The sequence below is a fragment of the Nymphaea colorata genome, chromosome 1 (assembly GCF_008831285.2).
Source record: "Nymphaea colorata isolate Beijing-Zhang1983 chromosome 1, ASM883128v2, whole genome shotgun sequence".
Taxonomy (NCBI): domain Eukaryota; kingdom Viridiplantae; phylum Streptophyta; class Magnoliopsida; order Nymphaeales; family Nymphaeaceae; genus Nymphaea; species Nymphaea colorata.
Window position 1 is genome coordinate 38051290 of NC_045138.2, and position 71903 is coordinate 38123192.

The 71903-nt window shown below is 38.0% G+C and overlaps 4 protein-coding genes across 5 annotated transcripts; 1 reads left to right on the forward strand and 3 right to left on the reverse strand.

Moving 5' to 3' along the window:
* The first annotated feature begins 8821 nt into the window (after window positions 1-8821).
* On the forward strand, window positions 8822-28127 carry LOC116246678 (probable ubiquitin-conjugating enzyme E2 24). The gene is made up of 17 exons (XM_031618498.2): window positions 8822-9385; window positions 11487-11995; window positions 12268-13760; window positions 14010-14153; window positions 14259-14744; window positions 14829-14889; window positions 15258-15397; window positions 15798-16109; window positions 16505-16742; window positions 22429-22534; window positions 22675-22774; window positions 25146-25301; window positions 25415-25846; window positions 25923-25998; window positions 26600-26739; window positions 26829-27146; window positions 27581-28127. The coding sequence occupies exons 3-17, from the start codon at window positions 12321-12323 to the stop codon at window positions 27866-27868; spliced, it is 4437 nt and encodes a 1478-aa protein (XP_031474358.1). The 5' UTR covers window positions 8822-9385; window positions 11487-11995; window positions 12268-12320; the 3' UTR covers window positions 27869-28127.
* Window positions 28128-31611: 3484 nt separating this feature from the next.
* On the reverse strand, window positions 31612-32926 carry LOC116245875 (major strawberry allergen Fra a 1-E-like). The gene is made up of 2 exons (XM_031617470.2): window positions 32724-32926; window positions 31612-32048 (listed from the first exon to the last, which is right to left on the reverse strand). The coding sequence occupies exons 1-2, from the start codon at window positions 32893-32895 to the stop codon at window positions 31765-31767; spliced, it is 456 nt and encodes a 151-aa protein (XP_031473330.1). The 5' UTR covers window positions 32896-32926; the 3' UTR covers window positions 31612-31764.
* A 3295-nt stretch (window positions 32927-36221) lies between these two features.
* Window positions 36222-58942, reverse strand: LOC116246475 (two pore calcium channel protein 1A). Its single transcript, XM_031618370.2, has 23 exons — window positions 58710-58942; window positions 57808-57951; window positions 57579-57686; window positions 57241-57336; window positions 55757-55887; window positions 55032-55092; window positions 54409-54572; window positions 53851-53956; window positions 53571-53648; window positions 53229-53290; window positions 50371-50443; window positions 49001-49066; window positions 48782-48925; window positions 47649-47706; window positions 46400-46507; window positions 45921-45984; window positions 43708-43876; window positions 39717-39781; window positions 39432-39522; window positions 38167-38253; window positions 37526-37597; window positions 36606-36643; window positions 36222-36492 (listed from the first exon to the last, which is right to left on the reverse strand). The coding sequence occupies exons 1-23, from the start codon at window positions 58842-58844 to the stop codon at window positions 36414-36416; spliced, it is 2199 nt and encodes a 732-aa protein (XP_031474230.1). The 5' UTR covers window positions 58845-58942; the 3' UTR covers window positions 36222-36413.
* Window positions 58943-62975: 4033 nt separating this feature from the next.
* Window positions 62976-69338, reverse strand: LOC116248901 (probable dolichyl pyrophosphate Man9GlcNAc2 alpha-1,3-glucosyltransferase). 2 transcript variants are annotated; one of them, XM_031621933.2, is made up of 8 exons: window positions 69165-69338; window positions 67229-67658; window positions 66867-67107; window positions 64961-65135; window positions 64743-64850; window positions 64353-64514; window positions 64015-64267; window positions 62976-63552 (listed from the first exon to the last, which is right to left on the reverse strand). In XM_031621933.2, exons 2-8 carry the CDS (start codon window positions 67422-67424, stop codon window positions 63110-63112), a joined length of 1578 nt encoding a protein of 525 aa, XP_031477793.1. In that variant the 5' UTR covers window positions 67425-67658; window positions 69165-69338; the 3' UTR covers window positions 62976-63109. The 2 variants fall into 2 exon arrangements, with proteins under 2 accessions (XP_031477793.1, XP_031477802.1); XM_031621942.2 differs by having other exon boundaries at window positions 69122-69338.
* Between the last annotated feature and the right edge of the window lie 2565 nt (window positions 69339-71903).

Sequence of the window (71903 nt, forward strand, 5' to 3'; positions counted from 1 at the left end):
CGGCACGTGCTTTCTGCACCTCCTGCCCCACCAGCTAGGCTATGCCTCTCGGGGCTTGATGATCTAATGAATTGAAGTTGGTATTATAATCAACTCAAACTGTCAAACTGGGGATATTCCAATCAGAAATCTGCCGGGAGATAGGATCTCAGTATTTTATTACCAAAAAAATCTTATGTACATCAAAAAATAAAGGGATGCAGAGCATCAGATCTTCACGAAAAGGAAAACAAGCAGTAACACTCCAACTGCTCAAGGACTTTGGCAAAAGAACCGATTGGAATTGCAGTTACAATACCCGAATTCATCGACATCTTCAGTGAAATTAAGTAAATCAATCTCATACAAGGTGTCCTCTTCTCCATTGGAGATGAGCTTTCTACATATTTCTAGCATTGGTCTATCGTCTGAAATCTGTAGAAAAGGTGTCCACTCTGCAACTAAAGACAGCGCAGAGGCGGGCATTGTCGTCTGGCCTGGGGAAAAGAGATTGGATTTGAAAAAGGTGCCCATTCAACCTTTTACCCCCCTTGTTATAAGTAAGTTCCATCGTCTTGATCGATGAAATGCACTGAATAATTTGAGATTTTAACCTAATGAAGGTTCGTGGTGATCAGTGTGATTGGCAAAAGGGAAAAGAGTATCATTCCCTTGTGCCTTTGGTGCATTTCGCATTGTTAAATAGAAGCACACCAATGAACCTGATCTCCACTTCGTAAATTATTCTCTTAAAAGGAGCAAACATATCAGGTGCGGTTGTTAGGCCATGCCTTCCCAAATATGCCTTCTATGTTTGCCTCCCAGCCTTCTAAGTTGTTCTTTTTTAAAATATAACCATGGAGATGGATGCAAAATACATGAATAAAAATGCATGAAAATCAGATGTCTTGACAAACTCTATGAGGCAGTTAATTTTTAAAATGCTGTAAAATCTAATTTACGTATCTGATTTTTATGTTCTTTCTAATCTTACAAATTCTAACATTAATTTTCATCCATCCGCATAATTAGGTTGGTGAAAGCACTACTTAAACGGTTGCGCCATAAGGCACTCGAACAGGCCAAGATAAAAGTGAGAGAAGTTAAAAGTGAGAGAAGTGACTACATATATTACATCTCTTAACATTGCTTTTGTTAGGCTTCTTTAAATGTGCTTATATTTACTCATAAAAATCAACCTATTTATTTAGTAGGGGAGATACTAGTAAGAGACCCAAGCCTCTTCACCTTTCCTTCGTGCCTCCAAGATGCAAGGCTACTTTGGAACATTGGTGGTGAGTGGTACGCATTTCAATTAAAGTGTCACATATCCTTTATTTGTAGCCAGAGGAGTGGTACAACTGAACTTCTATCGGCTCCCACCTATACTATGCCGTTCCGGACAATTAACCTATTTAATAGGGAACACGCAACCTTTTGGCTGTTTTTAAAGCATACTTCATAGCAATTATCAGGCTAAAAACAAAGTGGGGACATCCAAGACCTGGGACAACACCATGCCAAGCCCAAGATAAAGACTGGTGAATTCCCTTTGCTTATGAATTGCTACCAGTACGAGCTCCTAATCAGCATTGTGTCATCAAATGCTGCTGAAGAAGCTTATACCAACATCAGTTCAACTTTTTAAGTGAGAGAATATACTAAAAATATCAGCAGATATTCTTCTCAGAGTGGGGAGCACAGATCTCTCCACTATGATTCTAGAAAAGAAATTCGCTACTAAAATAATCTCACGGATGCTGGGAGGCGGTCTAACTCCCCAAGTATGCTCTTATTCTTCTAGACACTCATAAATCGTTTTCACCAATTCAACTCCCCAGATGCATGATCTCTGCACTACCAGTTAGGAGAGAGCATATTCCCTGCGATTCTGCGATGTCGTGGGAGACCGACCAAGTGAAGTCGGGAAAAGTGTGATGCTGAACCAGAAAGGTTGTGCTGCTTTTACTGCGTTTTCTGTAAAAAGTTGAGAGGATTTCCGTATGCTTCTCAAAATCTACCTTTGATTTTGTGCACGATTCGGTGCATTTCCTTCTTTCTTTCTGTTGTTAATTCCCTTGTGGGGAGACCAGCTGCGAACATTGTCTGAAGTTATGAAAGGTGCCATTCGGTTCTACGTAGTTGGGGACACTTAATGCTGCTCTGATTGGTTGCTTGAGGATCTTTGAGTCTCAGCAGCAAACAGAAGCAGGAAAGTCAGAGAAAGAATGAGAATGTTCCAGAATAGCGAGATGTGATTGGATGTCCACCGAACGGTGGAGGTGTTCCTTTCTTCGGCTGCGGCTGTACAGGACTTTAGTAGGTGTTTGATACGCTTGGTTGGAGTGCAAGCGAGAATCTCCCTAAGATGGTATGTCTAGGACAAAGTGTCAACATGTCTCACTTTTCTGTTTCTGTTTGAACTATGAACAGATTTTACGCAGAGAAAAGGAAATTTTTGGCCATGAAGTCTTTTGTTGCGGAAAACAACTACATGGCTTGTGCATGAGAATGGTTTAAACGAACATATTTTATCTACTAGATCAATCGTATGATTATATTACAATATTCAGTTAAGCAATGCAAAACATATTTGTGTGACTGTTTAAAATAAGAAATAAATGTTGTCACGTTAAAAATAACTTAAAGTGTAAGTTGAGACAAAAACTCTGGTGGCCCTTCTAGGGTAGTTATTTTTTTTCCTGGGGAGTCAATGGATTTGAGTCGGATAGAATATCCAGTCAAACTACTTAAAAAAAGTCGGATATGGAGAAACAATTTTACATTTAAAAGGAAATCTTTTGGTTCTGAATTTGGTTTTGAATAAATTTCCAAGCGGATTAAGATCCAGATTTAGTTTCAGATAAATATTCTATACATATCTAATATCCATAAATATTGGAAGATGGTTCTCAACATATCGTTGGATGCGGTTGTATACTTAAAAGTCCGATTCGGATGTGAACATAAAAGTCTGATTCATATTCAAATTGTAAATTTAAAAACATGTCTCAAATATAGAATGGACTTCTTTCATATTCAAATCTGAATATATGAACTTCCGTTAAATCAGATATTTAAAGGTACATCCGGTTCCATGAGAATCCATTCTTTTGAATCCCTACTTTCAAGGTGACAATAACAAACATATCACACACATATACGTACAGAGTGAGGTTGGCATTTTCTTGTTGCAATAAAAGTAATAAGGAAACCTTTTCTTCTTGCTTGCAACAAGAGAAGGTTGGCATTTGAGTCTCTTTTCAGAGCGGTGGGTTGGAACATCATATATTAATAGTTGGTCTTCGAATTCGGGATTGAACGGTTTCTAGTGTATATAGTTTGCAAGTCTTAATAAGGAAACCTTTTCTTGGTGCAAGCAACAAGAAAAGGTTTCCTTATTAATTCGAAGACCAACTATTCATATATGATGTTCCAACCCACCGCTCCGAAAAGAGACTCAAATGCCACCCCTCCCCCTAACAGATGCACACACACACATTAGTCCCGAGCCTCCAAGGTCCTGATCGGGAACCTGGGTTGGGTATGGTACACCTTTCAAGGGATGTAACGGTTCTAGGGAAGTAGCACCCATGGGAATAGAACTGATGACATGCCTTCGGTGCCTGCTCAATCAGTTATGCTACGCCCCTTGAGACATGAATATATGATGATCATGTTCTGCTGTAACACATGCGACTAACCAAACTTTAGAATGCAAAATCAAGGGAATAAAGGCCACGTGATGATTTTTCCGCCATTGGAGAGACTCCACACAAACTTTTTCTTGTTTCTCTCCCTCTCTTCAATGAGGATCATACTGTGCTAGGTGTGCGCTTTATACATGCACCAAGCCAATGGCAGCTAACTTAGTGAAGTCAAACTGGAAACCAGACATAAGTCATGCACATATCCAAGTGGGTACCCACAAACCAACACACATTCAGTGATGTGGATGCCACATGTTGCCCTGTCAGACCCAATTCTTGAGTATCAATAAACTGCTGGGCGAGCCCCACTGAAGTGCACATTCAAAAGGAACACTACAAAATAAACAAACACCATGGAAGGTCCAATCTGCAGGAAAGCAGAAGAAAGTGGAAGCCATCATGTAAAGAGCACTATGAAGGGCATAGAATTTTTTGCCTTCACATGCAATTTTAGTCTTTTCCTTCTTCTTTTGATGTTTATTTTCTTCTTTTTGACAAACTCTGGGGAGAGTTATCCTAAGGGATGGTTGGACTGCCTTGTGCTTTTGGTTGTTGTGTGTGGTGGAGATGGACCATTGATTGCTTTTTGGGTGCTTGTAGGGTTTACTTTCCCTCTCAGTTTTTTTGCCTGGGGGTTTCATAGGGTGAAGAGTGCTGTTACTGTTGCTTAGAATAATAAACCAACTAGTGGAATTGGAAGTGAGTGGGACTTCCATTACCATAATGAAGAGTAATTAGCATCAATACCATGGGGCCAAAAATTTTAAAATAATAATAAAGGGAAAGTGAGGAAAGTGCTTGCTACAGCATGTTCGTTGTCCGGACACTTGTCGGTTTGTTATTGGCATGTCGGGGTCTCCAAGATTAATAATAGTACAAATAGCATTTTAGCAAGATTTGACATGGGGAACCTGGTGCTCAGTTAAATTGTTTAATGACTTTGAATGGATTCTTCTTCTTTTTCTTTCTTTTTTTTTTTTTCTAAAAAGATATTATCAATGGTGCACTTGGGAGGTCTGGAAGTGCATGATAATCACTTATCCTCATTGCTATTGTTGCGTTTTGGTTATGAATCTAGTGACTCTTGACTTTTGTTAGCGGGATCCCGACTCTGGTCTTCTTAATTATCATTTTTGAGAGAGAGAGATTTGGCTCGATGGGGCACAAGCTAGTTGTTTTTCAATGTGCTTGGTATGTTCGTGGAAGATAGGATTAGCTGCAAGGTGAATCGCTGTTTGATTATCACAAAATACATATGCAGGACCTGCATGGTTTATCTTCAATTCTGTCAATAGGTCTGCATGGGCCCTGGCTCCACCTCAAGTTTTTTTTTTCAAATAAAAAAATTCATGTAAATTTTAGAAAATTTTACTTGTCTGATTTTTACCTTGTAAAATGCATGGTTATTCATTTTGATTCAGGACAATCTGGGTCGCCTTAGATATGAAGTCTAAGACAATCTATATACATTCATAGAAAAATGTGACATTGATTTGGTTTGGCGAAGGCTTATCCCCTTTGGTTGAACTTAAGTCAGTGGTGGCTCTGTGTACTTTACAAGCCAACCTGAAGAACCAACATCTGGTCCTTGCTCAATCTTCATCGATTGAAACCTTTCTAAAAGAAACATTTTAAAAATTGGGAGTGGGCATATCATGCCTGCTAGGAGTTGGGGCTCTACATATGTATAGGATATGATCGCTGAGTTTTTGATCTTATCCAAATGAACATTGAGAATTTACTATCGATCAGTTCAAGTGGAAAACTTTTTTGATCCTACAATATAGAAACAGCTAAAATGTTATGAAACCGTGTTGATAAATCTAAACTGGCTATTTCTCAATCGTCCAACAGTTCTCCTTGAAAACTATGTAAGTGGAAAGTGATTTAAAGAAATTGTAGAAAAAAATACAATGCAACTAAGATACACAAGATACACCATTAAATTTTCTAGATGCATTATTTTGTAGTATCATATGATTGCTGGTCTTAGGTCGTGACTCGCCATCTATGGACGAACCTTGCAGAGGAACCCTTAGGTTTTCGGGGTATTGAATTCTCATCGAGATCTTGGACTAAACTGTTTGTCGGAAACCCGACATTAGATTGTCTATGACCCATGAACTAATAGAGAATGATTGTGGCCATAAGAACTTTTGATCAAGGTCTATAAGAAACCCTTAATCAATGTTGTCAGTGTACTCCCATCAGTGTGCGTAAGGTTGAAGCTAGCCAATATATACTAATTATAAAAGATGCAAGTGCTCTTACTTCTTACCAAGAGCACCAAATTCCATAAGAATTCCCGTTTTGAGGGAATCTAATACTTCCAATTAGAGATTAAAGGAGAATAAAAAGGAATTAAATTAACTCTGCTTCAGCTTGTACAAGAGGTTGACACTTTTTCCCACATGAACCAATCACGACTGCCAAGTTGAAGCAGTACATGCCAAGCTGAAGCAGAGTTAATTTAATTTCTTCTTATTATCTTTTAATCTCTAATTGGAGGTATTAGGTTCCCTCAAATCACTTGTGGAAGTTGGTGCTCTTGGAAAGAAGTAAGAACAGTTGCATTCTCATGGGAGTACACTGATAACATTGATTAAGGGTCTCTTATAGACCTTGATCAAAAGTTCTTAAGGCCACAGACATTCTCTATTAGTTCAATAGACAATCTAATGCCGGATTCCAAACAAACAGTTTAGACCAAGATCTCGACGAGAATTCCATACCCCGAAAACCTAAGGGTTCCTCTGCAAGGTTCATCCATAGATGGTGAGTCGCGGCCTAAGATCAGCAATCATAGATACTATAAGTATCGGGTCCCATGCGAATGATTTTGAGTCTCTTTCTCAGCTCGGATCCACATCGGGCGAAGGCCCAGGTTGGATAAGCCTTGGCTCTTCACTGATAGAGGATGGGTCTAGTTTGGATCTCCCTCCTATACGTCATTCGATGTTCCCATTTTGGATCTGTTGTAATCAGTTTGGTGGTGTAAGCACCCCCACAAAAGTATCTGAGGAAGGAACTATGTCAATAGAGTGTGGGGGTGCCGGTGGTGGAGCGGTACATCCTAAAAAATTTAGGTACGGTGAAGGTATTTTACTATTATTATTATTATTTTAATTTACATATATATATTATTATTATAATTTAGATATTAATGTATATAACATACTTAAATAATTATATTGCATAAAAAAATATCAGAACAACATATATTATATAAATAATTTAGTAATATGACATTATAACTGGGCTCGGGTGACAGTCGGAGTTACACCCGACTTGATGCAACCCGGATGCACCAGTAAAATAGAAGAGTCCAGTGACTTAGTGACTTAGGAAGGAAGCTCTGGCTTGGATTCTTCCGTTCTCTCTGTCTAGCTTTCTTGTTTTTCCTTCCCCACGTTCCCCGCTCGACGATGTGCAGCTACTAGCTGGGATCTCTAGAGAAAGGCAGAAGGGGAAGGAGAAGGCAGAAGGGGAAGGAGAAGGCAGAAGGGGAAGGGAAGGAGCAGAGAAAAGAAAAGAAGGAACGAAACTTTAGGGAAGGTAGAGGACGATATTCAGAAAAGTCCGGCCTTCCCCAAACCCCACAGATCAAGCCATTCCCTTACCCGCCACAACATCGCACGACTCCGCCACCAACCCAAGATGAATTCTAGCCACCACCTTCCTTCGTTCTTCGTCTTCTCGACTTTTTCCCTTAGACTTTCGGTTGACTGATTTACGTCCTGTTTGATTGGAAGGAAATGAAGAAAAATGGAAGGAAACAATAATCAATCGTTTGGTTCTTTTTTTATTGAAACAAAAAATCAAATTAAAAAAAAAATTATTTGATTGATAAATTTTTGAATGATAAACTATTAAAAATTCTCTCATTTCCTCTTTTTTTATTCCTTCTTTTTCATTTCATTCATTTGTCATTCCTTTCCTTTTCCATATCTTTCATTTCCATCATTGTCTTTTCCTCCATCCAAACAATGGATTTAGATCTGAATCCAAATTTAAACTGACCCGATAACGGCAAAAGGTCAAGGAAGACTCACTTTTGCCAGCCTTTCTCATGGTTGACGTCAACTGCTGTTAACTCCCCTCAGCTTTTGCTCTTGGAGCTAATTCATTAAATTCTTTTCCTAGTTCTTCTCATCATTCCCATAGGACTTGAGAAATTGTAAATAACTACAAAAAGAAAAAAATATGTTCCACTACCAATAGCTAGCTGAAAAAGCATATTCCCTTTCTATGCTACAAAATCTTTAAGAAAAAATAGAAAAAAAGATCGTTTTCTTATAAATTCCCCATGAATCATCTAAACTCCACTGGATTGCCATCCGTCTTGATGCTTGCCCGCTCATCGCTCGACCCAATTGTGAGATTGGGTTCAGGCAAGGTGGGTCTGTTAGGTTTGTGTCGAAAAGACATACTTTTCAGCTGGGCTTGGACCCACTTAAAGTAGGTCCAGTGCCTTATCCACTTGAGCAGGCAACCCAAGATCCAGATCCATGAAAATCTGAAATCCAGACTAAGATTGGATTAGACAACAAAGATTCGCAACTTTATGACAGTCCAGGAAGATCAATCAGCACCAATTGTAGAGGCTGGGCTCTTCTCGTATTCGATCTTCATTAGGATCATCTAATGGGAATATGGAGCTACCGAGTCCTCATGGTCCAAAGCTGGTTTAAAATTTGATTCCCTTCTGCTAAGGGGATTCGTAATTGTGTATCCAGATTGTTTATTTAGATTTTTTCTTTCATGCTTCATTAAATCCAATCACATTTAGAAAAACCCATGTTCATTAAAAAAAAAATGAAAATTTTAGTTTAGTTTATATAAAAATTTTGAAAAATAATATTTGGGTTCTAGTTAAAATTTGAAACTATAATTCTATCTCTGTAATAAAAAATTGTTACATATTTAAGTTAAAAGAATGCCGTAGCAGCCTGAGCCGTTCAGCTTTCAAGTGATATTCTGAGTCAGCATTGTCTCACTACACTTGCAAATGGATCCAAATCCAATACAGCAAAACGCATTAAAGATCAAATCCAAATCAGGCGCACCAGCCTGTAAATAACTGAAAAGCACAGGGCCAGTGTCGTCATTATAAAGGCTTTTATTCCTCGGAAGAGGGAGACGGGGATCGCCTGGTGGCACCGCAGGAATCTACTGTGAGTTGCAGTGTTTATATTAACGCGCCCACAGTCAGCCGATACTTTTGTGGAGGGAGGGGCGCTTTCTTCCTCTTCATCATCGCCGTCTGTCCCAGCTCTCTGCATCTTTCTTTCTTTTCTGAAAAGGGAAAAAGTCGAGAAGACGAAGGACGAAGGAAGGCGGTCGCAAGAATTCATCTCGGGTTGGTGGCTGAGTCGTGCGATGTTGTGGCGGGTAAGGGAATGGCTTGATCTGTGGGGTTTGGGGAAGGCCGGACTTTTCTGAGTATCGTCCTCTACCTTCCCTAAATTTTCGTTCCTTCTTCTTCTCTGCCCCTTCCCTTCCCCTTCTGCCTTTCTCTGGAGATCCTACCTAGTAGCTACACGATCGTCGAGCGCGGAACGTGGGAAAGGAAAAACAAGAAAGCTAGACACGAAGAACGAAAGAATCCAAGCCAGAGCTTCCTTCAAGGCCGGTCGGAGCACCGCCGGAGATCAATTTCTCCCGATTCCGTTCTCACGCTCGCAATACCGGAAAAGGTGAATTCATCTGCTCTTTTTTCTGTGTTCGCGTGCCCTTCCTCCCCTGAGGGGTTTCCCGTCCACTTTTCTTTTTCGAGCCGTGGTTTACTTAGTAAGATTACCAAACCGCCCTTGGTTAATTTCAGAATTCCTCACTTTTTCTTCTTGCGATGAGGTTAGTGGAGATTTTGATGCGTGTTTATCTCGTTTCCTTTCCAAGTCAAATCCTTGACTAGAGATTGGTGCCACTGATTCCCGATCGCATTGTCTATTTGTGTGGCCACGCTCAACGTTCCACCTTTATCCCATTTTTTCCGGATAAAGTGGTTCTAGGTCCGGCATTTCTAGAAATAAGTTACCGAAAAATCTCACCCCCTGTCTGGTCTGGACGGGCCGAACGAACGCGTGGTGCTAGGTCAAAAGTCGGCTCGAGTTCGACACGTGGCTCGCGTAGACGACCATAAGATGAAAGTAGAAACGTGATTTTGGTATCTGAGTTAGCTTTTTAACACTCGTTTTGATGCCAAAATCAGGTTCTCCACTCGGTTTTGGTGTCATCCAAACGGAATCTAGGCGTGGTCGATGATAGAACCGAGTCCGGAGTGAAGCTGAAGTCATTTTTGGTCATGGTTCACTCGTTTCAGTAAACTAACTCGACGACGAACTTGTTATGAGCTAAGTTAAACTTGAGCGACCTGGTTGCTCAGTTCAAATAGCCCTACGCCCGCAGCACCTACAAGTTTTTATTAATAATGAAACACATGCTTGGATTTGTTTATGTTGATCAAAAAGCATAATCGCCATCATTTCTTGAACAAATCTGAGTATAGGTACGTTCTCTCTTTGCAAGAACACCCAATTATAGCAAGCCCCGAGATTCGGAGTAGGAAAAAGATAGAAAAATTAATTGAATGAACAATGAAATATTTTGAGGGACTTCGAAAATTAGTACCCCGAACCGTCCTTATTTCTTTCATTAGTTTTTCTTTCGTTCAATAGAATAGCACCCTCCACACAAGTTGTCTTTTTGTTGGAACTCGCTGGTTCAACTCGGCTGCCCACCGGTGAAACTTGTATGCTATTTAGAATACATAATCAAACATGCAGCGTGCAGGCTTCTTAATTTGACGCATGACCACAAAGGAATAAAAAACATTAAGCAACAAAAAGGGCTTATATAATTTCTTTTAAATGGTTTTTTATATAAAGATCATGAAACAAATTTTAAAATGATACCAAGTAATTGAAATCCATAAAGTTGCTTTTAGTGTGATAATCATGCCGAACAAATGACTCTCTTCGGTTTTTCCTGCTCTCTAATCTCATGAGCTCTAAATCTTCACCAATTCTTTTGACTCCTCATGTATGAAGGAGAAGGGGATACCCAAGTTAGCTCTAGGCTGCAGGTCTGAAGAATGGTTGAGCTTTGACTCCTTTAGGAATGAGGGGCAATTTGGAGTGTGTCTAGACGTTTTGACGTTATTACTGGCAGAGGACTGCGGCCCTCTCTATTTTGTGTCACATGAGAAGCTTTTGTCCTATTTCGGGAGACCACCCTTTCATCGCTAACCCCTAGTAGCGAATGTCAAGCGAAGGTCCAGCGAACTAGAAAGCAGCTGCCTTTCACTTTCACGTGTCTCAGTGACAAGGCTTCCTTTTCACCTCCCCAGAATCAGATCACGGCCATGGATGAAACTTGTCATGGTATGGATCCGATTTCAACAATCCAGCAGGTCCTTCAACCCTACGTTTTGTCTTGATCCTTATCGAGCGGGCCAAGAGGCATAAACTCGAAAAAGTTTTGGACCAAAAAGACAGGTTTTGTTAGGTCACGACTTCGCGATGGTGTACAATGTTCATGTATGAACTGATAGTTAGGACGTGTAGAACATGTACAGTAGAACATGTACACCATTGCGAAGTCGTGATCTAACAAAACTTGTCTTTTTTGTCCAAAACTTTTTCGAGTTTATGCCTCTTGGCCCGCTCGATAAGGATAGACAAAACGTAGGGTTGAAGGACCTGCTGGATGTGACTTCTTCTGAACGTTTTATTAGCCTCTGTTTCACTTGGCATAAATGCTTATTGTTCAAAGGGATTGAATTGGTTGGTCTTGCAGGTGTTGTGGAGGTGGTGATGAGGTCAAGGCATGATACTTATCAGCCGCAGGATGGTTCGGAAGGGACCGTGATAGTTTTCCATACAACTCCGATTTACTCAGATCATCTTCTTGGAGGAAACTCTTTCAGCTCGCTGTGTGCAGTGTGTTTGTTCTCCTCCCCAAGCTTTGAGGTTGATTGATTCAAGGGAAACCCACGTTGTCCAACCTGGGTTTTTCTGTCTGAAAAACCATTTCAGGAATATTTGCTTACAGGGCAAATCTCCTTTGGCATCTTTGTTTTCTATTTTTCAACAGTTTCTCTGTTCCAGATAGAACCCTTCGAGGTTTTAACTGGGCAATTCTCCTTTGGCATTGTTACATCCCACTGGGCGTCATCAACAATCAAAAAATTATAGTGGAGATTTCAACTTGGTCGCTGTATCACACAGCTTGACCGGTTCGAACAACCTGAAGACAGTCCCTTGTTTGAGGAATTTAGTACTTCTGCTTTCGTTAAGATTTTCGAGGTTCTCTCTCCCTCCCTCTCTCTCTTTCGCTTGCTTGTTGCTTAAATGTTACTACGCCTCTTGGGCACCTATCTCCATCAAATGAACACCGTTTGTCAAAAATTATGAAAATTTCTCGAACTGTCTGTATCATCTGCATAAATCTCCACGTATGAAACAATCTTTTAGTTGAGTAACTGAGATGGAGCCTGATTGTAGGTTCTCGTGTGTGCGTGTATGCATGCTTACGTGTTGCATATTTATATTTGATTAATGATATTTCCCCGGTACAGGTAGTAGGAGTATTTTGTTGGAAGTATAACAAAAAGAAAAGGGGGGAAAAAGCATGTTTACCATGTTCAGCGATCTGGGAAAGGGTAACGTCACAGATAGCAGTGACAGTGAGGATTTTGATGATATCGAGTCCATGTACGAAGGACAAGCACGGAGCATATTCTCAAGTTTAGATGAAAGCATTGGAAAGATTGACGACTTCCTGGCCTTTGAGAGGAGCTTTCTGCATGGTGACATTGTTTGCTCTGTGGCGGATCCGTCAGGACAGCTGGGCAGGGTCATTGATATAGATGTTAGTGTGGACATAGAAAATGCTTATGGAAAAACAATAAAGGACATAAATAGCAAGGACCTTCTCAGGATCAGATCTTTCTGTGTTGGTGATTATGTAGTTCATGGCAGCTGGTTAGGTGTTGTGGATCGAGTAATAGATCTCGTGACAGTTCTTTTTGAGGATGGAGCTATGTGCGTTATAGAAAAGCCTGATCCAGCAATCCTTGTGCCAGTTCCTCCAAATTTATTAGAAGATTCTGAACACGTTTACTACCCTGGGCAACGTGTGAAAGGTAGACTTCCAAGTGTTTTTAAGAATGCAGGATGGTTGCGTGGTGAATGGAAGTCAAGCCGACGTGAATGTATGGTGAAGCACGTGGAGGTGCAATCCGTATATGTTAATTGGACTTCTGCCCTGACAGTTGGCTGTGCTGCCAGTGTGCCTCCACCTAGATGCTTGCAGCATCCAAAGGGACTTACCCTTTTGCTCCCTTTCCCACATTCAAATTGGCAGCTTGGTGATTACTGCATATTGCAATTTAGGAATAGGGAGCAGAACCATGGCACGGGGGTTCATGGTGCTCATGAGTGGCTGCTGAAGTGTGGCAATATGCTGCAGAAAGAAGGCATTGATCTTGAGCAGGCTTTCGTGATAGTGAAAAGAAAAGTTAAAGTTGATGTCTTGTGGCAGGATGGTAGAGTTTCCGCTGCTTTAGATTCACATGCACTATGTCCGGTTGATAATATAGGTGATCATGACTTATGGCCGGAAGATGTTGTGTTGGAGAAAGGATCTGATGAGGATGGACAAGATTCAGGTAGAAAGCTTGTGGGAATTGTTCAAAGTGTTGATGCAAAAGAACGGACTGCTAGGGTGAGATGGATGAATAGTGAACTAGATGCGACTGCTGCATCAATAGGGAAATTCGGTGAGGAGATTGTAAGTGTTTATGAGTTGGTTGAACACCCTGATTACTGCTACTGTCTTGGTGACATTGTTTGCAAATCTCAGAACCAGAGCCTAGAAGATCTAAAACTACTTTCCAGTGCACCTGATACTCTTTTGTGTGATACCTTTGGTAAAGATGTATTTTGTAAAAGGCAGATTGGCGAGAACTGTAAAGACTTGTCTAAATCCTTCACATCTTGTATTGGGCATGTCAGCGGATTGAAAGATGGAGCCATTGAGGTGACCTGGGCAAATGGTGCTGTTGCAAAGGTATGAACATATTCTATCTTCTGTTTCTAGTGTAGTATGTGTGATGTTCGTCAAGTATTTAGATTTTCAGTGAACAAGTTTGATTTATCCACTCTCTAATGGATGTTCATGTTGAATCTTATCTGTATCTTCTCTGTCTTCATTTAATTGCAATTTTCCTGATTACTACTTTTTAGTATGGTTGTTCAATCTTCCTCTATAGAAGGAAAATTTTGTAATACTGAACTACCATTTGATGCAAGCTTTCAGGTTGCCCCCCATCAGATCATGGCCGTTGACAGAGATGAGGAGCAGGCATCGACGGACTTCCTTCAAAATCAGAATGTTGAAGTTAACAGTGAGGAATGCGGCCTTGAAGTTGACAATTGCAGACAAAATAAGAATGCAAAAAAGGTGAGACATAATCCTGTTCTGCTTCTCCTTTCATGTTCGTTTGTATTGAAACTGTATCAACAGGACATTCCGGTTGACTTCTAAGAACATGAATTGATTATTCAGGACAATTTGGATAAGACAATGCTGTGTTCCGGAAATAATAACTGCAGCAACTATTCATGGGAAACTGATGCTCTTTCAATTCCTCGAGCAGCTATTGGGTTTCTGACAAATATTGCTTCTAGCATTTTTGGTTCACGAGGTTCCACTTCATTCTCAAGCAAAATAAAATCCACTTGTTCTAGTCATCTTGACAATGATTACCATCTTGAGATGAAGGATGCGGTTATGGAAGATGAGAATGGCAGTGAGGACCTGTACAAACGAAAGATTGAGGAGCATCAAATTGCAGCAGTCAAGGCTCACCAGCTGATGTCTGGTGAATCATCTTTATTGAGAGGGATGGGTGGGGAAGAGCATACGGAAGTTAAACATGAGCAACTTCCACAGTTAAGAAGCAGCGAGGAATGTAGAAAATTTATGAAATTTGACATCAGCCAAGATTATTCAGATCATCATTTTCGGGATGAAGAGTCAAATCCATCTCAGGTAAAACCCAAATAACAATGAGCTAGATTTTTTTTTTCTTTCTGTCTATGACATGTTACAGAAAGTAGTTTCTCATGTTGGCAGAGAAGGGGTTGGCTTAAGAAGATAAGTCAGGAGTGGAGCATCTTGGAGAAAGAATTACCTGGTAAATCATATAACCTTCTCGTCGTTATCGATATTATCAGCTAAAAGTTTGTCTTCTTTTTTGGCCACTATTTCCATATTAGTGGTCCTTATTCTTCCATGAAATAGTAATTCTAGGTGCTTGTTAAGCAGTATATATGGTTGGAATGCATGGTACGGTCATATTTTACTGATCCAAAAGTTACTTCCAGGGTTTGAGTATGAGATGTACCGAGGTGAATTAGTAGTTTATCATCCATTGGTGCAGTATTTGGCCTCATCAGCCTTCCTGTTAAACTTGGTCCTTGATGCTATTCATGGTTGCATTAAATGATCATTTATTTCATATGGATGACCTTGCTTTTAATTATTTCCTATTGCCTTGGACAGATTCTATCTACGTAAGAATTTACGAAGGGAGAGCTGATATCCTGAGGGCTGCCATTTCTGGAGCATCTGGGACACCTTACCATGATGGTCTTTTCTTTTTTGATATCTTCCTTCCTCCAGATTTTCCATCCCAACCTCCCGTAAGTGTTTTTTCCATGTTCTGGGATGCATAAGTCAAATCTTGATCACAATATCATAAAAACTGGTCATTATAGCATCTAGTGTGCTTTTTTTCCTTCTTGGAATCATGTGATGATGGTTCCATTTTTATGTTACTTTTAAGCATGCTCATCTTTGTTAGTTAGATGGACTGCAATGGCGGTCATAAGAAAGTCAAGCCTTGTTATCATTACCTTGTATAAGAGTGAAAATTGATTGCATATTTGTCATGAATAAGTTCGTGGCTAATTCTGTTCTTCACAAAGTAAGCTACTGGTACATTGGAAGGATTTTTTTTTCTTTTTGCCTATTTGAGGTCAGCCTGATCTTATACTGCTCATCATGGAGAAGGAAGATTAATGTTGGTTCTTATTAATGCAGTTGGTCCACTACATCTCTGGAGGACTTAAGTTGAACCCAAACTTATATGAGACTGGGCATGTGTGCCTGAGCCTCCTGAATACATGGACAGGCGAAGGCAGTGAAGTTTGGAATCCAGCAAGCTCGACCATTCTTCAAGTTTTGGTGTCACTTCAAGCACTCGTACTTAATGCTAAGCCATACTTTAATGAAGCTGGATATGACAAACAAATTGGCAAAGTGGAAGGAGAGAAGAATTCTATTGCTTACAACGAGAATGCATTTCTTCTTTCATGCAAATCAATGTTGTACTTGCTACGGAAACCACCAAAGGTATGTGCTTTCACTATGAATTTGCAGTTAAAAATGACACTATTTGAAAGACTTCAAAATTTTTGAACTGTTTAATTTGGGTATTCCTTTGTAAAACACTGCCTTAGAAAAAAATCCTTGGTTCAGTCCAGCTCAAGAGAAGCGCAAATATGTTGTTTCTGAGTTTGCAGTTCAATATTGTGCAAGGTGAATGACCCGTAGCTAGTTTACTTGAGTTGCATTAAAAGCCAAGGCCAATAAGATTATGCACTTTAAGCTCAAAGAACCAAGTCGAGGAAGTTGACTCCATATTTTGTATTCTGAAAAGTTGAACATCGATGATGGTAGAGACATTGTTTAAATATATGGGGTGATGCTTAACTGTTGTAACCAAATAAATATTTTTTCTTGTGCAGAATTTCGAAGCCCTCGTGGAAGAACACTTTAATAGGCGTGCACGGTCAATGCTGTTAGCCTGTAGAGCATATATGGGTGGTGCTCAGGTTGGCTGTGTCTCTGGGGATGGAAAGATCCTAAGTGGTGGTGGTAGCAGTTCTGCTGGTTTTAAAATAATGCTGGCCAAGCTTTTCCCGAAGCTTGTGTCAGCATTCAGCGACAAAGGGATAGATTGCAGCTTGTCTATTAATACTGAAAGCTGAGCACTTGAAGCAGGCATTGTTTTTTAACTAAAACTAAGGGAGTTTATTATGAGCGTGAATTGTATGGTTTCTCTAGCTAGATGGTTTGATTGGATTCACAAAATACGAGGAAAAGAAAGCAATAAAAGTAAAAATAAAAAGAGGCAAGACTAATAGGTGGTGTGCTCTTCCCTCTTAAGTCTGTATATATGAAAACTTTGTTGCTTGTGCCTGTACAATGAAGGACATAAAAACTATTGTGTTGCTGGGTGTGAAGAGGCTGGATCATCATCTGTGGTATTTAGCAGGTTGACTTTAGGCGAAGTTGTTTGTTCTGCACTGAGCCTTCGACTGCAATCTCCAGTAGTAAGTTGACTATAACTAAAGATTGAGTTGTTAGATGTTATCAACCACCCATCTGTTCGGATTCTTTTGTTATACCTTTCAATATTTTTTGGTTTATTTCAACCAAGGAAAGGAATAATTTGGAAAAGCTCCTGTGTTATTCATATTTCTTAAAACCTTTACCCGAGTTAGTGCAGTTCGCAAGTAACATCTTCTGGTATGTTCTTGCAGTAACCATCTCCTGGTATGTTCTTACTTTTGCATAGTGTATGGTTGTTAATGATTGACAGTTAGATATACAAGTGACGGTCTGCAACAATCTGTGAGTGCGTTTTTGTGTGTTTGAGTTGCTCGCGTACCTTGTGTGTGGGGTGGGGGAGGGGGACGAGGTGGCACAGAAAATGTTAAAAAGATATTTGAAATTATGCGTTTACGTTTACCTTTTATCTTCACATTATGTGCACTGCTTACTGCAAATAGTTTGGATTCGAGACGAATCTTTCCTTTCCAAACTTGTTTGATTAGATTTTAATATAATTAGATTGGGATATGGACTCAAGTTCAATCATTATTATTTATAACCAAATTTGGATCCAACTAGCATGAGATTCGAGATGTATAACTAACCGAGTAGAAATTTGTCGGATCCTTACAGGGTATTTTGCTAATAAATTGCATGTCAAGATTGAATCATACCTGACTAGATTGATCCAATAATTGGATATATTGGATTCATTTACATCCCTATCTTACTGGGGTTGAACCTTTGTTGTTTCTCTCTCTCTCTCTCTCTCTCTCTCTCTCTCTCTCTCTCTCTCTCTCTCTCCTGTTGTGATGGCATTGAGAGACTGTCTGGTTGAAGGGTTCCTCTAAATAGGATTGTTTTTAAGTAGATTGCTTTTATTTCTACTTCTCGTCAATAAGAAAGAGTACTGGTGGGACTGATCAAAAGGAGGAGTCTTTTTTATAGGGCTGGACAAGAATGAAATTTCAGATGAAGTGGAAGTGACATAGAGTGAAAACTTTATAAATTAGGAACTCATAAAGATCATGAAACAAATTTTAAAATGACGACAAATAATTGAAATTCTTAAAGTTGCTTTCAGTGTGTATTTGTACTTTGTCTGTTCATGCCAATTAAATGATTCAAATTTGTTTCTTTGGGCTCTCTAATTTCATGAGCTTTGACTTTCTGCTCTTTTTTCAACTCCTTATATATGAAAAAAGAGGAGGGGAAGCTCTTAGTTAGTTCTTGTTATATGTATGAAGAGTTGTTGAGCCAGTTCCTTGTAGAATGAGGAGGAAGGACAGTGTCTAGGTGCTTGATGAGGCTATTATGAGAAAAGCTCTTCGGCCCTCTATGTTGTGCCACCTAGAGAAGCCTTTTGTACATAATTTTGAGAGACCACCCCTTAATGTCATCACTAACCTTAGTAGCTACCTTTCAGTTTTATGTGTCTCAATCTCAGAGCTTCTCTTTCAAGACATCCGATAAAGTTGGAACGATACCGCCATAGGGCTTCATTTTTGCCTTGCTAGATCACCGCCATGGATGAAAACCTAAGCCTGGGCACTGCGTACCCAACGGGTACTTGGTACTCTGCCCGATAAGTTGTCATGCAGCCCGATGGGTTTGATCAATCAGACCATTTTATTTAAATATTATTTATTATAATTAATTATATTTATATATTATTTTATATTAAAAATATATTTTTTAGTGTTAATCGGGTCCACTAGAATTCCAGTTCCAAGTCAGGCCGGGCCGGCCCCATGCATAGGCCTAATGAAACCTGTACTTGTATTGTATATCGGATTTCAACAATTTAGAGCCTAATCACTTCCAACTGGTCCCTGGGCCATAGCTATGGTCTGGATCCAAATGAATGAGGCCAAGAGGAATGAAATCTTGGACCAATGGAAACCCACGTTGTCTAACTTGGGTTTTTCTCATTTCAAGAATATTTGCTTGCATCGCAAATCTCCTTTTGCATCTTTTTCAATCGTCAACTCTGCGTTCCATAGAGAACCTGATGCAGCGATTAAAATTCTTCTCCCTAATCGTCGCAGAGATGCAAAGTAAGAAAAGCAAACTAATGAAAATAAAGAGAAGAATAAGAAAGAGGAAAGGAATTAGGGCTCTACAATCAAATGATATTTCATTTTCCTCAAACGAATCCCCTTAAAATGGGTTTTTCCAAATGGTTTTGGATCTTGCATCCAAATACAAATGCAACAAATGATAATCAAAAGGTTCAAACTTAACCAAACAAAGTGAAAGCTCAAAATAAAACTAAGCACCCTGTGCGTTAGGGCACAGGGCAATCGGACGATGGCCCGATTCCGGTGTTCCGGCGGACGTCCTGTTCATACCATTGATGGGGGGAAAGCTCATTCTTAACAAATTTTCAAATGTTATCACAGGAAATGCTAGATGGTGCAATTGCGACTAAAAGGAATTTTAATTTGAAAAGGTTATGAGCACCGAACTGTTGCCTGAGTTTTCTTCAGGAACTGACCACTACAGGTAAATCTATTCTAGTTAATCATCCATCCCATCCTACTTCTTGCCCAACTACAAATCAACTATGCTAACTAAGTAAATTGCTTGGGAGAAATATGCGTTGGTATCAATGCTGAAAAATATATGCTCGACATTAGAAGCTAAAACTCTTTGCACATAGAAAACCAGAGGACAGACAACAGGGAAAGGAAGAGATGTTACCTGGACCTCACCAGCTTTCAGGCTGCCATGAACATGATGCTTCTTTACGGAAGCGCAAAGAAACTCCAAACCGTCCCTGCATAATGAGTAAATTGATTTCCAGTAGGAATATGCTGGGGAGAAAGGCCCCCTTCATCCTAAACAAGTTGCGCCGTGATGGTGGGGAGCCTGTTAAGGAACTTCAACCTGCACGCGTTTTCTTTCACTTCCTTCCATTGTGCAGGGGTACCCCTTCTAGAGAGGGCTATTTGCAGGCACCTATGCCAACTATTGTTGTTGGTTATGACCTTCTTGATGCCTCCAATTTCTCCCATTCTAGCGACTTACTGAGAAAAACCAACTCTGCATCATCTTTTCTTCCTCCCCTCCCTGTACTGACGCCTCACAATTAATCGTTGTCCTCTGTTGGTTTTTTCCTAGCTGCAAAAACTACCACTAAGTTCATTTCAGCTCTTGTTGGGAGTCATCAATCTTCTTGTTCTTTCATCCAAATTTGAGAATGTGCTGTGTGCTTGTCCTTCGTACATTGACTCGATATCATCAAAATCCTCACTGCGACTGCCGTCTGTTCTTCCTTCTATGTAGCCACGCATGCCACATTTTTTTGGGAGCTTCATCCATAATCTTCAGATTAATGATATTTCCCTGGTGCATGTAGTAGGAGTATTTGATCGCAAGTACAACAAAAAAAAGCGAAAAAACATGTTTACCATGTTCAGCGATCTGGAAGCAGGAAATGTTATCGCAGTGATACTGAGGACTTTGGTGATTTGGAGTCCATGTATGAAGGACAAGCACGCAGCATATTCTCAAGTTTGGATGAAAGCATTGGGAAGATTGATGCCTACTACCGTGAAATGAAGCAGCAAAAAATCAGTGTTCTGTTGTAAAGGCAGAAAGGAACGGGTTCTAAGAAAAAATTATCTTTAAAAGGTCTTTCTCTTATCCTTGAGAAATTCTTAGCAAAAATGAAGAAACTTTTCATTGCAAAATTTTTCTGTTGAATGAGAAAAGTCTTGTCTAGGCCTTATGAGTTTCTTGAGTTTAAAGAGTCTTCGACTAATTAGGGTTCTAATGGCTTTTTGAAGATTCGGAAGTGCTTAGTCGCCCTTTGATTTGCTAAAAAAGAAGAACAGCAACATCACCTAACTCGATATGGCGAAGCTTTAGGTTGGATCGTAATAACGACAAGTGTCCTCTACTTTATACTCATCAAGCGTGTTATATTTCACTTCTCAAAACAAAGGAAGTTACTTGTTCTTTAAAAAAAAAAAAAAAACTCATTCCTAATGTTCAAATTAAAAATTTGAATATGGGATATTGAGTATACGATATTTATTTAAAAATATTTTCGATCCAAATCAGGATCCGGATGATATTTACTTACTTTTAAATCCGATAAGATGTAAATCTGAATCATGTCTGATTTCTTAATCAGATATCATTTTTTTCATATCCATTTTTTAAATTTAAGTTATTCCTATTAGATTTATTGACATCCCTGGTGTCACATGCGTCAAATCAATGATATTTTTATCTGAAACTGAATCTACCATATACGGGTAATCTGGATCGGGTGAATTCGTTCAAAATTGTTATGCATAAATAATTTTATTTTATTTTATTTTTCTATCCACAGAAGATGTAGATCTTGAGGATCACTAAAGGGGTGTTTGATGAGGCTGAAATTATGGAATTGTAGAATTGAACTTTTTATTTTTTATGAAGTGGGAATTGTATTATCAAACAAAGAATTTTGATTTTGGAATTATAGGCTCATGTTTTAATTAAAATTTTTGTGATTAGAGATGGAATTATGATTTCAGAATCATGGAATTTTTTTCATATCTCTATAAAGCATATGTGATGATAATTTTGATTCATCAATTCTAGAATGTTATTTTTTATCGCAGTCATTTTCAATTGTAGAATCAAAATTGTGAACTGCCAAACACAATGAAAAACTAGAAGCGAAATTTTCATTCCAATTTCAATTTTAAGTGAAATTTTGTTTCTAGAAATTTAATTCTAAAATCAAAATTTAAAGAGCAATATTATAATAACAATAATATAATAATAATGTAATAATAATAATAATATCATTAATAATAATAAGGAACGATAGCAAGCCCCAAAACTGAAAGAAATGAATGAGCTTTATCGATGTCTTCCAAAGCGACCATGGACGAATCTGAGGACTTTCCGCTTTTTACCCAAACCCTCCCATCTTAGTCCTCCCCTAATCCTTAATTTCATGTTCCCCTTTTATTTTGTATAGTTATTTAAGAGAGCAGCATACTTTTCAATAATTAAAAATCGTCACCCAAAAAAATAAATTCACACGCCCAAATTTAGTTTTGATTGGGCAAAATTATACCCTTTTGGCTCCTTTACTTAAGAAAGAAGTATTAAGTTGCACCATCGTTAACGAGTTCATGTTTGGCCGTCTTACCTTCATTCTTTTTTTTTTTTTTCTCCTTGGAATGTTCATTTGGAAAAACTTTTACCGTGAACTTTGAAACAATGTTTGCATCGGATTGATTAAGCAAAAATTAGTGACACCATATGGAAATGTTAGCTTTTGTTGGTTGTATCTGAATAATAAAAAGCGTTCAGGTAACGTTTTGCGTAGCTTCCCCGTTACTTTGTGAGTCTCGCCAACTAAGTCTCTCTCTCTCTCTCTCTCCCCATGGATCGGAAACGCCTCTGCTGTTCTCCCTCCTCCAAGTTAGCGTAAAGTTGCTTTATCTCTTCCCTCTTTCGTTTTCTTAACTTTTCACCGAAATTCTGGTTTTTTATGAGTCACGCATGCCTCGTTCTGATCGCCTGACTTTGTTCTTGTTCCATCCCCGTCTTTCCTTTGGTTTGCTCATCCCAGTGATTGCTTCGTGGGCATGTCTGCTTCTTCCTCCTCCTTGCCTGGCGACGTGTTCACCGTCGACGAGGACCCCAATCACCAGAAGCGGAAGAAGAATATAGTAAGAAGCCCATAATCAAATTCTTCTCCTGCGATCCTTCACTCTGTTGATCAGTATTTTTTTTTTTCGGTTGTTTCGGGGATGATTCCGTCCTCACTCTGTTGATCAGTATTTTCCTTTTTCTCGGTTGTTTGGGTGATGATTCCGTCCGACGATCTTTTTGCGGACCATGCGGGTTATTCTTTCTCTGTTTTTTTTTTTTTTGGGTGAGAAGAGCGTCCTTCACATCCCTCCGTTTAGGTTTGCCTACTGGCGAAGGAATTCACATTTTTCTTGACTTTTGTGGTCTTCCCTTTTCGTTGCGTAGTGAATTATGGTGGGGCCGTTGGTCCATACTTTATTTTTTCTTTTTCTTTTTCTTTTTTTCTTAACCTTTTCCGTCAAGTGTTTTTTCCTTCTGTCTTTTTTCTTTTCTTTTTTTTTTTTAACTGCAGCGTGCTTAGGTTCGAAAGTTGGTTATCAGTACAGAATGGCGTGCTGAATTCACTGTTTGTCAGGTTCAGTCGAGTTGGTGGACTTGAAGTCTTATTGGGGTTTCTCTCCGTTGTATCGCTATGTTGATCTGGGTTTCTATTATGCACATACTTTAACTTTGATCTTTCACCGCTGTTGACCTCTTTTATTGTGTTGCTCTTAACTCTATTTTTGCGGTGTTCAGTTCCTTGTTCTTAATCTTTGTTTATTCTGTGTGTGTGGGGTTCGTCGTTTCCTTTACCTTAATCGTCCGAATGAGATTTCATCTGTTCTGGATGTTTTTTGAGGGTGTTTTATGTCGGTGATTAAGCAGTACGTACGCGGTTACTAACTTTGCGAAGTGGTCTGTTCATATTCTGAATCCAAGCAACCCGTTGGAGGCAGTAGCCGAGCCGCTCTTTGCTAGTTTTGTTCATAATTACTAATATTGAACTCCGCATGCAAGGAACAATGCCGTGATGATCTAGGTTTCAGGAAAATTTAGGAGAAAAATATTGAAGATATAAAAAATTAAAGAAGGATAGAATAATAAAAATGGAATTAAAAATGTATAAAATATAGAAAACAATTGAAAATGTTATACCTCTCTTGTTAAGTAGTCATACTACAACAACAAGATCGTGACTATATTGTTTACAAATGTCCCCTGTTACCTGCGTCAGAGATTGATTAACCGAAAAGGGTTTTTTTTAAATACCAGGGATGTCTATGGTCATTGTTTTGTTTTTCTATCCCTATCTTAAGCCTTTCAGAAGGTACCGACTTGCCAATTTCTGAAAAGGACAACTTAGGAGTTGAGAGACCCATTTGGTTTAAATGTTGCTTATGCTATGCAATGATGCTTATACTTTATCATGGGATTAGAAAATTAATCATAAGACCGCATTTTGATTCTAAATTAATGGAAGTAACTAATAGACCATCTTTTGAATCATGAATCTTTGCTGTTACGTGATTGTGATCCACTAAAAGCTCATATTCGTCAATATAAATAGCTATGCATAAAGCTAACCAGAGGAGAAAGAAAATGAGCAGAAGCCTAAACATAAGGAAAATAAAAATGAATAAGGAAATGCAGTTCCGATAAAATTGACAAGAAAATTTCAAACCACCACAGACAACTAAAATCATAGTATCTGGGGTGATCCCCATCCACTTATCTTTGGTAGTTTAACAATCACGTACTTGCTGATTTCATCTGCATGGGCTTGTAAACTGGAACTTGTAACTGTTATCAACCTGGTCGTTTTGCAATTGCCAAGACTGAAAGTCTGGAATTATGTTGTACAGAAAGAGATCGTGCTCTTTTTGTGCATAACAGATTCAAATCATTAGGATTTATGGACTTGATTGTGCCAATAATCACTATAAAGATGCAAGCTTGTAACAATTTTTAAGCAACAAGGTCAGTGAAACTCTTCTGCTAACTTCCACGAAGTAACAAAATGACTGAATTCTTTAGTCTTAATATCTATCCCGTAAAGGGCAGTTAATATAAACAAAACTCTCCCATGTCAACTGAAGAAAAGTGATGAAGGCTTTCATAAATATCTCACTGTAACCATGCTAGCTAATGATTAAAATTGTGTTACCCTATCATGAATTTTATAGTAAACTTAAGTTATCTTCCGCCTTCTAGGGATCCATGATTTCTATTTTCGTCATATTTTGCTCAAGGCATTAGAACTATGCTCAAGCAAGTCAATATATTCATATACCTATCATGACTAATATAACTTGTACCTTTCATGTCTTGTTTTAGCAATAAAATCACAATAAGAAAAGTTCTTCAAACTTAATTTGATAACTCACTTTTGTAGTATGGTAATCCTTTCTGCACAATGGCACTTCTTCAGAACTGTTCACATTGGGATATTGATATTTTATACTTATGCAGGGCGAGTGTGGAGCTTTCACTATTCCTCCAGATGAGGTTATTCAGATTGACGATGATGACGTTCCTCAAAATGGAATCATAATTGGTGGGAGCAGTGCTTTTTCAATGTTTCAGGGGAAGAATGAACCCATGGTGCTTCCTCATGGTGGAGAGAAGGTTACACCAGATTTTTTATCCTTTGGCATGGCCATATGTGTTTGGGCTGCTCCGTCTAATTGAGATATTTGCTGAAGAAACTAATGTTGTTCTACTTGCTTCCTTTCTTTCAGAGGGATGTTGCAAAACTAGCAGAGAGTTCCTGGGAAAAAAAAGTAGCTGTTCTTCTTAGTGATTACAACTTGTCATATCTGGATCTGGACCCTTGTGATGGCCAAAGACTTGTGGGCAGTCAACCAACAAGCACAATCTCAAATGATTCTGATGAATACATGGGTGTGGAAGAAGATTATGAGGTTGCATATGTTTCAGATGGCGATTCTTTATCTCCTTGGACAGCGGATATGTTTGCACATGAGCCTGATCCAAGCTCATCAGCAGGACCAAGCTGTCCAAGTCTGATAGAGCAGATTGAAGCAAACATTGCGAGATTTAGAGAATTCAAGCAGTTCGACACTGTTGTTGATCATTCAGATAATCACTTCGATAAATTACAAAATCCAGGGAAGTTCTCTCTTTTCAATACAGATAACTTACATCCTCAGGTGGGCAAGGAACTTTCAAATGTTTCTTCCTCCTGGGTCTTCCATCAGTGACTGATTGTATATGCACCTTTCTCAGCCACGGCAAATGACTTCAAAAGAATGGACAAGACACATACAGCAGGAGTGGAGCATCCTGGAGAAGGATTTGCCAGGTACGACATAGCCATATTTTATCTTAAAAATGTTACGTGTTAGTTATGTATTTGCTAGACTCTTAGTTTACATTTTCTATTTTCATTTGTTGCTTATTTAGTCATTTTTTAATGTCTTCTTATTAGTTCCTCTTTTATCTTATTTTTACCTAATTTTTAGGATTTCTTTTTTTAAAAAAAAATTGCTGAGATTATCCTGAGAAACATAACTTTTTTCATATTATACCAGAGAAAAACTTTGCCGTTTAATAACTGTAAATGATATATGTCTCCATAGCCTATAACCTGATTAAATGGTTAAGGAAATAACTCATCGAGCATAAAAGTAAAGTCAAACCGTTTGAAACATAATCCTGCAGCTTTTTTGGCAACTCTTAATCCATGACTCTGTCAACCATTTACAAATTTGCAAGAGCTTGATGTTCTTAGTTCTTACATGAAAATGCTACCACTATCTGTCATAAGCATCATGGAATTTCCTAAAATGCTTGATCCTTACGTATGGACAAGTGTTGAAAACTTGAAATAGCATGGCTGATTATTTTTATATTCTTGGGACAACCATTTTTTTTACGGAACTTCTTATTTTCTAATTTGGCAGATACAATATATGTTAGAGTGTATGAAGAAAGAATGGATCTTTTGAGGGCTGTCATTCTAGGGGCTGCAGGAACTCCATACCATGATGGTCTTTTCTTCTTTGACATTTCTTTCCCACAAGACTATCCATACAGCCCACCGGTAAGTTTTTTCTTAATAGGGTGCTCTTCATGTGTGCTTTTGTTATCATTTGCAAGATTTTAACGGCTTGTTGACTGATTGTTTTGCAGTTGGTTCACTATCACTCTTTTGGCCACAGGATAAATCCAAACTTGTATGAATGTGGCAAGGTCTGTCTTAGCCTTTTGAATACTTGGCATGGCAGCCGTGCAAACAGTGAGACATGGATACCAATGAGATCCACTGTTCTTCAAGTTCTGGTTTCTATCCAAGGTCTAGTTTTGAATGAGAAACCTTACTTTAATGAGCCTGGATACGAAAGATCAGCAGGCAAGAAAGAAGGTGAGAGCAAGGCGAGGGACTATAACGAGCAGACTTTCCTTTTATCTGTGAAATCTATGTTACACCTTCTGCGGAATCCCCCAAAGGTTGGTTCAGACTGCATAAATGTTTATTATGTCTTGCTGAATTTCTTTGGAATTTTATTGCATAATTTGTTGGAAGAGCTTCAGATGTTTGAAATCTGTTTATTGCCTGCCTCTGACTTGAATCGTTATGATATCTAAATAGCTATGTGGTTCTCGAGCATAATAGTGATGTGCAAATTGGCAGCTAGCCTGATTTTAATGGATGCCAACACTTGGAGGAACTTGATATGTGACTAACTGGAGGTGCCTCCATGTCCCGCATTCATCAGTCTTCCCCTTGCTGGCTGGATCTTTCAGTTGCTTGATTAACTTTCTAGAAGCAGCTTTGCTTATCTAGTTCTAATGATGTTCAGACTTCTGGAATCTTCTCTTTGAGGGTTGATGATGAGAGAGATTAAGTTCTTTTTTTTTTCCTTTCTATTTATTTTTTCCAGCATTTTGAATCATTTGTTGCCGGGCATTTCTATGTGCATGCACCGTACATTCTGGAGGCATGCCAAGCATACATGCAAGGAGCACAGGTGGGTTGTCTTGCAGCAGGCGGCATCCAGGATGTGGATCAGGGAGACAAAAGTTGCTCTGAAGTTTTCAAAGCATCACTTTCTGATCTCTTCCCAAAGTTGGTGACAGCATTTACTGATAATGGAAGTGATTGCCAGAAATTTGTCCCCAAGCCAAAAGAACCACGCGAGCGGAAACTGATAGTGAAAACCTGGGACTGATTTTAATAGCTATTTGAAATGGCATTATTGTATCACGTCACCTTATTTTTGTAAAATCTCCATTTGGGTCATGAATGACCTAGAACTGTTGTCTAGATGCTTTTAGCTTTCAGATACTTCCACTGTAAATAGGTTGTTGATCTAGTGGACTATGCTTCTGGTCAATTAATATAGGAAATTTTGGCAGTAAAGTGGCGCACAAATGTTATAAATGAGACAGCTATGACTGATATAGTGATATTTGTTTTCTTTTATCAAATTTCGACCCACATGCCTTCTTGATTCTTTTTTTTCTAAGAACAAAATATAGTGTCACCTTCTTTGGTTTCTCACCATGGTCAATGCATGCTAGAAAAGTGTGCAAATCTGCTTTTCCAGTATTTTTTTTCACAGGGGTATGCTGAACAAAATTAACTTCTCACCGGAGCTTGGCCTTTCTTTTCCATCTCCTTGTAAAATTTACAGTGCTTCCCTCTTTTGTTTGATCTAGTAATCAGTCAACATTGTTCCAATAAGGCACATCATAGTGTTAGACCAGACCACAAAGCCGATGTGAAGTTTAGAGCAGGGAAGAAGTCTTTAGTTCATTCTGCATTGTCAGCCAATTTTGCTGTCACATTTCGGAAGGCTTTGTTCCATGAGAGCCCGCAAGGTTCTACGTTAAGTGCACCTAGTAATCGAGCGAGCGTCAATAACTTTATTCTCCACAATATATAAAAATTTTGTGCAGCTGATGGGTTCGAGATTTCTTGATGGGAGCTGCTACAATTACTGCTAGGTGTACAAGAAACCTGAGTATGCTAAGTTTGATTTGTGTAGCACTCTTATTCTAATATGGTAAAGCAGGAAAACCAAACTCCAGTTCATACAAGGAAGGCCCTCTAAGAGCCACAGCTGGGGAAAGAATGGATCAAGGTAATCATGGTGTCATCTTGCTTGAGAACAAACCATGTTTCTACGTATAGCTATATCATGGAGGTTAAGAGCATGCATCTAGACTTATTTAGCAACAAGAATCTTCATGCTTTCAAAGCTTTACGAAAATCTAATTTTCTTGAAAGGAAAAGGGGCAGCCTCTGTATGAGAATGAATCTTTTTTGTATTCTAAACGCAATTCTGATGGTAAGATTACTTTCTAAAGTGAGCGAATTGGGGTACCAACAGGGATGTATGGGAACATGATTTGATAAATGTAACCCAAATTCATTGTTAAGCAAAGAAATGCGGGTTCTTAACATCGGTTCTGTCACCCCTTTTGAGTTTTATTTTGTTCTTTCTTCCACATTCAGCGACTATTTGCTACTTTGAATTCACATCCGATTCAAAGCGGGCAACTTAAGATAAATAGTGATTTCGAGAGGTAACACGTCCTGCTGAGCGGGCAAACTTCAAAGTCCAGGTACTTTTCCTTTTCAGATTTTTTAACTGTGTTAGATATAACAAAGCTTATCGATAAAAAGAGGAGTTAGATTTTCATATGCAAATTAACTGTACTTGAAGTACAAAGAACTATGAGCACCAACATCATCAAACAATCAAAATGACCAAAAGGTTTACAAGATGGTAAAATAACTTTTAGAAAGGATAACAACAGTAAATTTAATTTTGAAATGTTGTTTATTGGGCGGAAGACCTCGTCTTGCTAGTTTAAACTGCAATACCAAAGCATGATGGGGATGGTAACAGCAAAGCCATAGCAGGGTTTGAATTCACAAAACAGACTCAAACCGAGGTACCGCAAATTCAAGAAAAAAGCTAGTGCCAAAAGACAACAATTCACAATTGCCTTTAAACCGAAAGAAGTAAAAAGTAAAAAAGGAACCATTGTCCTGTTGTACACCGACAAATTTGAAAAAGTAAAAAAATAATAATAATAATTTTTAATAAAAAATCTCTAAATAAAACCAAAGAATACCCTTTAACAAAAGAAAGAAACGCTACTCAAAATTTAAAAGTTAAAATGAAGGGGCCTCGCATCAAGTATCAACAGTGCATTATTGAGTTCATGAAAAATTGCCGAATTTGGTTTTGAAGTTCTTACGAGAGCCGTCGTAAAATTCTCCAGGTCTTTTTCTATCTAATGGGAAATGTTTTCGTAATTTTTTCCGTATCTGCGGAAGATGTGGGAGGTGGTGTACGTCAATTAACGCTCACAACGAGACCGGATCCGAACCGTTTATGCACATTCAGGGACATTATCGTCTTTGAAAACAAGCCTGTGCCTTTTATAAACCCTTCCAAAACCCTAGTGTGCTGGTCGTTTCTGAAACCCCGGAGAAAACTCGAGAGAGAGAGAGAGAGCAAGAATGTGGCGGCGATCTGCAGCATCCGCGCTCTCACCGGTCATCCTACGGAGAGTGGCGTCTTCTGCTGCTGCGCCTTCGCTGTCCCTCCTTCCCGCCCTCTTCCTCCCACCCATCTCCTCCGCACCTTTGTATCTGCCACCCCCCGCCACCCTCGCTCGATCCGCCTCCTTCCAGTTCTTCGCCGGCGGCCCACGCACTTTCGCCACCCGTGGCCGGAGGGCGGCGCCCGACAGCAAGGATGAGGACAAAGACGACTTCGATGGCGATAGCGACGACGACGTCGACGAGGGCATGGCGAAGTTCTCCGAGTTCGATGGCTCTGACGACGACGAGGACGATGATGGGATTGATTCTGATGAAATGTCTGATGATTGATACGTCAACGGCCCCTTCTTAGTTGTTTGAGCCCTTTTTAAGTGATGAAATTCTGCTTAGGGTTTCAGAAGTTTAGGCTATGGTCCCTTGAGAGTGAGAGAGAGAGATACTTCTGTTGTAGGGTTTTTGTGTTAGAAATGTGGTTTCTGTCTTAGTGAATGCTTCCGTTACAATAATTTCCCTTGTTTCTTTTGTGTGTAGTTTTTGCAGTTCGCCTCTCTCGTTTCATGTGCTGATCGGAGGGAGGAAGAAAGAAGATTTCCTCAGTTTTCATCCGAAATTCATGACAAGTGACTGAGTGAGGCTCTTACTGGAAAGGTCGCGAAATTGGTCCCTTTTTTGCCTACGAGCCAAAATTTCCTTGTTATGTTTCAACCTGTCTGGTTTCATCAAAGAATCATTCTCCGATATTAGTTTTTAGAACCGGGTATTGGCAAGTAAAAGAGAATGGGTCTATAAATTTCAGATGCTATCCAGATCCAAATTTGAAACTGAAATCAATTAAAGATCGAGATGTACGCGCTGTAGTAGCATAGATTCCGTTTGACTGGGTTGTATTGGAATGTTACGACAAAAATGGATCTGGGCACAACTTACTTATTGAATCTCGTTTTGACTAATCTGGTCACAACTTACTTATTCAATCTCGTTTTGACTACTGGATCCAACTTCCTATCCAGATCCAAGACGGGCATTACGAATCGTTCGGGTCGAAGAGCGACGCCTAACAACCAGGAAATGCTTTGAAAGAAAGCTCAAGAATGAATTGGGTCTCTATCCAAACAGTTTAAGCCACCGTGAGACTTGAGAGAAAATTAGAGCGACTCTAAATTCCAGTTTTTTTTGGACGAAAGCTAGCTGGATCTGATCTCTTCGTTCAAAAACTTTGAAATCACCAAATATTACCATGTTTTCCTCTAAAGAAATCAAATATTATAACACTCAACCGTCCAAACTATTTTTTAGCCTATACAATCTGGTTTATAAATCGATAATGCATGCAATTTATGTTGATTACGTATGTTTTTTGGGGGTGGAGATCACTTTTCTAGAGTTTAAGAAAAACTTGTTAAAGTGATTTGAGACATTTTTCAAACGCTACATATATTATATTATTCTTTCAGTTTCATTCTCTAACTGCATACAGTAGAACTCATAGGTAGTCCCAACTGGTGGATAAGCAGAGAGAAACAGAGCCTTTGAAAGCTATCATGTCTACACAGAGCAGTGGAACTTCTCCAATGAGCGGAGGAAGTCAAGAGCTGCCTCCCTGGCCTTCTCCGGCGGCGGCACATCAGGGTTCAACGGCTCAAAATCTGCCTTCCATTCAGCCTTGCACTTTTTCTGCTCATAGCCGGGTTCTGGCATGAAAGTAAAGGTGATCTTGTATGGATCATACATGTTCCTGAGCTCACCATCAACCAGACTGTAACTCACCAACCGCCCGTTCTCAACCTTCTCTATCTTCTGTGTTGATTCCTTAACGAAACCCCGCAAAGCTAATTCAACATCAAACAAGTGTTAAGATCTTCATTCTGCATATTGTGGTGCTAGTGTATGAACACAGCTACACATTAGGTATGTGTATGTGTGTGTAACAACATTGAATGGCGACTTACTGACTTATGAGGGTCATCCAGTCTATCATGATGAACAGTTGGAAAAAAAAAAGTGGAGAATATTTTTATTTACTAATATTAGCTTGCACTTTTTTTGTTTGTTTTTCTTTCAACTGTCCATCTTAAAGGATAAGACGATCCTTATAAGTGAGTTAGATTACTTTCGATAGACATATATGTAGACACACACCCATTTTTGTGCTTGGTATGTTCGTATGTAGCATGTATTTATCACCATGCGTGCACGAATTCACAAAAGATGTGAGCATCCGTGCTACTCAGAGCACGGACCTGCTGCTGGCCCGAGCTGGCCATGTTAGATCCCGTGGGACGAAGATGAGTTCATGTTTATCTCTCTCTCTCTCTCTCTCTCTCTCACGCATTACATTTCATGTAAGTCGGAAACAGCCGAAGTGTGCGGGACTTGTGGACCTGGTCGACGTACATTTGCCGTAAATTTTCAGGTTAGGATCATGTTGATTATGTTATCTAATTGATAACAGAGACGACAGGAAAATACGAAAAGGAAAGTATATTATAGCTCCAGAAGATTACCAGGTCCTAGCTTGAAATGGCGCAAGCTTCCGGGTGACCCATCTCCTTGGAGATACTCTGCTTCAGCAAGGAACTGAGGATTTATTTTGCTAACAACCTCGTTATTCATAAACATTCCCCACGCAGTAGGAGCAGGGACATTGATCATCACTTCTCCTTTGAGGGTTCTCATTGTCACTTCCTCTCTCCTTTCCTGTAAGGCTTTGTTCTGCAAGTTGCTGATTCTAGTGCACGTTGTGGTCTTAAATAGGCCGCTTGAACCCTAGAAAGGGACACAAGAAAGCACCAAATAGATTAGAGAATGATATGGTGAATATATCTTTTCTTGTCAGTTCTTGTTCCTGTCTACCTTTTATTGATTAAGAAGCACGACCAACTAATTGATCAAGACCACATACAGATAATGATTCTATTATAAAGCAGATTCCCTATAAAGGGCATGGCTCATTGCACTTTATACCTTCAGCCTACTATAAAAGCTGCAAGCCTGCAATTTCAAAGATTACCCAAACAACTTTTTACTATGAGAGCTACAGGAGAATGGTTTCCCGGTCTACTATAATGCATATACTAGCTATGTAGTAAATGGTCAACATGTATATAATATTCCTACCGTACAGCATCAGCGTTATTATGTATATAACTAGGTGCAATCAGAGTTCATGAATGTGCTTCCAGCTATGTGCATTTTGGAGTAGAATCTTTAAACTATTGAGCAATTATTATAAAAAAAAAAAAGGTTGCCAAACGAATCTTTTATTTGGTAAATAATAGCCTTTATGTGACCTAAATGATATAGACCTTGTTAGGTTTCAAGGTCAAGTTCTCTTTTTGTTCCATATAGGAATACCACCAATGAAAAATTATGATAAAATAAAAATGGCGTGGAATTATAGGGCCTGCGTCATGTCCTGCTTTCTATGAAGAAATTCATTCCGTTGTTTTGGAATTATGGCAAAGGACACGGTCCGATATTGGACCATCGATTTCTTTAAATTTTAAGGCTGAACAAAGGTACATAGGTGTTGTTTGAGGAACAACTTATACAAGACGTATCCTGAATACACAAAAAGGAATTCCCGAGAGCATCTCGAAATTTTATGGACAAGAAAAAACTTTCGATGTTTAATCTCCCCTTTCTCTATCTAGAATTTGTGAACAAACTATTTAGGGTAGAGTTCATTATAATTCTATCAATTTATATTGAAATTTTTTCTTTTCTCGGTGTCCGCCTTTAATTGCATGCATTGCATTTGCATAATTGCTAATCACCAAGTATTAGAGTTGTTAAAAAAGTTGTGATGCTAACACAAATGTAGTCCAGTTCATGTTATTTTACTTCATTAAGAAATCAAATAATAAATTATAAACTCATTTCTGTAATTCTTCCCTTTTTGTTACGTTTATAAAAATCCAAAATGTTCACCTACCGTAATTTTATAATTTCTTCCACCGGAATTCGTCACCTTGCGCAGCCATCAATGTGGACAACCCGGTTCTAGTCACATCTGAGGGACCAAATAGCACCATGGACGGCAAAGATGCCCAAATCTTGTCAATCGAACAATGCAAAAGTGAGATCGGAACATGCCGGGGGTCGCGGAGAAGGCTGTCTGCTTTCGTGCCAAGTCTCCCATAAAGTTTTGCATGCTGCATCTTCCCATTTTGTCAACTAGCGATGAAGTGAATCAGGTTCTCTAACAATGATATGAGACGTGATATTTCACTTGAATGCTTCGTCTCTTTCGAACTCTTAGAGTATGCTAAAAATATGGCATTTAGGCCACAAACTGGCTTCACAGGTGCGTAGATTGAATTTTATAGAAGCATTTTAATCAACAATCTTATATTAATGGACTCGAAAATTTAGTCTGCACTTCAAAATTTTGCAATCGCTTTGAAACCCTCTCTCCGAAGTGTCGGTCGAATGCAGAAGATAGAGGTAAACATGAAAAGAAAAGAGGATTGCAACACAGAGAACCGGAGAACATACGAATGCCATAATCGGCGCATATGTAATGATCGGCCATGTAAAAATATCGTCGGAATGACCTGTGCGGGATAAATTTCATAAAAGGGTGCAACAGCGTGATCCGTTTGGCATAGACCCAATTTTTCCTCTTTGATCCCTTATCCATTTCTTTTCTTGCTCCCGGTGGTATCAAGATGCCAATGTGTTGGATATCTTATATTTCTTTTCTTGCTCCTGGTGGTATCAAGATGCCAATGTGTTGAGATATCTTATCTGTTTCTTAAAAAAATGAACATAGATACCTCCAGAAAAGATTTTCAGTTCAATTTTTTTTTTTTTTTATTTGGACCAATCCACCTATTTGGCTTCTTGTATTAAACATAATTTGTGTATCAAATCCAATGATACTATTGTTCCGTACCATCATGGATGAAGACCCGGGCAAGATATGGACTTCTTCGGGTGCAAGAGACGGAGAAGGCCTCTTACCTTAGAACAGCCATGGGGTCCTCGTTTTCTCATTAAGGTTTTCTGGGTTTCATTCACAATTTTCCAACCCAAATTCAACATCATCCGTGCCAAGCACCATTTTTTTAACAAGAAAAAAGGATTCGAATATAAAATGAGAAACATGGAGTACTCTGAAAAAGATAGTCAATTGACTTTCTCGAAACTTTAATCTCCACAGAAACCAGAAATTTGCCTCCAAGAAGAATTTGCTAAAGAGAGGAAAACTAAAAGCCATACTTAAAAAGGACCGTCATTCAAGGGATACGCTCCAAAGGAAGAAGGATCTTTCAAAAACTTTGGAGAAAACCTAACTTACCCCGATCAAGTCCTATTGGCCTAGCTAAGAGCTTGTTCAAAAAAGTCTCCAAGCGGAAGAGGTTATTACTATAACGCGGTGTAATTGGTACAACTGTGAGGACTGGGCCTATTTTCCTGTTCATCCGTTTTCAGCTGTATTTTTGCAATAAAGGTGACAGGCCTAACCTCCAGCAGGGCTGCTGCTTCTTCTGTGCCCAGCAAATCCAAGCTCCAGGCTGACCCATTTAGATTCCCTAACTCTGCAGTTCAACAGTCCAAGCCCTAACTAGAACCCTAACCCAACCCAGAGAGAGGGGCAGAAAGATTCAGTCTAGCCATCCATATACGTGAAAATCAGACAAAGATTCAATAAGAAACCCAATAGTATCTGCATCCAATTACTAATTGGATGTGAAATACTGAAATTTCTTATTGAATACTACCTGACTTGGGATCAAGACGACAATCGGATTATATAAAAAAACATGGCCGCCCTTTGTGATAATGAAGGCAAATCTTTTCCAGTGGTTAATACAGGTCGTTGTCAAAAGGTAAGATTCGCTCAACATACCAAAAGCCAATGAAGCTTTGGAGAGAGACGTGGTCTTAGGGACAGACGACTATAAATAACAGATGCAATCTCCATGAAGAATGTCCAACTAACATGCATAATAGGTGCTCAAATTGATGCATTACACGAGACTTGTAAGAAAAGCAAAGGGAACGAAGGTATAATCACATCTATCATTCTAATGACTTTGCAGGTACACTGTACAAGAACACATATAATTGATAGAAACAGCAATCAAGCAAGAAGAGAAAAAAAGAAAACTAATATAGGTCACACAGATCAGGATACTCGCACTTGCATCAACAAGTATATATAGAAGGGAAACCAGGAGAAACTATGACTAACATCCATTATTTTTTTCTAACTCAGCACTTAGCATATGATGGAGCAAAATATGTACTCTGCCGCTCCTTTTTGAACTGCAGCAAAGGATTAGAGGAGATGATGAATGCAAAAATTATTCTAAATAAAGACAAGATGTCTTCTTAAAGAAAATGTATACTAGAATAGTGAAGATGGTGGGCTGACATACCTAACACGCAATTGTGGCACAAAGGAACTCCTTCGATCCTGACAAAATAAATTTGAAGAGTCAAGTGCCATAAAAATGCAACAAGTTAATCTTTAGAAAATTGAAATAATCAAGCACAATGAGGTTGCACCAATGAACGATGTTGATTTTCTTATCAGTGAATAAAAAATTAGCAGAGACAATAATGAATTAAACGAGATGTTTAAGTAACCCTTTTCTAGCAGAAGTATACCCAAGATTACTAATGAACTTGAGCAAAGAACACGGCAAGTATGAGACATTGTGACAAAAGTATTCATATGTGCAGTCAAAAAATGAGATTTGTTGGCAGATCACGTATGTGCCCATCAACGTAGACAATTTTTATTTTGAGAAGATACCAAGAGGCCCCGCTTTATTGGTAGAAAAGGTTTGCATTAGGCAAAATTTGTCTCTGCAAAAAATTATGGAAGTTGGAACCTTGGCAAAAGTTCTGCCTCTTTTTGGAGGAAAGGCACTTTGCATCTTCTCCGGTTACCATGTTAAAGCTTTAACCATTGCATAAGGAAAAGCTGTCTCCAATCAAACAGCCAATAATTCCTGACATGAATGTGACAGAACCAACTACAGGTACTTCCTCATACTAATTATGACATGCAAATTAAAGACAATTCTTTCTATTCAAAAGAACAATGAAAGAACCTCACTTTTCCACAGATCACTATTCATGAGGACCATTAATGGCGGCTAAGCCACCTCTTTCCAAATTATAGTCCAGTTTATCAATCAGAACCATGATAACAGCACAAAATCGGTGATGTCTGAGCAAGAGAAAAAGTAAATTTTGTTTACAAATTTGAATACATTCATAGTTCAACCAAGGTGAGCATATATGACACTTTAATAGCAGAAAACGATATTACTCCTGATAGCACCCTGACCTTTCTATTTTCATCTTGTGTACTCTCCAGCTCCATTTCAGCAAAAAAGGCCTCCAACACGAATGCCACAATCTACAATGTATCAACCCAAAAAGTAAATCAGAGCAGTAAAGACCCAGTGTTTGGAACATGAAAGTTTGACACTTGAAAGACTTAACACCCTATGTTTAGTAAGAGCCTGGGTGATTCTATTCAAGCTCTGCATGAGTTTTTCAGCATAGTTAGAGCTGGTCTTTCCACATACATCATAATGAAAAGTAATAATAATAGTGTGTATCGGCAACCATTAATGCTAGGTGGTGTAAAATATTTAAGTTGTCCATCTAAACAAATAACCATCCTAAACTAGATAAGAATAGTCAATAGATAAAGGATTGAAATGTGAAACTTTCATTTCTAAAAACCTAGTCAAACGCAAGTAAAAGGAACATCAGTTTCAGGGACACCAGCATATTCTACTGTTTAATATTGCAAATTGCAAAAATTTGTGAAAATGCACATTGGATATTATCTATTAGATGCCCACCATTGCTGACAAAGATAATAATTAGAGATAACAAGAGAACTGAAAGAAGTAGGGTAGCCAATGAAGAAAAAGAAGGCCCATATATATATATATTCAATAAAATAAGTTACATTACCAGATTTAACAGCATCAGGACTGTAATGACGTAAAAACTTGCAAAGAAGACTATTGCCCATGATGTTCCAGTCAATTCCACGTAGCTCTAAAATATAAAATCAGGCATAAGCAATTTCAGGCACGTGAGAGAAAAAAGAGGCACTTTTCCAGAAAAAATAAACTCATGAATTTGCAAAAAATAGAAAAATTGAGCTATCCGATAAACAATTGTTTTACTTCTTTTGCAATGTGACATGTGACCTCCAAAAATTTTAAAAAATGAAAAATTTGAAGCATATGTTCCATTATCAGCTAACAAACAATTCAAAGCACATCTATAATAATGAATTGGCTGGTAAGAGCTTGGCCCCTACTCCAAGATTAATCTTGATGCAGTCTCAAAATTTCTTACTGAAGACAACATATCCTCATAATATGTAAGAGCCTGCTAGTCAAAAGTTGATCCAAGCCTTGGATATAGCATTTCAAAAGTTTTAGTCAGCTAATCAGTAATTCTATCCAGATACACTTGGGTAACAATCGGGTGGAAATTTTCACTGTCTCAGGCAAAAATCAAACTGGTTCGGGTGATAAACACCATTATTGCTACTTTCAGGGGCAGAGACAAGGTGGGCTGGCAAAGGCCACCCCCATTCCCCTTAGATTTTGAAAAACAAAACTTTATCTTTTCACGTTTTCAAAAATTTTACCTTGGTCCATGTAAAAATTTTGAAAAATGTAATGGGCCCTGCCGAAAATTTTCAGAGATTACATTTAGGACATCAACTTGATTTCTAGTTTTTGGGGCCATTATATATATATATATATATATACACACACACACACACACACACACATACACACATGTCAGCCCCTCCAAGAAAAAATTGTATCTGTGCCCCTGACTACTTTCCGCCATTTAGTACTACATTCTATTGTTGTTTGGAGACAGACAATCTGAATCTGTTCATTCATAGAAGCTACGAGGCAAGAACAGAAACACTGCCAATGAAAGACTGATTCAGGTGTCAAGACCACCCATCAACCATGGTTGGTTTTTGCATATTACAGCAATGTGGATGGACTACATCCACATCAGCCTTTAGATATTGTTCACGAAGTGTTCAGATGTCCTAAAGAGTTTTGCTTCATCCAGTGATAAATTTAGCAATATCCTCAGACATAAAAGTATAAAATAAACTTTTATTCATATTAAAAGGTTGGCACTAGTACATAAGTAACTCCAAGTTTAAGAGGATGAATCTTCAGTATTGGTCAAAGTACCTGCATCCATACTTGCCAATTGCCCATAACAAGCAGATTGAATAGTGTCACCATTCCATTTGGATAATCATTGAAATTGAAAAGTAGATAGCTACTTGTATTAAGGAAATATGATGACCAACAATGCTGCTTTTTAAAATAATATTGTAACACCTTCATCACATAAGAAAAGAACTAAAATCGAACATTAATCATCATACAGCCCTCACTGACAAGATCAATGAACAAAGTAAAATGCAGTTCTAAAAATGGATCAGCCAGCCTATAGCAACTTGAGAAGGATACTCATCATCCCAAAGGTCTGTGCTCTCCAGTTTAGGGTTCCCTGAATAGACAAGGCCGCCAAAGAGCTGAACAGTGAAAAAAAAAAGTCTGTATAAGCAATATTAATTGATCGAATTACTTCAGAGATGAGAAAAAATTTATCCCTGGAGTTTGCAAAACTTTCAAGAGTCGCATCATATTCCTGTCAAGCTAACAACAACTCATACACAGAAAGCGCTAATATAAGCAGAGTTGTCTCACTGCATCTAGCACCAATTTTGGCTAAAAGAATATTGTGAAGCATGTACGATCCATGAAGTACTATTAACAGGAGCACAACATAATTCAGTTGCTAACCTGACAACAATTTTCATGTAAGCATATGAAGCAAAAAGACCCTGCCAATACATTCACTGAATATTTGCCTATTTAAAATCATGCAAAGCCATACTAATGACACAAAACATACATTACTTACAAAGTGACCACTTGGAACGGAAAAAATGGCAAGATCATTTCAGATAAGAAAAAGCATATCGATGAAAATACACTGTGAGGGTTTACTATAGCAATATTTCCAAATTGTTGTTTTATGAAACAAAACCATGTTCACAAGAAGAAGTCAGATGCCTTAAGTAATCATAAAGAAGATTCTCAATTTTCATAATGCAAACATATCAATCTTGACGCTCCTCTCCACAGGATTTCTGACATCAGATTCTTTCTTTCCTGATTGTAGTTGTTTCCTTAAGATAACAGTTCGGGATGATGCTGATACACATTTGTAAAATTTCTTTCTCACAACAACCTCTTTTCTCTTAGGAACTATATATCTACATCTATATTTCTCAAATTTACTTCAGTGTTGTCTTTATTTTTCACATCTCTCACTCCTACGACAAACTTCGCACCGATTTGTATGGCCATTTATGCCCAAAACAAAAAAATTCAGTTCCATATATTTTTTTTGGGAACCTTTTTGCAAGATGAGATTTTCTTGGGAAAGTATTGGGAAAGCTGTGGCATTTTAGAACTTAAAAGCAATGTTGTAAAAAGTGCAGTGTTGTACGTATCGTACGATACGAGCCCGTATCGTACGATACGTATCCTATTGATCACATTTTACGATACGATACACCCCCCGTATCGTAGATGAGGGGTGTATCGGCCCTATATCGCACGTATCGTGCGATACAAGGCCCGTATCATACAATACGGGGCGATACACCCTGTATCGCACGATACGTGCTAATTTTTTAGGAGACATTAAACAACCAAAAAGTAAAAACCCTTCGATGCCCGACCCTTCTCCTTCCTCTCTCTTGACTTTCAACAGTTCCGGTGGGTGTTTGGGCAGCTACAGACCGACGGCGACCGACAACCAGTGACGGATGGAGAATGGCAACGGACGGCGAATGAAGGGATATGGGTGAGAAACCCTCCCTCTGCTCCGTTTCAGAAGATAGCGAGACGAAGGGAGGACCGTCGAGCCGTCGATGGGAAAGAGAGAAGAAGAAAGCAGGGCTGCCCGGCGGTCTGCTCTTCTTTCTTCTCCGCCCCCTTCTTCTGCCTTTACCTCACTTCTGCTGCCGCTTGATGCGCCATTGGCCGTCGCCATTTTCGTTGTGCTGGGCATAGAGAATAAGCTGGCGGTGCGTGAAGGGTAACAGTGATAGGTTGCATCGGGCGGCTCCATGGCGGGAGAAGGCGATCGGTGCCTCACCCACCTTCACATAGAGGAATGAGCATTTGAAAGCCCTAATTTTTCATTTAGCTCGGCCTCCCGGTTTTGCATATTCAAAGTGGATCTTACATCCAAATCTGATAGGATCCAATGAAAGTGATGTGCATAATTTAGACATAAGTCTCCATTCGGCTTTGAATTCCAATGGTTTGGATTTGAAAGTCTTCCACATTGAAATTTCATGGATTGAAGAACTTATTATTTTTTATTTTTACTGATTTTTTAAGAATTTTTTGAATTATTTTTTGATTTTTTCTTGATTTATTATTATTATTTTTTTAAAAAATGCGATACGGTTACGATACGGTTACGATACGTTACGATATTTTACGATACGGCGTATCTTAAAGCCCGATCGATACCGGTTACGATACGTTTTTTACAACATTGAAAAAGTGTATCATAAACCGTATCGGTCTGGCTTTAAGATACGTCATATCGTAAAATATCGTAACCATATCGTTTTTTTTTTAAAATAAATCAGAAAAAAATTAAATAAGAAAAAAATCGAAAAAATCATTAAAAAATCAGTAAAAATCAAGAATAATATGTTCTTCATAAAAAACATGTTTGACAGAATGACAGACTTATTATTGCTATAAAGTTACGGTTTATCATTCGTAAACATCAAAATTCATAACAATATCAATCTAGAAAGCACAAGTCAACAATTACATAACGTATATCATAATTTCATAACCATAGATTCATAAGTCATAAGGTCCATAAAGTCTATGAGATACCACATCAAAAAGCAAGTTTGAAATGTTATATATTACATCACAAGATGATAATGGAATTGTGAAAATGTTCAATGTCAACACATATAAAATGAAAGCACTCTCGACCCTCATTCATAATCTTCATCATACTCATTCCCATCCTCATCTCCATCTTCATCTTCATGATTTAAAAAACCTCTTTCCTCCCAACAGGAATAAGCCACCCACGCACAAATCCATAGTTTAATCGATGATTTCATGGTGAAAATCGATGATTTCATGGTGGAAATCGATGATTTTCCTCCAAGGCGGCACAATCTCTAGGTTAGAAATGAAGAAGAGGCGGGTTTTTATGAAGAAAAATCGAAAAAGGGGGGTTTGGGCCCCCCTTTTTTGAAATCAGCCCGTATCGCACGATACGGGGGCCTGTATCATATGTATCGTACGATACAAGTATGATACACCACAATTTACGATACGGGAAGTGTATCATATCATGTTTCCTAAACGATACGATACGTATCATACGATACGTACAACACTCCTTAAAAGTATAAAAACAAAGAAAAAGTTACAAGATAATAGGTTTTCTAATTACTTTCTTGCAAAAATCATTAGAGAAAATCAAACGAAATTCATGTTTAAAAACGAAGCTTCCTGAATGCCTGATAAAAATATCAGAAATATAACAGGATAATATCACAGTAATTTTCTTTCAATGATCTTCTAAAAAATATTGGGATATTTCTAGCTGGCTGCAGATGACCACAGCAATGGGGTATTTTCAAAACATTCTTGAAGCACATAGAAATTGTTACTTAAGCTACTCTATAAGAAATTTCCCAAACAAAAGGCCGGACAATAAAAGAAGAACCAGTATGGCACTAGTACCTGCAACCCAAGAGAGCAAGAAGCACATAGAAATTGCTACTTAAGCTACTCTATAAGAAATTTCCCAAACAAAAGGCCAGACAATAAAAGAAGAACCAGTATGGCACTAGTACCTTCAAATTTACGATACGGGAAGTGTATCATATCATGTTTCCTAAACGATACGATACGTATCATACGATACGTACAACACTCCTTAAAAGTATAAAAACAAAGAAAAAGTTACAAGATAATAGGTTTTCTAATTACTTTCTTGCAAAAATCATTAGAGAAAATCAAACGAAATTCATGTTTAAAAACGAAGCTTCCTGAATGCCTGATAAAAATATCAGAAATATAACAGGATAATATCACAGTAATTTTCTTTCAATGATCTTCTAAAAAATATTGGGATATTTCTAGCTGGCTGCAGATGACCACAGCAATGGGGTATTTTCAAAACATTCTTGAAGCACATAGAAATTGTTACTTAAGCTACTCTATAAGAAATTTCCCAAACAAAAGGCCGGACAATAAAAGAAGAACCAGTATGGCACTAGTACCTGCAACCCAAGAGAGCAAGAAGCACATAGAAATTGCTACTTAAGCTACTCTATAAGAAATTTCCCAAACAAAAGGCCAGACAATAAAAGAAGAACCAGTATGGCACTAGTACCTGCAACCCAAGAGAGCAATAAATACACAGTACACAAAAGACGGTTCCAAGGTATGGCATCAGGCTCGGAATAAGAGTAAAAAATGTAGCCACAAATGCCCTGTAGCGGTGCACATGCATCAATAGTCTAGTTAAGCGCAGCATCCTTGCAATAAGAAGGTAACGGATCCTGAAAGAAGAAAAAAAAAGATATATCAAGAATTGCAGAACATATTTTGAAAGGAGGAAAACAGATATTTCAGGACTTGCAGTCTCGTAGCTAGCAGTTAATGTAATTAGAACAATAAAAGTTTTACAGATTTTTCTTTCAGTGCTAGAGATAATGGACCATTTATTTCATGAAAACATCTGTAACACGAGTACGGCTCTAAAAGAGCAGTACCTGTATCGTACTGGTACGTACTTGGATACATCCTAGGTATGTGTCTGACCATATCGGATACGGTCAACGTACCCGTGTACGTATCCGGTATTTTTCAGACTTGGTCAAAGTTGACCAAGTCCAACTTTGGATTAGGTTTTGGTTTTTCCTTTTCTTACTTTTAAAGAAAATGCAAAGCCCTTGACTTTTGTCAAGGGCCGTGCGTATTACCCATTGTAGCAGCAGATGTTTGGTTCTTTGGTGACGTTGGTGCTCGGTCGACTGGTTTCTGGCAGTTTTCAGTGAGAGGTAATGCCTCTGGCGAAGGACGACACAGCTGCAGTTGTTCACCGACTTCACCGACTGATTTGGGCATTTTTTTGTTGAAGCTTCATATTTAAGTTTTTTTTTTCTTTTTTGGCGGACTCCCATCATCCAACAGTCTATCTGTTCACTTCCGGCAGCAGGTTTAGAATCGTCCTCCCTTCTTCTATGACCTACATAAACTACTCTCCTTTTTCTTCTTCGAAAATCATAGTGTTTGCCCTTTCCCTTTTGTATTTATATGCAACCATATTTTTTTCAGTTAACAGTGCACCGTGCCTTTTTTATTGTTCGATTTGAACCGGTTTCTTCCTCTTTTTTGTTGTTTCATGTGTGCTCCTATATTATTTTCTGTAACTGACCTGTAACCCATTCCATTTCAGCATTTAGCACTTAGATTCCAGTTCCACATTGCTGAGCTGTGGTTCATATTTGACTGTCTAAGGGACTGGTCAGTTGTTTGGTAGATGATTTTCCTCATTCCATTGCAACTTTGCAATATGTGCAGCAGATGACTTTGGCATTGATATGTATTAGTATTATATCTATATGCTTAAAGTTTTTCATAGGTTTCTTAAACAAACTGCTGCAAGAGCCGTAGGTATATATTTTCTTTGTTGTTTACTTGTCATAGATATTTTTATGTTATTTACTTGTTTATCATTTCTTCCTACGTTTTTTTTGTGAACATATATATATATATATATATATATATATATATATATATATATATATATACATATATATATATATATATATATATACGGCCGTACCCCCTCACCCGAGTTTTTTGAAAATAGTTTGTACCCGTACTCGCACCGGTACCCATACCAGCACCCGTACCTATGTGACATAGCTGTAGCCACACTAGTGGCTTCAGTTTGTTAGTGTACACTACAGCAATTCAAGGCGGTCGCCTACAGTGTCTAAAACTAAAAGATAGCATTGCTTGGAAATTTTTTGCAAGCTTTTTGATGAAGATTGGCATATTTTACACAATAAATTGAGTAGGGGATTTTGCATGTGTGTGTCCCTAAACAAGGAAAAAGTATAATGATAAAAAATGCATGCCTTTTACAAAATTTGCCTTCCCCTAAGCCAAAGCATTGGCCACTATGGTGACCGCACTTCAAGTGGAAAAGGGTCTTAGACAAGGTAAAGAAACAGTAGTGATGATTCAAAAACTTTGTTGAACACATTCTTCAGGTTAATTTGCTAAAGCTAGAGTAAAAATTGAATCCAGAGATGATGGATCATGGATGTTAATATCCTATATGTTAACTTATTTTTCAGAAGACAATGTCATGAACACATGCAGCATATAGTGAATGTGTGAAGGCTGGCCTACCATGGAGACCTAGTGTTTGATGCAACTAAAACATCCTTATTTTACATGGAATGGAAGGAAATACAGAAGGAGAAAACAAAGTAATATGTGCATTCTTAGATATAGAAGTTGAATATAATCGTATAAAACTTTCTTCAGAACTTTGGATAGATCCAAACTCCATTAATCAATGAAACATACCATTCACCATTTGAAAGAAAATCAAGCCCATGAGGTGCTGTAAATGAAATTGTTTCGCCAATAACTGCAAAAAAGAATAACCAAATGTAAAAAAGATAAGCAAATGACATGTAAAAATTGCATGAAAAGAATCGCCAATAGCTCTCTCTCTCTCTCTCTCTCTCTCCCCTGCCTCTTATATCATCTTTTTTCCTCATTCATTCAACTAATGCAGCCACTAGCACATAATCTGAGAAAAAGGAACAGTGCTCATATTTAAGAAGTATGTTGGAAATTAAGAATTCCAATTTGAAGTTCCAAATTGCCATTTTATTTTTTGTTTTGCAACATAGCTATATAACAAGTAACCTTGGCAGAGTGGGGTGATCAGTAAAGCAATCATATCAATAAGGCAAGATGGATACTGGAAATGTATAATTTTTCTCATGTTCGGGCACACTTTTACACCTGCGAGAAAGATGTAGCACGTTTATATTTACCTATTACCCATGTGATCACAAAATCAAAACGATTTGGGCCTTCCCTCCAATAATTATCAAAGCCATATGAAAACACCTTCAGAGCCATCTCCAGAACATATATCCAACCTGCATAACATTATATAACTATCCAGGTTATGCCAACCATTTCTAAGTTTATCAAGAAGTGAAACCTCCACAAAGTAACCTTCATATTTATTTCTAAAAACATCAGGTGAGATATGCAAGAATGCTCAGATTTATTGGAAATATTTCTTTGTTGATCTTCCAAGAGTTATTGGAAACTCCACACAAGTCAAAGCCCGCTGAATAACCCAGTCACCAAATTGATATAGAATTACCATGAAATGCAACAATCATAAGATGCATGTGCAGTTGTGCACAAACTTACAAACCTTCAACAAGCACGTTTCCTAAACCCACCCACCCCCCCCCCCCTCTTCCCCTTCCCTTTTCTTCCCCACTTCTCTCCATAAAACTCCACATGCGCACACACAATAACACACTGCAGCAGCATGTCAGATGCATTTGGAAACTTGTCAAAACCAGGTTGTTGGTCTCAATCAGCTCTCTGGTACCCCAAAAAAACCACCAGAATAGCTGACAAGTGGCAATACACAGCCAGATCATCTGAAATTTTTAGCATGACTGCTGAGTCTTGTAAACAGATTTTTACTGTCTGAAATATATAAAACTGTGCACGAGTTTGTGTACAGAGAAACACATACACATTTACATATGTAATTGTGCATGTATGCAGTACGCACATAGATAAATTGTAACAAATAATTAGAATAAATATGTCACTAAGAGCTTTATCCCATATGCATGTATACATTTAGTATGTGTTTCGTATAGTGTACTAGTTATCTATGCACTATAGACATCCTATGTACATATGTAAATTATATCTAATATAAAATATGCAGTTGTCATGACCCAAGCAAGCCACCAAGTTGATCCGGCAAGTCAAAAGGACAAACCATCTGCAAATCAAGTCACAAGTCTTTGAGCTTAGAACTTTTATATGTCATGTGTGTGTGTGCGCATGCGCGCGCGCGCACGAGAGAGAGAGAGAGAGAGAGAGAGAGAGAGAGAGAGAGAGAGAGAGAGGGAGGGAGGGAGTAACCCAAGGTACGAGAGTCATAACAATAAAATAGCAAAAGCCAGAGTACAACAGGAAACTGAAAAAAGGAATATATACCAGAAAACAAGAAATGGATGAAGCTAGACATTTACATATACTTACCAAAGAAAAATTCAACCTTTTGCCAAAATTTTTGAGAAGAATTGTTTTCAATATCCAACTACAGAAACAATAATGAAATATGATATTAATACAACCAAGGTCGTGAATATGGTAAAGGCAACTCCAGACCATTAAGCTCAAAATGTTCTGAGTAGAACAAAACTAAAAGCAAACTAAAAGCAAAATCAGGCTACAGAAAATCAACAGAAGAATCCATGAAGAATGGGAACTTAATGATACAGAATCATCGAAAATTTTAGCCCTATGAGAAGTTAAGATATCCTTTTTGCAGCTTCTTCCATGGACCAGACATCCCATCAAATGGAAGTTCTCTAGGCCTTTCAAAAGTTCTTTCGACCCTCTACATTTTGGTACCATGCTATAGGGACTCCATTTCAGAGGAACAGATATATGGACAGAGCAAGAAGTATGAAACAAGAATAGAAGAGCAACAAGAGGCACAAATGGAAATTGGAAGGATCTCACGAACGCAATATTCATTTCTATTTTCTAGCCTGCAAAAAGTTTGCATTACATGGGATATGAAATCATATGGATGCATCTAAAATTCCTTACAGACACCTACAAGCATATTCCAGGGGCTACAAAGTAAAATAACATGAAAAAAAATCCCTTATATAATTTTCCATGCATTGATTATAGCTTGTAGTTTGTAAGCATCCTGAGCTCATATCTACATGCTTCATAGTTCATCTACAAGGGAACAATTTCAAGTTTCCTAAAGAGTTAAGTTGTCCTCTCCATCCAAGCCAGATCCGCTAACCCACAAAATTGGCTAATTGACGTGCACATGTGTTGGATAACATTCTGCCCAATCTTCTGGCGATTCTCCAGTCAATCAGAGCCAATACACAAAACAGTGGATGTTCTAAACAAAAGGTTGTAATTAAAAATCTATTTAACAATCCAACAGAAACCAATTTCAAACTGATCATAGCACTGTGGTTTTAATTTTCCAAGGCTGCACAAGAGGGTTCTAAAGATCTCATCATACTTCAAATTGGATGGTGATGGTATAGAAAGGTGTATTTACGGCACTATTTCAGTGAGAAGTGGAAAAAAAAATTAAGTATTACACTTCAAACTGGTGCCACCAAATGATTGTCACTTACCGTTGTTTCAATGATAACAGTGACCAAATTAAGTGCTAATATGGAAAAGATTATGTATCCAAATATTGAGCTCCTCACAAATCCTTTCAAGTATTTGCACAAAGCAGAGTGATAAAATGAAGGATATTTCTCGAACCAGGAAGGCTGCAGAACAGATGAAATATCTAAGCGTCCAGATAAACAAAAGCTATATGATACAAATTGACCAATGTAACGCACCGAAGCCTCCTTCTGAAACTGTAGGGATATTGCAAGGCAGAGATCGTAAAATTCATCCAAATTAATCTGCATAAAAGCAAAAGATGATTGAAAATCACCATAACAGAAACGCAATTTGATTCTTAACTGACCCAAGCAACAAAGTAATTTTTTAGCTTAAGTCACCTAATAATTTTTCCTGGATTTTTCTTTTTCAAAATTAAAAAGAAAAGGAACAACATCGAGAAGGGAAAATACTAAGATACGTTAACTGGCCAATTTTTGGCAAAAAAGTAGCTAATTAGACACTATGAAGAGGCCAGACGTAGGCAAAAAGATCATGATTAACATACGCGTCAAGGTCATAAGCTATTTGCAGGGTTGCAAACAAGCAGATGCCTCTTTAGCTTCATCAAGTTTGAGGGTGGCATGTACATTTATTTATGAATTGGGTAGCATACACATCAGGTACGGCATCAGCATTTGGATGCAGAAGCTAATCATATTTATGTTCCTCGAGCTACTTTCTTTATTTGTCAATGCACTAAGTTTGCCTTAAAAAATGTATCAACTGTCTTCAAGCATTAGCTAAGGAATTGTTAGAACCATTTTGAAGACATGACAACAAAGTGAATGACCAAATGGATGCACTTAGATATGACTACATTGTATCCTAAAGGGTATGCCCCTTTTCATTTACGTCCACCATGGATTGATTAAACCCTTAGATATGACTACTTCGTAAGGGTATACCCCTCATTTTCATCTCCACTTTTTTAAGGTTCTAGTTTACTACTTGTCCTCTGGTGATTTTAAGCTGGTATTTCACAAGACTTGCTCTCTTGTGATTCTTTTAGGTTTTTCATGGATCTATGTTTAGCTTGTACAGGATGCTATTCTCTTGAGATATCATTTCATTACAGCCTTCCCCTGATGACAGCAGGCGCCCCCATTTCCAGTGAATAAAATATGCATGAGTAGCCAAACAATCCAGAGTTTGGCTCTTAAATGGAGAAAAGCGGTAGGTCATGCCCATCTCTCTCTCTCTCTCTCTCCCTCTCTCTCTCTCTCTCTCTCTCCATGTGAACATAGGGACAGGAATGGTAGACACAGAAATTGGAAGGCGCTATATATATATATATATCAGAATGATTCATACCCTGCATACTCTTTTATGCTCAGAAATAAAAGAGCGTGTGCATAGTTGAACATGCCATGCTCCGGGACAAAGGAGCACACACAAAGGAGTACACACACTACCATGTGCTATGAGACATTACCCAAGACAGAAGTGTCAAACATGGCATTTAGTAAAATCTGAGACATTTAGCCATTACAAACAGTCATAAAATTTACAGACTATTCTAAAGAACAACAAAAGAAATTAGTACCTTGAAATCACCACTGTCGTCCAACTCATAAAAAATATATTCAAAATCCTCCCTTGAGATCCGTGGCAAGGTCCTAAGGAAAACATTTTAATCTTAACAAAAAAAATGTAGAATAATAAAAACATCCTAGGTAGAGAAAAATACACACCCGCCCACACACACAAACAAAAAAAAAATGTTTAAGATTGAAAATCTCAATATGCCACCAAAACATTTTAAAATCAACAAAAAATTGGCAGCAATTTCCATCTACTTGGACAACAAGTTCTCATCAAAGATCTTTCTTTTTTTTTTTTTTTTCAAAATAGCACTATCACCTTAGCATCATGACATCCTGAAGTGAAAAGTTCTGTTAGTTTACATGAAAAAATCAATCCTACATTGACTGAAAAGGTTCCAGAACTGAAAGTAAATTCAGCAACAATTAAGAAGGTTCCATATAAGAACTAATTTTTCATACAAATATAACGAAAATAACCACTTGATGATGATAAATACATTCAAGATAAAAATTAAAAAGAGAGAGTGCATTGGCTTATAATCCTATCAAAAAACATGCAAGTAGTGATAGACTACATTAGCATATAATCCTACTGTCAGAAGAACACCATTTTGCTACTTCATGTCAAGTATATAAACAAAACAAAGAGATTTCTTACGTAAACATTGTGACAGAAAAAACTAGAACACATACTCGCTGATCACATTTATCCATGCAAATGCCACATAGTGACATATACGCATGAAGTGGATTCACATGAATTGCGATAGCATAAAATCTGAAGGCACGCTTTAGATATTTCCACAAAACAACTCTTACAAGCAGAAAGTCCTTGTGCTAAAGGCCCCAATCGTTCAGGATGACTTATATGTCTGAATAACTCAAACAATAAGCTAATAATGTACACCAAAGTAAACTATGCTAGAGTATTCAAAAGTAGACTACCAGTTGCACATCATATTCCATAAGGACTTCGCTTCAATAAGCAAATCGGCGATGATATATTCTTATCCCATCCAAGCATCACTTGCTAAAGCAACATTCAGTTTCTCTGACTCATAAGTTTTTTCAAAAACAGTTTATTTTAAACCTTTTTGGATTTATTTTAACATTTTAATGATAATTTATGAGTTTTAATGGCTTTGCAAGAAAATCCGTTTAAAAACTATAATGCTTTCTTTCTTATTTCTTACAAATTTTTAATTTTTTGAATTACAAAGATTTTTCCCAAGAACAACAAACTTTCCAATTAATACAAGTAAAAAACCTTGACTACAAAATCCTAACAATGGTATATGTCAAATGGATTACACCCTCCAGAATTGTAGCCATCACCAGCTATTCATTGTTTAAATTTCTGATGAACCGCAATGCGGCTCATTGGCAGTTCAACATTCACAATTTAGTCTCAAAGTCATGTGATCATGCACTCACAAATTACGATTCATGAATAATTGGCAAGTTCTAGTGTGATCCTCCGTTTGAAAGAGAGTGAACTAATGATGGTACTGAGTGGATAAGGGATAGGTGGAATGAAAGAATAAAAAGAATGAACTTGCAGTCACAGAGCGAGAGAGAGAGAGAGAGAGAGAGTTACAGATAAAAAGTAAAATATGATAGAAAAATAATAATTATCCAAAATATAAAAATATATACATATAAATAGTGGCATTTGATTTAAAGTCATATTGATTAACAAGTGTAAACTGATCATTCTTAAGATGAATAAATATTTATGCATTATGAATCATTAATTTCTGCATCCATTTTCTCATAGTGACTTGAATTTATATATTTTGTTAACTACTATGTGTCTCCCGGTAGCACAAGCTTCTTTCTACCCTTTTTATTAGTTTCAATATTTGTTTCATCATATCACCTTGAAATTCTATTTCATTTCTTTGAATTGATATGTCTCCAAGAGGCACATCATATCGATCAGGTATTTTTTATTTTTCTTAGTTAAGGACTAAGGAGTTGTTATTTCATTTTTAAGAGCATGTCCAACTTTTCTAAGTTTGTAATCAATTCATAGCAATTTTTAACAACAATTCGAAATTGCTGATTAATTACAATTTCTAATTTTTCAAATACTCTGAGAAGGAGAGTACATTTGCCAAGACTGGCTTTTCCACCGATTAGTCACAATTCAATGAGAATAAAAGCTTATTAGTAACTGACTAACTGTACTAGATGAATTCACTTACTACGACCACCACATTATTCAGGAAAAAGTATCATATGTTGTACCACTACCTGCAACCAATACGGCATCACACAAAACCTTAGTTTCATTGTTTTCTAAAGTTTGGCAAAGAAAATGTGTTCGTTTGGAAACACAAACACATGCCTGACCTATCTTTGCAGTCTGCAGATCATTGTAATGTTTCAGTGTTGACTTCATCAATAACATTTAGTTAACAATATTCCAAAAGGTATAACTTCAAGTCCACATTCATCTATGTACCCCGTTAAGCCATGTGAAGAGCAGGTTGAACCTCCACTGGTGAAGGTGTCATCTAACAAAGATTAGAAAAAGAAAAGGGAAAAAAAATGTTTCCACTTTCATCATACACGTTTTTATGTATGAAAAGAATGATAACTTCTCCTGAGCAAAAATAATTAAAACTTGTAGCGAGAGGAAAAGATCCAAAAAGCCCAATGGCAGTGCAATAAACACAAATTCTCATAACCTCATGCAATACTCACCAGTAAAAATCTGTAAGGATTAATTCAAAACTATAAAAAAGATCAATGATCAGAAATGTTCCAACATGCTGTCTTGTCAAGACAATGCAGACAACATTTCTCTGGTAAGGCAATAAGTAACTTGAAGATGATAGCAAGAGCACAACACCTGTACTTCGTTAACTCCTCTAATAGATGAATGCACTGATCTTTATCAATGAAACCACGCTTCTGCTCTCCATACAAAAAGCCCAACATATTGCATATAGTTGAAAAAAAAGCTGGTCAAAGAGGAGCTTAGTAATAAATGATGAACGCAGCAAGAATTCTTCAATGATTGAAAAGTCTCTTTTTAAATTGTCATTCTCAAATAATTAATATTAGAATAGTTAGCTTACAAAATAAAAGTCAACAAATCATGTAAATCCGTCCTCAGACAAGTTTTGATGTATTGAATCACTTGCCACAACAAAAAATTATCAAAAATCTTCAATGATGCTATTCAACTTACTTGATCATCAATTAGCTTAAAGGCTAAACTTAAATTGTGTTTCTGCATGGTATCCGTCTGAGCTACTTGTTTGGCAAGCTGCACAAGGTCAACCGTCAATAGGTAACAGTCAAGCTTTTTTATTTTAACGAGTCACAAACTAATTACGTCTTTTTTTTTGCACAAGTTGTGCCACTGTTAATCATACTAGTCAAGGAAAGCAATTTTCAGGATGTATAAAGTCATAGACTACATCTCTCTGATATGATACAATCATACAAATTAGAACCATAAGAAGCACCTGATCTTTGAAGCTGTCGTAGACTACGGCAAGAATAAGGTTTGTCACAAAATATACTCCCAGCAACACATAAAGGACAAAGAAAAGAGAATACCAACGTGATGTCCTGTGCAAAAGAAAGAAATGCTAAGGGATCTCTCAGAAGGCAAAAGCTTGTAACTTGTAAGATGAATTAAGTTAAAACTATTTATTATATTGTCATTTTTAGATGTGTCCTTAAATAGGGTTCCTGAGTAAAACAGCAACAGCCTCCTAATCTGCTTGGTTCAGAAGATGGTTCAACTATTTGAATCACACACTGAACCAAGAGACACCCAAAAAAGTTGATGGAATAGCCACCAGTATGAGTCTTCCGGGCAATCACACACAAAATATCAGCTGGTTTACTTTACTTTGACCGGGTTTTGTTGCTGTTCAGTCCAGCCAGTTTAATTATCCAAATCAGTTTCATTCAGAACATCAACCAGTAATTTTGCTAAAATTAGAAGTGCATATAAAGGGGAATTGATAGAAAAAGTCCACATCAATCAAGACACCAAGCGACACAAATTGTCTTACTTGTATGCAGGAATCCACACATCGGGATTGTTGGATGTTGTAAACAGAACAAACATTTGATATAAAGTGGCACCATAAGATTTGAATATCTTCCCTTGACTAGTATCTTCAAATATGACATATGCTAACCAGCTACAAATTAGCAGAAACAAAATCCAGAGTGCCTGCATTAATAAAAAGAAAGTATTGAACAGAAATAGAAGAAAGATTAAAAAAAAAAGTATGACAAATTATATCTTAACTTATATCTTAACGGAAACACTAAGATGATGAATTTGGACAAGTTTCAGCCATGACTGACTAGTATAATTTCCAGTCAGATCCTACAGAATCCAAGGGGATTGAGAGAGTGGGGTAGGCCATAGCTGTCAAATGGTAGTCAAGTTTTGAATACTTGGAGTGCTATTCCCTTGCAGAAGCCAAGTCCCAGGCTCCAAGAATAGTCCCCGGGATGGGTTTCTATTCATGGTTTTATGCTGCCAGAATGGCAACTAAGTATCAATGACCATGTGTGGTTTTGTCCCGCCCCTTACACATACCAACCACCCCCCCCCCCCCAACCCAAAAAAAAAAAAAAGAAAAGAGGGTTAGAAATCTACACGAATCAAAACGTAAATCATTACCACAATATCAAGGAAGACACTGATCATTCCGGCCAACGTAAGCATACATGCTCGTAGTTCCCTAGTTAACAAAGCAAAACTGAAGGATCAGCCCAAGGACTCATACTGATACAGAAAGCAAAAGACTGATTTGTTGCAAGAACATGAAACTGAACATGAATATAAAGTGCATGATGACTATAATATGATTATTCCTTTTTTTCTTATAAACACATTTAGCTCCTTTTGGGACACTGAAGACCAGATATCATTGATACACAAAAAGGTCACCAATCCAAATATATGTCTTAAGAAGCTCAAACATCAAAAGAAACCTTAGACAAGAATATTTCAATGCCTGAGGAACACGTCATGATGATATCACAGGTTTCCAAAAATCTCAAGGGACAAATTCTGAAACCGACTGCTCCTCTTTTGAATGCTTTGGGGTTAAAGTTGGATCTGAGTCTCTGACAAGGTACTGGATTTGACAAAGTTCACTCTGAAAATAAATTAAGAATTTTCTTTCCAGAATGACCTTCATGGATGCTGTTTCAGAAAATTATTTCTTTTTTTATTAAAAAAAATGCATTTCTCTCAGAGATGACTGAGACATAGCCAACGTTTGCAAGTTAGACCAGCATTACGTAAATGAACTGCTAAAAGCCTAAAATGCATGTCACTCACACTCACATGCATTACTGATAGACACAGGTAAAGAGCATCAGGTTAGAAGAAGAGCATACCTAACATTCAGTATAACAATGATAACACGAGCGTATGGAGCAATTCTTAATGGCAATGACATAACAGGTCCAGGGGTCACATAGAGTACATCAACCACTAAATCAGCAATCAAAATGAAAAGAAAAACGACCTGTACATGTCAAGCAAGAATCAGGAAGAACTTCCTATTAAAACCAATATGATAATAAAGTTCAGACGATTTCAGAGTAATAATTATTCTGAAAATAGACAAATAAACGTGCACTATAACAAATATAAAGGACACAAAGACTTGTTTGGTCGAATTTTTCAGGGAGTTGACAGTACTGTTCTTGAACATTTTTTTTTAGCTAAAATATCCTTAGAATACAGCTGCTAGTGGAAAAGTTGTTATATATGCACAAAGAGTACTTTTTTGTTCATACAAAACAAAAAGGGAGTGTGCAAACTGCAAACACCTCTCTAGGACTAGGAGCCGATTGCAGAGGATTGGTTCTTTTGTTTTACCAATTTTCTGACTCCCTCTTATGCACTTCTCTCAGAAACAAATTGGAAATAAGGATCTAATGGAGTCATAAGATGCCAACCTTGCTTTTCCATTTCGATTTTACCTTTTCCTGAAGCCATTAGACCAACCCAAGCTCAAGCTCAAGCCCAAGCATTCACTATCAAGTTACTTTGTGCACCAAAGAAGACTATAAAAACGTTTTTATTACTTGAGGTAAAGTAAGATAAAAGGACAAACTGGCTTAAGCACTAAAGATTGGCTGGTCATTTGGTCTCAAGTAGGAGCCCCAAGTATTTTATAAATTGCGATCAATTTATTTTGTCCTCAAATGGACACAGGATTCATATATTGAAAGATTCACTTCAATTAATACTTCTTTTAATATAAATCCCAGCAGCTTGAGGACTCCCTACACTCGGTTTCTATGATTGTTATTTGTTACAGGCCGTATGCTTACCACATCATAAGCCCAAATTAATGAATATAATGCATGTCTTCAATACTTAAGCTAAACAATCTGGATGAATTCATATTGAAGAGGCAACAAAAATCACCATGAACAGGAAATTGTTCTTTGATTTCAAGTGCCTCGAGGGTCCATAGTCCATACACATAGATTGCTCATAAGAAGGTGGTGCATGCATATGTCAGCTGAGTCCCACACATGTAAGATATGTCCAGTCCAGTAACTGCAAGGTAGCTTAATTCCAAACCAAGTACTCAAGATAGCCTTGTGCAATAGCCTTGTGCAATAACCAACCATATGAAAAGTGACTATAACGCAGAAGGTCATGCATGCAAGCCTAACCATATTGCAACACATCTTAAAAGTAGAAGTCTAGCCAGGGAAAACAACATCAAGAGAAAAAAAGAATGACGCGACAGAGTCAAGCAGAATTACAACTTAATCTATCCTTCCTTGGCATACCTAGTGATAACTAAATAATCAAATACATTTGAATAAAACAGCCATATTCTTCAAGCATAGGTAACCACCTTTAATTTGTTCACGTCATTCTTCCAGAAAAGATGTGTTCCCATATAGACAAGCGGGAGGAACACCTGCAGAATGAGTATGAACAGAGTCGAACCCTGCATTAAAGAAACAATTGACAAAAGAAAATGTAAGGAGAGGGGAAAAGGAATTCCCAATTATATTGGTAGCCACACTTTAGAAGTCCATGACCCATGAGATCCATTTCAGTAGCCAAGCATAACACATAAAAACAACGTTTATAATGACTATAGGCATTTGTTTAATCAATTCCCAAAAAAAAAAAATATCTCTCTCAACAGATATTAACAATCGTAGGCAGGTTCCGAGTTACTTAAACCTCGAAAAAAAGGGATTGGGCGGGGGTCAGGTAAGGGAGCTCCCCAAGGTAATATTTTGTTCTGTCATTGCAGACGTTTGATGTGCCTCTGGAGCACCACAATGGCATCTATAGACAGCATAGAACCAAAAATTCAATTCTATAACTTATTTCAAGGTACACATTTATAACAGAGATGATGACACTGACTTTCCGCAGGAAATATTAATATGGAGAGGTCGCGAAATACCTCTAGGAAATTAAGCACAATCAGTGCAAAAAGATTAAGGGACCAGAGAAAATTGATCTTATTAATCATCAAGTACAATCTTGCCGTCCTGTCAAAATTATGCTCGTCTAACACTTCAACAGGCAAACCAATACCATCTTCAGCCTGGAAAGGAAGAGAAAGAGGGAGTTCAGTAAGGCATCAAGAGCATATAAACACATGGATGCACGGATTCGCACACAGACGCACAAGTAATCTCAGGGTTTTCGGAATCAAAAAGCAGAAAAGTTAAGTTTCAACTTAAAAGTAATGTTACTAGATGACCCAAAAACAAAAGACTATTTAAAAAAAACCTTGGGCATTTTTTGCAGAAATCACCGTTCTAATTACTATCATCTCGCCACTTCCCGAGTTCTCAAGTCTCAATATCTTCAAAAAACTTTTCCTTGACTAGCAATAAACCACTCGGGATCTTCATCCGCGGAATCAAGAATTCTTGAGCTCGGAATGTTCCGAACTTAGGATCAAATGCCCCAGCCACGGCCTCAAGTATGGCCATGAAGTAAATTACGAAAACTATTTCGCAAAAGAACAAAGTATCCATCCGTGCTCTTTTTTCTGCCTCAGCAACATAGAGCTGAGCTCCAATTTTCGACAGGTCTTGGTCCGAGAAAAGAGAATCCCAACTACAGTTTACACAATAGGAGAAGCTTATCGAGAGCACCATTTACCATATTTGTTCTACCGAAAACTCTCGGCGATTCACGAGAGTAAAACATATCCAATCAAAACCTAGACTCGACAAAAAAATAATGCAGAAGACTTCAATCAGCGGTTCATTTTCCTAAGAACTGTCAAAATCGAGCGAGTAAACAGATGTCCTAGCCTGGGAATAGGAGAGCCGGGGGTCGAAATGAACATACGAGATCGACGAGCGCAGCAGCCTTCTCGTAAGTCGTTCCGTGGGCGATGGCATCTGACCGTCGCGGCGGAAACATCCGCCGGAATCCACTTCTTTCGCTGCTGCTGCTTGGTTTGTCGATGAATGGATCTTCCATCTCTCTCCCTCGCTCTCTCCGTCTCCTTCAGCAAGAGACCGCCCTTGTCTTTCCCCACTCCCCCGACTCTCCGGCACTCCGGAGCCAGGCGAATGGCGGGAGAGGCCATCAAGACTAGAGGGAGCAGTAGGCGGGCCCCGCTTTCTTGGCGTTTTCTATCCACGTCGGCCATAAGCAAATGAGACAGCTTTTTTGCATCGTTTACGTTCATGCCACCATCGATCACATTCGTGCCACTGTTTTTCTTTTTTCTTTCTTTTTCTTTTTTGGGACCGACGGGCGACGGCCGACTTCATGTTTTTTTAAAAAAAAAAAAAATGTCTGCTAAACACCCAATTCAAGTTTCAAGGGCTACAAATTTTTTTTAGCGCACTGTTCATCCAAATGCTGATTAAGTGTTAGGCACAAGAAGTTACCTGATTTTAACTTATTGTTTCTTTAGTAATCATCAAATGTATGTACTGCTCAAACATAACGCATGGTTTACATGACAAAGCTATTACCAAATGTTTTTTGGTTTTGAGCTCCGTTGACGAAGCATGCCATATGATTTATATACATATGTGATTTGTAACAATTATAATCCAATGGCACCTAGTAGACCAATGTTGACATTGTAAAATCTCACTTTTACGAAAGAAAAACCACAAGTCTGATTGATATAATTATGTGAAACCGGTTGAATGGAGTGTACATGTGATCTATTAAATTATGTATTTAGTTGACTTCAATTGGTTATGATTCATGAGACCCATTTTTGATGTAAAAATTGAATTATGATGCAAAAAAACTTAAAATTTTCAGCAATTATTTTTTTGAGAATCATCATATAGATCAAAACAAAAAAAAAAAGATTGTACTTTAAGTGTTTCTCATTGTTTTAAGGGTATAACATAGCTGGTTGGACACGTGAGCATGTAAAAGGTATATCGTCTAATGTAAATACTTTTTTTATGTATTGTAAAAGGTAAGATTGCAACGTTTAAGTTAAAGATATATCATACCCTACTCAACTCAGGTATCCACATGCAAAAACAAGAGAGAACACGCTCTAACCAATGAAGTAACCTCCGGCTCACTTAAAGAATGCTTTTTACCATAATTATGTATTTATATTTGACCAAACTGTGAGTAATCTATCCATCAAACGCACGCAAAGCCGGTGTGGACATTACTATGCATGTGAATCTACTGGCCAAATAGACAAAGTGCATGTTTACGTGTATTCGTAAACATCTCCAAGTTTTTGTAGCAAGAATTACCCATCAAAAAGATCAAATGAAGAAAAAAATTTCAAATGTCCAAAATGTTTTTACGTTGATGTTGTTGAATTTTCATTATTTTTATATTTACTAAAGTAACTGTTACAAACAGCGACTGGAGGGCAAGTAAAAGGGGAACATGAAACTGCTCAAACCTGTCGTTACGAGGACGTAATGGTGAGAAAAAACCAGTTCCGCGTGTTCCAGGAAGCGGCCATTCCACATTGGGCCGCGTTTGTCCTGCAGGTTCTCCCGACGGCAAGATGAATGGTCTGACAGGGACAGCTCTGTAATTAAAGCGTACTTTGAAGGCTAATTTTCCTGGCCTTATCCATACGGCGTGGACATGTGAACATCAAAGCCGTTGTGCCGCATCGAGGGATGTCGGTGGTGTAAAAAATGTAGAGTAACAAAAATACCCTCGCCTCTGTACCAAGTGGACATTAATGCCGTTTGACTTACGGAACAGCGCTCGGAGGGGAGTGGCCATAACGGTAACTGTCGAGCGCGGGAGCACGCCGACCCCACGATCGTGTTTTCTGACGCTTAATTTCAGACGTGTTGGCATCTCAAAAACTCATCCGTTCTGTGTTTCTGTTGGCAAATCGGACTCCTCATAAATTCAATGTCTTTTTTTTTCTGATCAACTGTCCTTACCTTTCTTTCAAATATCTGAAATATTCTTGGAAATTTTTTTCTCAGACTATACAGGCACATTTTGCTTGGTATCTTAGTAGGATGAAATATTAATTATGTGCACGTAAAGAAACAATTTGTCAATCGCCGCAAGTAAATGAATGTGTGAAATATTCTCCTTTCATGCGTTTTAGTTTAGTCAATTCAATCATGTACACATATTTTCTAGTTAAATAAACTTATTTTTCCAAGTACACCATTTATAGCAAGTTGTTTACCATAGCAAAGTAACAAAATTGTATTAAGCATAGATCAGAAATTGATCTGCCAGTTAACAAAGGCAATGCTAGTTATCAAAAGTAGAATTGGAAAGAGGAAACCCATTATTTTCATGCACGATCTCTAACAATGTCTTTGTAAGAGGGAGATGATTTGAGGGTTAGGGAAATGCTCATGTTGTGGGATGAACTCTAGGTGTCGAGCTTTAACCTAATTTTGACTTGAAATCTTACATCGGATAGCATAAAGTTTTTGAAAGCTGTGTGCACAATGCATTGGTGCCAAAATTTGCCAGCGCCATAATATGTGCAAAAAGTCCGGTGCAAGTTCCTCACCTTATATCAGACATGACTCTAAGTTGCATTTAGCATAGTTTTTTTTTATGGTATGTGTCACATTAAGCTTAATTTTATAGATGTAAAACAAGTCTTAGCATGCTATTGAATCTTGCTACCTTGGGAGCAATAAATAATTCAATATTAGCCATACCATGCGAGGCGACGATTTCCTGGAGACAATCATGGTGCGCGAGAACCAGTTGTACATATACCACCTCCTGCAATGTCATGAGCACTGTACAGCTAGTGCTTTGTGCTTTGGCCTCAATGAGCAAAGCCCTAACACTTCACTTTGATTCGCTTTGCATAAAGCATGCACCCGCAAAGCAGCAAAGCACTCGCAAAGCAAAGAGGGTGGTCATGTGACATAATGAGCAAAGCCCTATGCTTTGCGGGTTCTTTGCAGCAATTTGAAGTTGCAAGTGCTTTAACAAAGAACCAAGGCAGGGAAACAAACGAAGGATTTCTCAACCAACTGGCATAGATATGACACCTTGTTCCATCTGTCCTGAGTGAGGATTTGAAGGCGGGTATGGTCGAACTAACAACATGGTATAATACAAATATCAGATCTGAAGGGACATCCTTCCTCTCTTTTAACTGATCCAGCTCCTTTTCGAGATCTTTGTGTGCTGGCTAGGTTCAAAGGAGACTCTTGGCTCTTCTAAAGAGTCCCATACCGGCTGTCATCTGGACGGCGAAGCCCTAGGAACCTCCCTATGATGCACTAAAGTTTTGAGCTCATCGTAAAGGATGTCCTTCATGTATTTAGAACTCGCATCTCATCAATGGAAGCAAACTGCACGCAAATGGAATCAAGGAAAAAGTTTTGACTAAAACAAGGCTTAATTAACTTGCATTTCAAATAGACACATGGTTCCCACGTATCAAAGAAGGACGATTTTGCAAGCTTCATGTCTTTGAAAGCTCATCCTGTTTTCAGTTTACCTCGGCTTTGCAGGAGAAAGCAGTTTCGATGGCTAGCTGGTTAGAAAGTACCGGTTTTCAGATTACTTCGACTTTGCAGGAAAAAAGAGATTTTGAATGTTATAATGCTAGAAACTAATAAAAACCTCTATGAAGACATTGAATTGTCAATGGCTGCATATTTCAAGATGGCATCGTAATATGGGTTTGAAGATGAACTGGCATTCCCAACTTAATCTATACTCGATGCAATGCTCAGCGAACCCAGACCCTCCCGAAAATTGAAGGCTGTTGAGGAAACTAAAATGCACATGTTACAACCTATAGCACCTCCTAGTCCTCCAGCAGTGCACAAAAGACTCCAGTGATTCTAATGCATGTTTTCTCCTTTACGGCCGAATCCACCCATTCGCTGGCCTCCAAGAAACAGGAATCAACTATCCTTAAAAGGTCCATTGTGTAAAATTTCGTTCAAGAAACAGGAATCAACTATCCTTAAAAGGTCCATTGTGTAAAATTTCCTTCAATTACCATGTTTTCATTTTTGTAAGCTGATTGCATATTACCATCATTTTTTGGTTAATAATTGATGGGGGCAATCCCGCCGCAGGTTTGCACCGGAAGTAATAATTACGTGAGAATCGTGGGTTGCTGCTCAAGTTATCATCAAATAAAATTTTGGATCAGGATACATGACATTCTATGTCTTTTCTCATACCAAGCATAAGATACAGCAAACCGTTCAATAACATGGATCAATACGTCACAATCAGCAAGTCAAAAATAGTAATATTGATGATAATGTAACTCCCATTTAATTGTGTCAAAGCCTCTTTTTTTCTTTGCTCTCATACATAAGCACATCGGATAACATCCATTGCTTGACATTGGAATAAGCTGCAAGAGCTAAATACTGAGAGAAGCAAAGAATCATTATAAGGGCATCAAATAGAAACGGATACTTCTGAGGAGGCCTAACAGATAAATAAGCGCCATAAAGAATAACAGAGAAAAGAAAGGAAATGGCCATCGGAGCTTTCAAACGGGAGGAAATCATTGGACCTTTACCATGCTGTCCACATCGTGCATAAGAAACAAGAAAGAAGAGGGAAAGAAGAGCAACGTGTGGCACTATCAACCCATCACGGCAAAGCAAAGGGTACATTGATAGAAGAGCATAGTAACTGAACCAGTTGAAAAAGGTCGTTTCTTCTAATGCCAGAAGACTTGCAGGTAACAGAGGCAACAATATTGACTTCTCGTGAACTGCAAAGAAGACATCCAATCACCAATGAGGATGGGGAATGTAACAAAAGCATGGAACTGCACAAAGAAGCACAAGAAAGAACAATTTTTCTATTTTGCAGAGCAATAGGGTAGGCTCCTTTATATAAATAAAAATGTACAAAATATTTTGAAATCATGAATGCATCTTATGAAATCAATAAACTAAAGCGCACCTACAAGACTATGTTAGACTACTTTAAAAAATGCATCTCATGAAGTGACTAAAGCAGAAGAGAGAATCTCTTTTTGAAGTCCAAGAAAAAAGGTTTTGAATTGAGGACTAAGACAACCTATGCATCCACAACTAAAAGCACAATCCTGTCAACGAAGTGTGTGAATTCGTACCAGGCCCTTTCAAGTATGTTAAATAAAATAAGAAATTTTTTTTGCAGGTTACCCACAGAAAGTATGTCCCATATGCAGATTGTGGATTTGTGATACCTTGGAATGAGAACAGATAGAAAGCAAAGGAACTGTTGACTAAAGCATAAAGGAACCCTCGACTGCTTGGAGCTTTTATCTGCTGTATCATTGATGGAGAAGCAGCAGCAAGGGTTGCAAGCAGGCTAAGCCATCGCAACTCCCTTATGCCGAACAACCGTTTCCACTTCACAAAAAAGGATGTACTACACCAAAAGTTAGCCACGTAATCCTCATAAATTCCCCTTTCAAATGGTGCTAAACGGGACAAAACCTGTTAGGATAAGAGACGAACATAAGGAGATAGCAGAAAAGAGTCATATGACAAGTCAGTGGAATGTTATATCATGCAGCCTTACCTCCAAGACTGCTTCCATGGAGTGAAGATAGGGCCACCAGATAACAATGAATGTTGCCGTGACTGTTATTCCCAATTTCAAGACCTCAAAAATTGGACTCCGATGCTTTAGGCATTTTCCCAAGAGATGGCCAAAAAACGCAGGAGCAAAATATGCAGTCATCTGTAAAAATACAAGAATGTGGTGATTGGCTTAGACAATGCGGCCTTGTAAATTTTCCTGGCATCAACAATAAGCAAAAACATGGGGAAATAAGAAAATTCAACATAATGAATCACATGACCTCAAAACTGACATACCCTGCGAGAATAAATTATCAGAGACCCTTTCTATGTATTATTCGTCACATACATGGAAGTCTTTCGAAAGTAACACAATAAGAGAACAAACCTGCTTATGATTGAGTGCCAGACTGAAGAGAGCACAAGCAACTAGATCATTCTTGGACAAGATTGCAGCAATTGCTCCAAGTGTCAGCCCCAAGCTTATGCAGTTGTACTATTGGCAAATAGATGCAAGCCAAGGCAATACAGCAATAAAAAAAAATAAATATAGTAAGAAGCTATCTCTTAAATGGTTCATATGAATTGACAAGCATCATTAAATACCTGAAAGTGTCCATGATCTATTAAAATCAAACTTGGATTAAGTAAGATCATAGCAAGAAGCCAAGCCATTTCTTCATCCTTGCGATTGATATAATAATATATCACAAAACAGACAGCAGCTGGAAAAAGTACAAGTGCATCAGATGATAAGACGGTCCACCTCATCAGCAGCTTACTGCAAAATTACAACTCAAGCAATAAGCCAAAGGCACCAAAACGTTATTAAGAACAGATTGTTTAAGAAAACACAACTCTCTGCTGCTTTGTGGCATAGCCCCCTTTTCTTTTGTGAGTTTTTTCGAGTTTTTTGTTGAACTATGTTGCATTGATGATGTATTTGACAAAATAAAGGGTATGATTATGTGCTTGATTACAACGAGAAATAGGTTTTCCTGTTCACATGCAGAGAAGTAGATGGTTGAAAAACACGCAGATGCAAGAAACGAGTTAATCGAGTTAAAAGGAGGGAGCAAGAAGAGTTTTGTGGCGTAGATGCAGTAAACGAGTTAATCGAGTTAAGCGAGTCGAGCTGGACTCGGCTCATGTGCAGCCTACAGCAAACGTAGTTAGATGCAGAGGTAAAGAACTTGTAATTATCCATATTTGGTGCCTGAGCTGTTAGGTAATGATTTGTAAAGAAGCACAATGAGTAAGGACTAATGGAAATGATGGGAACTCTTTTATGTCATTTTTCTCTTTTAACTTTATATGGGCCAATCAACCACTTCTTCACATGAAAAATTGTTTTTCACTTTTCAAGTGATTCCCCGCCCCCAACCCACCACTATTTTTTCCTCTTTAATTCTTTATTTCTACAAAGGAAATGATCGACAAAATCAAATAAATTTGACACCACAAAATTGAAACCTAAGAAAATATGTTGTTCACCTATTGAAGAAGGTAACAGCAAGTGTATGAGTCCGAGTTGCTAAAGTCATCTCAAGATAAGAGAGGGTTGCTAATCCCATCTTAAAAACATTGCTTATGAGTGATGACCCAGGAAAGATCTCCAAAAATATTTTTCCTTTGACATCAGATGACAAAAAGTATCTATCAAAAGGGTAAAACTATCCAGCTTCTCTCAAGAAGAGGTTTCTACTTTCACACATCCATTTGAACACATAGCAAAAACATGATATCAATTCTAATAATATCACCATAATCTTTTCTCATTTCTTACAGAAGGAAACCACATCCAGTCTAGACTCCAGGTAGCAATTTGAAAATTTTAATTTCTATAGGATTCTTCCAAGCTAATGGTTACATGAATAAGAACACCCTTTAGAAAAATTTGGCTTTCTGAGATATGACAGACTACCTACGTGATTATGATTTCTAACAATAGTAATGTCTATCAGTTCACAAGAGTTGAACAGTTCTTTGCACTCAACTATGTTTACAGCTTTTTCCAAAAGGAAAACATCTTCCAAAAATATAGAACAGCAATAGAATCTCCTTCCTAGCACCACAACAATTGGGTGTTGCTTTTGTTGTTATACTTGCTACCAACAAGCCATTCTATAATTGCTGGAATACAAGCATCAAGAACTCAAAAGTGGACATTCACCAAGTCTTTCCTTCCTGAGGTTGCTTAAAAATCATCTACCAACCTTAACAGGCAAGATAAAAAAAACCCTAAGAATGATCATACTTTTGAAAATTATTTACACGCATCAGCCTGCTTACGTGCACTCAAATTAGACCATAAGAAGTAGTTAGACTCAAAGGCTCAAAGTACTCAGCTTACCAAAAAAAATGTGTGTAATGTTTGCTAACTAAATAGACATTTGTGGCCAATTGCAGCCACTCTATCTTCTAGTGCCACCAGGCCCCACATTTGAGTTTCGAATTCTACCACAACAAATCAGAATCATAAGAATTGGCAACAAAAGGATAGGATAAACACCTGAAGGGGGTTTCGTAACCCTTAGAAGAACCCAAAGCGACTGAATCAGGGTCGAACTTATGAAGGAACAAGGAGTGCACGTAACTCTGGTATGCTGTAAGAGGAGGATAGTCAAGGCCCCAGTAAGCAAGATCATTGTATGTCGTGTTCCTATACCACTCTTTCATGGGAGTGTTGAGAGTGATCTCCATCCAATGCCTCTGTGCTTCATAATCTCCATACTTGGGTGGAATTCCTTCTCCTATCATCATTTGCCAGCATGAAAGACAAAGAAAAAGGAATTAAAAATATGAACAGAAAATGGAAAGAAACACCAGCAAACCTAAATAGTGAAGAAAAGATTGAGGAGGAGGCAAACAAACCAGAGTGGGAACTCAAAGAAGTGAGAAGACGAACTAAGAAGGCAAACAGAAGGACCACACAAAGAGCTATAGCTCTTCCATGGAGAAACCAAGCAGATTGCAAATTCTGAGCAAGAGTTTCTCCTCCACTTCCTCCATTTTTGTTTTTGGCTCTTGCAAGAGATGATGATGAAGGTGGTGAAGGATAATCAGCCATTGCAATTACAGATGATGCATCAGAAAGCAGCTAAAATATGTGATGGAACAATTCTGTAATGGGTATGGACTATGCAAGAGGATCAAGCATTTGTTTGGACACACATATCACTGCTACTCTGAGGAGCATTAGATAAGGGGGTTCCCAACTGAGCAGGTAAGATTGAAGAAGCTGCCACCGCTACGGGCAAATGTACAAAAAGTCATTGTTTGCTGGTGGTAACTGGCCCGACATCTGCATGAGTTTTATCCAAAGAAAATGTTAAGGCTTGAACAAGTCAAAACCTAAGTGACATGTCAAAGTCCAAAAGATGCTAAGCATTATATTTCAAATGCACATCAGTTTGTATGCATATTTTTGTCTTCTGGCATTCCCTTTAGCCATCATATAGTTGTAAAATAAGATTTTCATGTACTAACCAGTTAGCAAAAAGCAGGAAAAAAAATTCTAATAACATACTATATCTGGTAGAATCAAATCAAAGAGCAAACAGGTGGTCTCAGAAACAGAGACAATGAATGGAAGGAACGATGTGCTTGGTTCAAATGGATTATATGATTATATCATTAGAAGTCACGAAATAAGCAACATTTCAAGAGGCAGTACAATATATTGAAACCTCGAAGTCCAATTCTGTATCCTCATCAACCAATCAAGAATTGCCGATTCACTAAGCAGGGGAAAAAAAATTCTAATAACATACTATATCTGGTAGAATCAAATCAAAGAGCAAACAGATGGTCTCAGAAACAGAGACAATGAACGGAAGGAACGATGTGCTTGGTTCAAATGGATTATACGATTATATCATTAGAAGTAACGAAATAAGCAACCTTTCAAGAGGCAGTACAATATATTGAAACCTCGAAGTGCAATTCTGTATCATCATCAGCCAATAAAGACTTGCCGATTCACGATTCCAGTACATGCAGTATAAGGTAGACCTTTCCGGCATTGATTTGTTAAACAAGGAGGAGTTATGACTCATGAATCAGATTTAAACATGCTGATCCATTCAACATTTACAAGATAAAAAGCTACACTCAGATATAATGGCAGGAAAATTTTAAGCACATTTGCAGGCTAACATTAGGCATCACATTTTCATCAACCAAGGAAATTAGAACGAATAGTTAGCTAGTTCACGCGACTAACATGAAACAAACAGGTTCTCAAGTTAGTGGCAGAAAAATGATGCGAAGAATCGCATGCTCGGAGCAAAAAGATTTTTTAGGAGGGGCCAACATGCAGCCTTAAATTTCCAGAAGAGCAGCAAATGCATAATTTTCCTAGACTTTGCATTAAATATAATAATTTAACTCACAAATAAAACATAACCGCAACAACGGTCGCTCTTCAAGAAGATGAATGACAATATGAATGGCAATAACAGGTGCACGTTCAAATCTTGTCCGAGTGTACCAAGGTGATACGTAGAGAGCCAAAAAAAGAATCACAAAGAGAACACAAGAGTCAACACTGTGTCGTCGATCTGGACATCACTAGAACTCTCTAAAGAATCTACTAAAGCTAAAATAAATCCGAATTATTGAACCCTAAGTGTTCACCTGAAATGCCAAAAGCTTCTATACAAATGCATACAAGAAAATGCTCTGAGAGAACCACGAACTTTGTGAAGAAGAGGAAGAAGAACAAATGAGGGAAAGGGAAAGAGAAAGAGAAAGAGCGAGAGTTACTGGAGAAAATCCAAAATGACGCAAAAGGAAGTGAGAGGAAGACCTCGTTGGAGGAAACGCCGTCGCCGGAGACGCCTAGGGCACGGAGAGGCGGGCAGCAATGCGAGAGAGAAAGACGGGACAGAGACGGGATTTGCCGCGAAACCCGATACTCTCAAACTGGCCAAGATACCGACTCGATTGTCTGAAAACTGAGATCGAGTAATGCCGAAAAGGCGGCTAAAATTTTCAAGCATTTTCAATATCCGGGTTCTTTGTTTAAGATGTTTTCGAAGTTCCTTGAATCGAAATACATGAGAGGGCGCGAAAGGGGCGGACGTGATTCAATAGAATAGAATGTAGCATATCTACCATTTAATAAGTAGTATTTCAAAAATCTAATGACATTTAATAAGTAGTATTTCAAAAATCTAATGATCATATTTGCAAAATCAGTCAGTCTGCTCAACCAACTATGTTATATTCTTGAGATAGTTGTAAATTTAGTTTTTTTTTTAAAAAAAAAATCGCCTTGATTACTTTTTAGTGGTTATTAACGGTTCTTTACTTTTTTTTTTAATTCATTGAATTACATAATTTAGTTATGGTTGTCTAACAGAAATTCTGGTTTCTCTTAGGGCATGTTTGGATGACAATTAAAATTGGATTCATGAAAAAAAAGGACCAGTTTTGTTAAAATGACGTTTTCGAAAGGGAGTTAACAATTTGACCCCCTTCGATTTTTCACCAAAAAATGCTGTTTGGTTGCCATGGAAACGCATAATTAAACTAACTTTCAAAAATTGATTAAAGGACCAATGTTTTAAAGTCCACACTCTTTTCGCTATCCTTACAAACGACGCTTTCATTATGCATCAACTTACATATTGATATCCTTCTTTTTTACAATACAAAGAGTTGTCACTACGAAAGGTCAAAACTGAAACTGGCCACTCACCGGCCCAGCTCGGCCATTGCGCCAACTCCTTTATACATGCCATTTGGTAGTGGGTCGTATGTCCCTAAATTAGTTTTCATTTATATATTTTAGAAGATCGTGTTATGACGAGAGGTATGCTCGATCACATGTGGAAGCGTTTCTCAGTATTGGAAGCACAGCTTTTGCGTTATGGTGCCTTTAAGAAGCTGGCCAACGTGAGGCCGAAAGAATCGGATCATGTCGGCCGATAAAAGCTGATATATTGATAGAAAGGAGCTTACATTAATAAAAAGTGGACAAAAAAACAAAGTCATTTTAAAGGCCGATATGCTCCGATTTGAAATTTTGTGTGTTGCTGATGCGCATCATTTTCAATTTTCTTAATACGTCTGAAACTGATATTTACAACATTCCACTTCACATCAAATAAGTCCATTGGACAACTTGAGTTTATTTTATTATTTTTACGTTGCAGTCCCCGGCCTTTATTTTTCAACTAGCAAAAGAAAGTACAAAAATAACTAATTTGATAAATCTTTATCAATTAAGCACAACATGCTAGTCATGACCATGAAACTAAATTGAATAAACAACACTTGCTGATAAAATGTCGGGAGCCTTTCATTTTCAGACTTATCTTTTGCTTATAATTTTTAAAAAGTCCTTTTTCTTTTGCACATTTTCAAGAAAACTGTCCTTACATTGCTAAATTATACTCTTACCCTCTTAGCTAAGGTTTACAGTTTCCCAATTAACAAAAGATTCAGTGATCCAAATCTTTATTTGATAGTTTTCATGAAAAATGCAAAAGGCGACTTTGGATCGTAAATCATGCGGAGAAGGATGGCCTGAAAATGAAAAAAATTTCCCAAAATTTAAATTATAAACTATATTCATGAGAGAGAGAAGAGTTGAAAAAAAACTTGCATGACGTTCATAAGTTAAATTCGACGTGTTGGTGAGCTGATGTTCGTGTAGGCGTTGCGTCGTGTCCAACTCAGGCGTCCCGTCCGAGTTCGGGGAAAAATGCGATGGGTGACGTCCCACGACGCATATTCCATGTCAAATCTCCAATTAATAATCCCACTAACATTAGTGTGACATGCATATTCTTCGTCAACTACTCATTAGAAAAAGAAAACCCTTCTTTCAATATGTGTAAATCGATTCTCAGACTGAAAATAACGCCATAAAGTCGCTTTCCCGTTTTAATTTTTAAGAAGATGAATCCATTTTCAGCGAAGATCGAACCAATGGTGGAGCCAGAAACATTTGAATGAGAGCACGTTAACTTGCAACTTTTATAAAGGGCAGCTAGTGTGTAAACAAGTAAAAATATAAGATATTAATATGAAAATAAATAGTTTATGTGGCACTGGTGTGGGCAATTGCCCACTTGTGCCTCACGCTGGCGTGGACCCTTGCTGTTTCGGGCAATGGTTGAATCGAGGGGCAAAAAAGTCATTTTACTTTTTAAAAAAAAGATATAATAATATTTATTTGATTGAGTTGTTTGTGAATTTGTAAAAAAAGACAAGGGCCTCTGGTTATATTGCAAAAAGTGAGGATCAATTCATTATTCGCCCAAAGGTTCGGCTTCCTTTCCTAAAGGTTTCTATGATAAGCACTAATTGGTTTTTAATGAGGATCCAAGTTATGAAATCTGTTATTGAGATTTTTTTTTTTTTTTTTCCTTTGACCAAGTATACTCGGTTCGATTAGCGTAACCGTTCTCATTTGCTCGAGGTGCAAGCTACAATAATGTGATTGCAACCAAAGCAAATGCTGAAAAAAGGAACATCAATCTTTTATTTGTATGAACCATTTTGGAAGAAGGTCAATGACACTGTTCCGCCTTCTTGA

Coding starts and splice junctions, on each gene's coding strand:
- LOC116245875 (XM_031617470.2), bottom strand. CDS start 32,895: ATGAGAACCCTCAAAGGAGAAGTGATGATCAATGTCCCTGCTCCTACT. Junction 32,049..32,723: donor CCATTTCAAGCTAGGACCTG/GTAATCTTCTGG, acceptor ATGTTGAATTAG/CTTTGCGGGGTTTCGTTAAG.
- LOC116246678 (XM_031618498.2), top strand. CDS start 12,321: ATGTTTACCATGTTCAGCGATCTGGGAAAGGGTAACGTCACAGATAGC. Junction 14,745..14,828: donor AAGAGTCAAATCCATCTCAG/GTAAAACCCAAA, acceptor TCATGTTGGCAG/AGAAGGGGTTGGCTTAAGAA. Junction 16,110..16,504: donor TGCTACGGAAACCACCAAAG/GTATGTGCTTTC, acceptor TTTCTTGTGCAG/AATTTCGAAGCCCTCGTGGA.
- LOC116246475 (XM_031618370.2), bottom strand. CDS start 58,844: ATGGAAGATCCATTCATCGACAAACCAAGCAGCAGCAGCGAAAGAAGT. Junction 53,957..54,408: donor GTGTGGATTCCTGCATACAA/GTAAGACAATTT, acceptor TCTTTTGCACAG/GACATCACGTTGGTATTCTC. Junction 53,649..53,850: donor ACGACAGCTTCAAAGATCAG/GTGCTTCTTATG, acceptor GACCTTGTGCAG/CTTGCCAAACAAGTAGCTCA.
- LOC116248901 (XM_031621933.2), bottom strand. CDS start 67,424: ATGGCTGATTATCCTTCACCACCTTCATCATCATCTCTTGCAAGAGCC. Junction 67,108..67,228: donor TTCTTTGAGTTCCCACTCTG/GTTTGTTTGCCT, acceptor AAATGATGATAG/GAGAAGGAATTCCACCCAAG. Junction 64,851..64,960: donor TAGATCATGGACACTTTCAG/GTATTTAATGAT, acceptor ATTTGCCAATAG/TACAACTGCATAAGCTTGGG.